Consider the following 72,089-nt stretch of genomic DNA (forward strand, 5'->3'; position numbering starts at 1 on the left):
GAAAAGATCCCATTTACTGGCAGCAACAACAGCTAAGAGGGCACGAACAGATGAGATAAGAGCAACCGGAGCAAAGGTCTCTTTATAATCAATCTCATACTCTGTGTAAAACCTTTTGCAACAAAACGAGCTTTGTAGCGCTCAATGGAACCATCAGAGCGAGTCTTAATCTTGTAGATCCACTTACAACCAACCATAGATTTTCCGGGGGGGAGAGTGACCAAGTCCCAAGTATGGTTTTTAGATAATGTATCAAGTTTCTCTTTCATTGCAATCTGCCATAAAGGGTTAGTGGAAGCCTCACGATACGTGTGAGGCTCGTGCAGTGTAGCAAGGGCAGTGTAACAATGATAATCAAGTAAATGTGCAGGAATGGACCTTACTCGAGTTGAGTGACAAGGTAGAATGTCTTGTGTGTGATCTTCAGGCGGAGCAGGAGCAGGGGAACCAAGATCAGGGTTGGGTAGCTCGTCTTTGACCTGTTCATCTTCTACCTATTCATTAAAGGGGGAACTAGGAAAGGGATCAAGGATTTCTGGTGGTTGGACATAGAAATCAATAGGAGAATCAGGAGCAGCTACAAGAGGAATATATGTCTCATCTGGAAATAGATCTAAGACAGAAGAGGAAGATAGATAAGCATGGAAGTGAGAGAGCTCGACAAAGAGGCAATGTTCCCAAAAGACAGTATTGCGGGAGATACGAAGACGATGAGAAATAGGATCATAACACCGATACCCCTTTTGGGTTTCACCATAGCCAAGAAAACAGCAAAGTCTTGACCTAGGCTCAAGTTTGTTACGCTCATGTGGCTGAAGAAGAACGAAACAAGCAGAGCCGAATGAGCGTAGGTGGTGATAGTTTGGAGGTGACCCAAAAAGGTGCTCATATGGAGTTTGATTTTGGATGACAGGACTGGGAATGCGATTAATAGCATGAACAACATGAAGAGCAGCTTCGCCCCAAAAAGGAGCAGGAACTTTGGCAGAGAGAAGAAGACCACGAACAGTGTCAAGAATATAACGAAATTTTCGTTCGGCTTTACCATTTTGCTGAGAGGTACATGGACAAGTTAGTTAATGAACAATGCCATAGGAATGCAAAACAGCTTGGAAAGCATATTGAGTGTACTCAAGAGCATTATTAGATCGAAATTTTTTGATACGTTTAGAAAATTGAGTTTCAACCAGTTTTGCAAAATTAGAATACACTTGCAATAATTCAGAACGATGTTTCATATTAAAGATCCAGCTATAGCGAGAGTAATCATCAACAAAGACAACAAAATATCGAGATCCACCAATACTAGAGACAAAGGAAGATCCCCAACATCAGAATGAATAAGGTCAAAGATATCAGTGGATATAGATTCACTAGAATTGAAAGGCAAAACTGGTTGTTTTCCTAACTGACATGAAACACAATCAAAATTTTCTGTAGACACTGAACCTAACAAACCTCTAGAAGCCAATTGTTGTACACGAGAAGAAGATGCGTGACCAAGTCGAGCATGCCAAAGAGCAAGAGAAGGAATAGAAGAAACTGCAGCAGCTGCAGCAATAGAAATAGGAGCAACAAGTGGAAGACAAATGTTGTTCACGGGAAACATACGTCCAACTCTGGTAACGGTCCCTAGCTCTTGTCCCGTCCTTGGATCCTGCACAATACACCGAGAATAATCAAATATAATTCGATAACCCAACTCAGCTAATTGTCCCACAGAAAACAAATTGTAAGAAAGGTCAGGAACATTCAAGACCTCAGAAAATGAGAGGTTGGAGGTTGAAACAGAACCTATATTATGACCAAACATTGTGGAACCATTTGCTGTGCGAATAGTAAGAGGGTGTGGTGCAAGTTTAAGTTCAGAAAATAAGGATGAGTGAGATGTCATGTGATTGCAACAAGCAGAATCCATAAGCCAAGAGGAAGGAGACATACCGGATAAAGCTGAGAGAGAAGAGGAATAAGATGCATTACCAACTATACGAATGACATTGGTGATGATGTTTTTAAGGTCATCTGTGGTCATAGTGAAAATGCAACTTGAAGACTTAGACTGTGCAGAGACAAGAGCCATTGGTTGGACACTCTCAATGTTAGCAATAGTGGCAGCAGAAATTGAAATATCTGATTTATTGCGCTGAAAGCAAGTCTCAATATCACTACAACAAAATGTATTTTTAGTGACGAAAATTTTCGTCACTAAATGTCCAGTTTTTCGTCACCTAGGTCTTTTAGCGACGAAATCTGCTTTTTAGTGACAAAATTCATTTCGTCGCTAATACCCCGTCGCTAAAGGTATTAGTAGGGTATTAGCGATGAAAAATTTCGTCACTAAAGGTCTGATTAGTTTTTAAAAAAAAAACTTTTAGTGACGAAAACATTTCGTCGCTAAACATTTTCCTCACTAAAAACACTATTTAGCAACGAAAAATTTCGTTGCTAAAACTATTTTTAAAGAAAATTTGAGTACATATAGCGACGAAAAATTTCGTCACTGAAACTATTTTTTAAGAAAATTTGGACACATATAGTGACGAAAATTTTCCTCACTAAAACTATTTCTTAAAAAATTCTACTACATTTGGCGACAATATATTTCATCACTAAAACAAATTTTATTTTTACTATATTTGGTAATGGAAAAATTTGTCGCTAAAACTAATTTTTTGTTTTCATTCTTTTCCTTTCTTTGATATTAACTTGTAACCAGTCATTACATTATTGAAACTTCACATTTGACTAACGCATTTATTTTAACAACACATTTATAAGAAAATGATCCATACATTCTACAAGTAAAAATAAAACAAGTATCTGATTCAATCCATCCATACAAATTGTTTGCAACACATACAATAACATAAAATGTTTTATAACAATACAAAGAGTTTAGCATAATATAATTAGGGCCAAAAGAAGATGTCTTCAAATGTCTTCAAGTAGTGCCAAAAGAAAATGCCCTAAAAGCCACTCATAAGAAATCTGCACAAATATAAAAATAATATTACATTAAAATCGTAAAACAAAAACATTAACTATGTTATAAGAAACATTTCTAACAACACATTAAGAGTAGTCACACCAATGGATTAAAATCACAATTCTTAATATATAAGTTGTAGAAAGCAAATATACATTTTCAAGTGTAATGTAATACAATTAGTTTCAAATAATGCATTAAAAGTAGTCACACCATGTAATGTTGCTCAATTGCTAAGATAAAATACTAACCAATAAGTTTTTTAGCTTGAAGAGGAACCATCCACCACAATTCCCAAAAATAATTAGAAACACTCCAAATATGCATTTAAACCAACTTATAACACCATGTAAGCCACCCGCTTGCTCCAACTTAACAACCCACCACAGATCAGTTATCAACATTACAATATAGAATTTTACAAAAAATTAATAAAAGTTGCTTACTATGCTCAAGCTAGCAAGAACTCTACCAAAGAAATCCAAAGTGACCACAAATAAATAATTATTAACCTGCCAAAAACAAAAAATTTATCACATGTATGGACAGAAGTTTCTCATTCTTGAGGAAATCAAATGAATGTATGAAGCAAAACCCTTAGTAGATATATAATAGACCTCATGAAATTGCACAAATATACGTGGATCCCACAATAGATTTATATATGGATCTCACATAGGAGATATATAATAAGCCTCATGAATAAGCAAATAACTTCATTACAAATATTTCTTTGTCTCACTTCTAATCTTGGGGTTTTCTACTTTTCCTAAGTCACTCCCTTCACTACATTTTCTATCACTATTGGCAAGAAAAGGCACTAACCAAGAGAAAAGAAATGGCTCGTCCAAGCTATTGAAGACATTAATAATCAATATGCCCTGTCATGCATCAAAAACACACACTTTAGTAAGGATTTCAAACTCTTTTAAGAGAATAGAAAGTTAAATAGCCAAAGGTGCTAATGGACATATTTTTCAGCTTGCTATACCAAAAAAAAAAAAATTTATTGATTGAGGAGCAAATCATAAACATAAAAAACCCAGACTATATGATCAGCACATTGATTAAATGTACATCATCAAGGACAGTTTCTTTAGCACAAGCATATTGATTAAAAGTATACTTAATGGGGTTCCTGAGCTAGATACTAGCTTGGACAACCTTTCTTCATCAAGAAAACATAATGGAATGTCTTTTCTAAAAATAATGCATATTTTAACTTTCATTTATCAAAAGGTTGACCATAAAAGATATCCAGGTCTTAGAGAGTAGTAAATAAAGAAATTTAAGCATAATTGCATAAATTGGCCATTATTTGACAGTGAGCTACTTTAATTAAGCAATCAAGCGGATGTAAAAATTAGAAGACAAACCTTGCAAGAATGGAATAGAAACTTCTCCACCACCAAACCTCAATATATTATCCTTTGAATTTATATTCTATAATGCACCGTGGACATTGGCTAAGTCAGAAAAGAATAGATATTCTGAATAATGGGTCACTAAGTAGCCTAAAGTGCTAATCAATACATATTTTTCAGCTTGCTATACAAAAAAGGAAAAAGAAAACATAAATCACACCAAAGGCAAGAATTAAGCACCTGACACCCAAGAATAAAAGTCAAATTAAAACAAAACAAATAAATAACCTTATAAAATAGTAGAAACTTCCTAAGGCTTATAAAGTAACCAGGCAGTGAACAATTTTCGGTTCCCACAGAATTTCTTTTATTTATTATCATTGTCAATTAGATTTAATAGAAAAAGGAAAAAAAAAAAAGATTTTCAAGGTTCTTATCTCAAAATTCTCAAGAAATATTTTTAAGTCTCCTCCCTTAAAGGTATAAAATTACTAACCCCAATGCCAAAACATACTAAATTGCCCCTTCAATTTTTTGTTTTTTAAACCAAGTATTACATAGTCTTATTCACTCTCCACCATAATGTGCCATGTTCATTGTAGAAAGAAGAAACTATCCAGTGCGTGTGGGAAAGTATATTGTTTGAATATTGGTTTGACAAAAAACAAAAGAAGATTTTTTTTGACCAATTCCATTAGATCTAATAACTGAAAGTCTGACACTTTTCTTTGTCCCAATTTATTAGAAGAAGCAAAATCTAGCTAAAAAAAAAAAGCCCCAAACCCCACCAAATAACAACAAATCAGACACATAAATTTTTTTAAAGAGAAAATGGAAAAAAGTAAAGGAGAGGGAAAATGAGGGGCTGACCTGTAAGGGATGACATAGAGGACTAAAGAGGCCATTCAGCAGTGGCAGGAACTGAGGGATCGGGTCGGGGCAAAGGCGGTGGTGGTGGCGAGGGAGGGCCGGCGAGGCGAGGGAGGGAGGTCTAGCAAGGTGAGGGATGGTCGGACTTGGTGGTGGCGAGGGAGGGAGGTCTGGCTAGGTGAGGAAAGGAGAGAGAGGATCAAAGGTAAAGACAGAGGCGGCTGTATGTGTAAATGAAATTTTGCCCAAATGATAATAAAACCCTAACTTAAACTTTTAGCGACGAAACTGGATTCGTCACTAAAGGCTATCTTTAGCGATGAATCCAGTTTCGTCACTAATAATATTCCAGCAAGTTTTTAGTGACCAACTATTTCGTCACTAAAGGGTATTTTCAGCGACGAACCCAATTTCGTCACTGAATATATTCCTAGCAAGTTTTTGGCGACGAAAAAATTTCTTCACTAAAGATTGTATTTTTAGCGACGAATAGTTTCGTCACCGTAGATGAAATAAATTTGGCGCCCTAACTTTTTATTTGGCGCCTTACTTTTTAGCGACGAAATTGTATTTTCGTCGCTAAAAGCTATTTATTTTTTTATAATTAGTGACGAAATTTAAATTTCGTCGCTATATGTTAGCTTTTAGTGACGAAAAAAATTTCGTCACTAAATTTCGTCACTAAAAATACATTTTGTTGTAGTGTATTATGGCCAAAACGTTTGCAAAAATTGCAAAAATCTTTGCTGGATTGTCGGCGACGATTGTTGCAAAAAAAGGAAGACCTGTTCTTATTCTTCATTTAGAAGCAAAATATGCAAAAATGGATTGCAAAAATGAAATCTACCCAAAAAACTGGGTAGGGAGCACCTGGACTGTAAAAAGTCAACCCTGGAGAAAAGTCAACGGTCAAGTCAAAGTCAACGCGTGTCAACGTCAGTCAATGCGGGTCAACGATGACATGGTGGGTGACGTCAGCAGCGCGATGGACGATGATGTCAGCGATGATGTCACCTAGGGCTGACGTCAGCAGGTGCAAGTCTGGCGCGTGCAGCGCGTGTGAGCGTGTGGCGGCGCGTGAGGAAGAATGGCGGCACGTGGGCGCGTGAGCTTCAGTGCAGAATATTTGGACAGCACGTGAGGGTGCGTGGGGACTCCGATTACTGCGAGGTTTCCACGATTGAGTAGATCGGGAAGAAGCGATCACTGTGGTACCTGAAAAATATTTATTGGAGCAAGATGCACGGCGGAGATAAGAAGTGCAGTGGTCTGTGTGGTGCAGTGCTTCTCAACGACGGTGGCTGCAGGTCCAGAACCCAAGGAAAACGACTGGAAGACGTTGGAGGTTCTACGGCGAAAAACTGCGTCGGTTGCTGTGATGGTGAAAGCGATGTTGAGAATATAGTACCACCAATAAAGACAAGACTGCTAAGAAAAGGTCAGAGCAATGGCTCTGATACTATGTTAGAAATACTGAATGATTGTATTGTATTTCTCACTGAAAGAATATACATGAGTGCCTTTATATAAAAGGCATATGAGTGCAGTACAAGTAAATATGAGTGTAGTACAAGTAAGAGTGTTATACAAGTAAACTAGTTGGGCCTAAAGCCCACAACATTATACATGTTAACAACCACAAAGGGACAATTTCTTTGTTCAAATTAGTCATACTCATTCCAGAAGAAGCAATAAAAGAGCATACAAAAATCAAAATCCGAAACTAGTATTCCAAAATATATAAATTTATTCTAAACAAAATTATTAATACGTTGCTAGTTAATTCCAAACTGGTGATTTTGTATTAGATTTGGTATCACTTCGCCCTTGAGAGATGCCACCACTTTCCATATCATACAGCCACCAATCATCAATTGCGTTATGGGTGAAATGAAAATACAAACAATTGCTCTTGGATCCCATCTTGCTTGCAGAGACAGACACATCAATTATCTCCTACAAATAGTGTTTGATCACCAAGGCTCTTTGTCTTAATCCTTGAAAGTCTAACAAAGTCGAGCCCAAAAACCTCTACATCATCCACAACATTAATTGACTTCTTAGAGATCAGAAAAATCAGTAAAATCTCCCCATTTGACTCCACCAAATATTCACTAAAATGCCTTGTTAAGACAGAAGGGATAGCCCTTTTTGTACCCAAAGAAGTGATTTTTAGACTATGAAGCACGGGTGCGTTTCGGGATTCGGGTGCGAGTGCGGGACTCGGCAATTTCTGAAAAAGTAGGGTGCGGGTGCGGGTGCGGCGGGGTGCGGCGATTAAAAAATTATTAAAAATATTTTTATTTATATTTTTAATATATTGCTAAACATACTTTTTTCACATTATATAAACATATACCAAATTTAAGAACAATAGTAAATAATAACTAGAATACAACTTCATTATATAAACATTCCATGATGTTCGAAAATTAAAATACAACTCACAAGTTTGAAACTAAAACAAAATAAAAGATACATCAACAAGACAATCAAACACCAATTTCATCATCATCAAGATCAATAACTTCACTTCGAACTTCACTTTCACTGTGAGGGAGCTTAGGCATATAAGGGTTTCAAAATTTTTTTTACAAAATGCAGCCGTTTGGCATTTTTTTTTTTTGGGCTAAGTAAAACAGTGCGTTTCGCACCTGTTTCTTTTTTTTTTTTTTTTGAATTTCGGCCGGTATCGGCCGATTTCGGCTGGTATCGCCGGTATCGGCCGATATTGGCGTTGCGCCCGATACGGACCAATCCAGGCCAAATCGGCGAGCGTCGGCCCGAATCGCGCTGAAAAAAATGTTTTTTTATTGCCGGACGTGGCACGGACGCGCAGGCAGCGGCGTCGCCTGCGCGTCGCCGCGTCCGGCCGCGTCTGATGCGGGTGCGGCGGCCCAAACGCCGCACCCGTGCTTCATTGTTTTTAGATGAGAATCATCTTCTTCTATCACTGCAAGAGTTCCCTGCAAAGTCAAAGCATAGAACTTGCCTCTAAATCCAATAGCATTAGTAAACTGCATATAATGCTTTTTGTGAATTTCCTGGAGCATGTGGATCAATGAGAGAGCAGTCTTGTTTTATTCATTCATACCCAACTCCTCTTTCTCTACTTAGCCACTGGAACGTTTTATCTGGATGTACACTGCCTCTATATACACTATCTAGCCTACGGAACACGAAAGCTGGATGACTGGTGCCTGTCAATATCATCACCATGCGACCACATGAACATGTCGAGGATAGAGCAGCACATTTAAATTCAAATCTGGCATCCTATAAAGGGAGACTAGATCATGATCTCTCAGCTGGATCCCATAGAAGATAGGTTGAAGCTTTAGGCCCTTTAGCCACCAGTCTACCATTAGTGCACCCCGTATAGTATATTTCCATGGATACCGGGGTGCTCTCCATGCCACCCATGGGTTGGTAATATCACGTAGTTGTTGATCACTGATACTGGTGTCGGAAATGTGCAGCCAAGGCAGCATTGCATTGGATTGCATTTCTTGGGTGTAGCTCCCCATGACTTGGTCACACTCCCAATGTTGATGTCTTGCTCAAGAGTCAACTGGCTTGCTATTTGATGAGGGAGATCTGGCCATGGCCTAGAGTAGTATTCTTGGCTTCTTTGTTAGCTAGAGTTTACTGCATCTTCTCCTTGTCCTTTAGAGACATGTTGGATAATGAAAAACAGGGAGAGGGATTCTGTTATGAGATTGGAGCTAGCTTAGATACATAAATAAAACCAATAGAAGTGGCCTCCTAGTAAGGTTGACTTGTTTATGAGATTGGATTTATTAGAAAATGTACTTTAAATTATGGTGGGCCCATGTGTGATGAGGAAGGTTAACTTGAGAATGTTATAAATTGATAAATTGTCATTTTTGTTTTGTCTCTATCTTTATTGAGTAATTAAATCAAAATATTATATGAAACCATTTTAGCAAGTATATGTATAAATTTTCTCCCATTAAGCTTATTTTGTTTTTGTAAAGCTATTGTATTGTGGCAATGTTCCACTCTTCATACTATTTATCATGAAAAAGGCATGTTGGGGATACACATGGTGAAAGTGAACATCCTTTAACTGAATTGATAAAACATATAAAAGTCCGATTAACGGATGCCTTTGGAGCATTTGTCAGTGAATCATTTAAAGAGAGTTTTAATACTACTTTTATAAAAAATGTTGTAAAAAAAGTTAGATATATTTTTCCTTTTGTTGATTTAACCACTTTCTATGTTGTAAAAAAAGTTAGATATTTTTTTTTCTATTTGCTGATTTAACCACTTTCTATGTAATGGCAAAACCATGAATGGGAACAAATTGCTGATGAGAAATGCTGGAAGAAAAAACACTATAATGCTAAATGGAGCATTTCCAATTTACATGAAATAGCAATGGAAATGTTAGAATATTAGTTTTGGGCCCACTTGGGCCTGAGCTCAAAGCTGGAGAAGCATTTTGAATTGTTTTGTCATAGTCAAGGGCGAGCACATGATTCTGTAGTGCAAAGCATAGTCAAGGGCGAGCACATGATTCTGTAGTGGAAAGCATGTGTATAGCATGAAAACACAATAATTGTTTGTTCTTTAAACATAGAGAATTTTAATTTTTGCACCCAAGAAAAAAAAAAAAAAAAAGAAGAAGAGAGCTTGTTTCACTTTAAATCTGAGCTTTCTTAAGGCTAGTCAAAGGAAATGGACTTTGATATTCTGGATAAGTTCCAAACAATACAATCTCACGTCAGAAGAGGAGGGGATTTGTATAGCAAATTCCAAGTGTAAGCGGAAATTAGAAGAGGATTGGCAGGTGGTTTAGCATTGTTTTGGCAAAATGAGATGTATGTAACAATAATCCAAACATATTCACAAAACCACGTAACGGTGAAAAAAGTCGTCACTGAGGAAATGAATTAACAACTTCTAAAAGCCTTCACAGAAGCAAAGGAAACAACTCTTAAAGAAATGCACCCATGTAAGTCATTGGACCTGATGGCATGCCGTTTTTATTTTATAAAAAATACTGGCACATGGTAGGGCCATGGGTTTGCATAGTGGTTCTATATTATGCTTTAACGCCAGTAATCACACATTTTAGCATTTGTAGCTTCAAAATCATGAAGATCCCTTAATAGAGATCACAAAGAAAACTACTGTGTCCTATATATATATATATATATAATGATAATAGGATTCGAACCTATGACATTCATTATATGAGGATTGTTTTATATTATTAAGTTAAGATATCAATTAAATTTTAGTGTAAGTAGAATTTAAATTTAAGCCTCCTATTTAAAGACAACATATCTAACTAATTGAGCTAACTAAAAAAAAAAAAAAAACTAATTTATCTTTGAAACTGGAACTTCTTGATGTAATCAATGCGTAGTTGTGCCTGCAGTCAATGGCTCAAATCACATAGCATACAAGCAAGTACTGGTCCAGCTATCCATCTTTCCAGCTAGGACTAAGAACCCTCCCATCAGCCACCAAACGCAGCCTGAGAAAGAATAAGCTATTACAAGTCAACATGCGTCAGATTTGTTGTACTTTTCCCCATTTATTTAAGATAATTATCACCTTCTCAAAAAAAAAAAAAAAAAATATATATATATATATATATATATATAAAAGATAATTATCAATTAAACACACTTAGAGCAATTGCATCAGTTGGTGTATAAGTGTATATAATAAAAGAAATGCTCAAATTTACACATTTTTGATCAAAAACAGCCCACATCAGCTCGTGCATAACTGTCTATATTTTACATTCTTCTTCAAATTGCTACAGTACCGTGTAAATTTACACGGGTACTGTAGCATGTGTATTTGATTTTTTTTATAATTTTTTCTCTCTCCTCCTACTGACTCTCACCTCCCTCTCTCTCTCTCTCTCTCTCTCTCAAACACAGCACAACTCTCTTTCTCTCATCTCATCCATTTTTCTTCCTCTAACCGCCGATCGCCATCACCGCCGATAAGAACAAGATCGAGCAAGCCGAGTCGCCGGACGGCCATCGCGAGGAGGTGGCGGTGCTGCGAGGCGTCGATCTTGCTCCGATTGGGTGGGCGATGAATGAGTTTGGGTGTGGGTGAGGCTCGACGGAGTGAGCTCAATGGAGAAGACGCAGTGAGGCTCGACGGAGAAGACGCTCGCCGGAGAAGACGCAGTGAGGCTCGACGGAGAAAACACAGTGAAGCTCGACGGAGAAGATACTCGCCGGAGAAGACACAGTGAGCTCAACGGAGAAGACGCAGTGGGGAGGAAAAGAAATAATAAAAAAATGTAAAAGAAGGAATATTTTATTAAATAAATGTGTAGAATAGATAAACTGATGTGGGTGTTTTGTAAAAGTGAAGGTGTAAAATAGAAAAAGTAGGTTTTTTCGTGTAAAATAGACAAAAATTATGAACGAGCTGATGTGGTTGCTCTTAACATACCTCAAGCACATTTAGCAGACTACAGTACTTGTGCCATCACACAACACCATAGCTTGATGGCACAACACCATAGCTTAATAGTGTGTGCATATAGAGATTTAGGTTCAAGTTGTCCTGGGTATAACTTTTATGAATATTACAAAACTAAATAACATTTTATTGTCAATCCCACAAATAAAAAAAATTCTATTAGATGTCTTTTGTGACAAATCTACCATTAAATTACATTGTCTCTTTCTATCCTACATGAATGTGAAATATCAAAGGAAGGGGCATTGTTAGGACCAAAAGCCCTAGCAGAACTTGGAAGTCCCTTAAACACCTAACCACAAAAATCAAGCCCCCAAGAACTGAATTCACACCTCAAGGATCACAAACTCTAAGTATGATCCTTAAAATGGTGCAAATCACCCAACAAATCAAAGCACCCAATTAGAGCTATTAGAAACCTCTATAAGAAAGCTCAATCCAAAATTTTGAACACATCAAGGCATTTACTTAAAACTCAAACTTCTAAAATTTGTTAGCACCTACTATGCAATTCTTATAAGATTGAGCCCCTTGAAAAATTCTAGAAATGGAATTTTAATTCAAAACTATGGCCTGCAAATTATTAAATAAGAAGATAAATAATACACAAGACTTGGCTGTTGTTGTATTGACAACTTCAAAGAGAAAAAAAAAGTGGGAAAATTGAAAAAATTTCTGTGAGACCATAGAAATAAGAATGAAAAGAATTGCATACCTTAACCGAAGAGTTGTCAAGCTGAATAGCTCTCCGGCAATCTTCCTCGACTTTTACTAGGTGAAAGCTAAAAAGGGTCATTGAAATTCAACCCCAAACAACAAAAAAGAATCATTGCAAAGTGAAATGAAACTTTAAAAAAAGGGTTAGTGACCGTACATACTTCTGCTTTCGAATCAATCATTGCACGATTTGTACAATACACAGGAACATTTGGTCATAGGGTAATTGCCTTCAAAAATCAAATCCAAACCCACAATCAAATTTTTGATAAAAGAACAAAGATTGAAGTTTTAAGCTTTAATACACAAAACCACAAGAACCCAACAAATTTTAAAAAAAATTTAAGGCAAACTGGTTTGAGAATAGTCCATTAGAGTTAAAAATAGTACCTCTGTAAGCACATATTCTTCTAGTTCCTTCCTTTTCAAACCAAACAAAGGAAAAATAATTTGCTCAAAAAAAAAAAAGGAAAAAATAATTTATTTTATCGATTCTTTCTTTCCTTTCCTTCACCAAAAATACCAAAAGAAAACCAGCATCTCAATGTACCAAAAAATCCGAAGATCAATAATTATTATGTTTCTATTTTTTTTTTTTGAGCTGTACTTGTTTGTTAAAAATCCATGAGACTAAAAAGGCCCATTCGTTACTTCAATATCTCGTTTGAAGCCCAAAATCGAATCCACAACCTCCATTTGTATCATTTTTTGTAAAAATTCGGCCAAATCGGCCCAATACCATCGTTTTTTAAAAAATTTAGGCAAAAAACACTGTTTCGGAAGTAATTGGGAATATACCACTTTTTCCAGTACTCGAGTTTGGTGAACTCGAGTACTGGATTTTACACTTCCACCGTGGCATGCCAGCATGAAATTTATATTTTAAAAAATTCACCTAGTACTCGAGTTCTGGAAACTCGAGTACTGTATAATCTGGTACCCGAGTCCACTAAACTCGGTTACCAATCTGGATTGTCCGCTAGCTTGTGATTGGATAATCCAGATTGATACTCGAGTTTCATCTACTCGAGTACCTTGAAAAGTACCCGAGTTCTTGAAACTCGAGTACCAATCTGGATTTGCCCGAATTTGTTGAGTCATGCCGATTAATACTCGAGTTTCACGGAACTGTCACCATCAACTTGATTTTTTACAATATTCTCAGTAAGCTCCTGCTCCTTTATATTCTCATTATTTGCACCTGACATTTTCTGCTTTCGGCACCGGTGAGAAATGTAACTATGAACAATCGATTTGATATCTATCACAAATGAAAAAACTAGAATTTAAACTTCTCAACAAGTGCAGGCATTTGAATGCCATGTCCAAACAAAAGAGAGAAATTTCACGGCAATTACATTACAAAAGGAATGAGCCCATTCATTGTTGCCAATCAACATAACAAACTAGCAAAATATATGCAATATTCCTGCCAAATTTCCCAGATAAAGCCACAGAATGTGATATAACTATGACTTTGTTCCTTAGTGTCTGACATCTCAGCATCCTCATAAAAGTAAATAAATAAACTTTAAACAAGCTTCTTAAATTGAAAAATAGGAATTTTGTATTTCGTACGGCTTTATCGATATAATAACATAATTACACAACACTCAAAATGTTGAGCTCCACTTTAGCCATTCAACTCTAATTCTCAGCATCCCAACTATTTCCCCTTTCAAGCTTAATGGCAATACACGACAAGAATGATCACTTCTGTTTATGTTCCGACTACTAATCACAACCGTTCCCCGACTGCCTCCTGAAAAAGTAAGACTCAAATCAGTGTTGAATTGAGCATGTCTTTACTTAACAAGTACCTCAAGATGTTAAAAAAAACATTAAAAAAGAATGAAAATTGGCACAATGATTTTCAGAATCATGTCTGCAAAAACATTAGGCAAGGATAAGATGTGGCTTTTAAGTACCTCAAGTCTTCATGTTGCTTTTAAGGAATTTCATGCCCACCTCAAGTTTTTGTTAGACCCAAGTTGTGGACTCATTTCAATATCTTGATAGATATACAGGAAGTTTTATTTAAGAGACAAAGCTGCAGTTAAGGGTATACACATGATGAGAGCAGAACCACCTTGGGGTGGGGCTGGTTCAAAGCTTGAAACAAAATTAATATTGTATATAGCATGGATAGGTTACCCCATCAGCAGCTCCCAAACTAATCACACCATATTGGATGCTTAACCCTTGCCGTAAATTAAATGTGTTGCATTATAGACACAAGACGCCACAGAACAGACTATACTGCATTCTTCAACTATACTGCTCTTATAAAAAAATCAATCACTATGGCTATGCACAAAAGTGTTGCCAAGAGACAAGCCTGCTAACAGGCTAACTAGATTGAAAATAATCTTAAATTAACCATACTCCTAATTGCATTATGCAGCACTCTACCTATAGTAAATGAGTATCAACATAATCTAATAAACTGAACCACATAGATCACCCATCTTTATGCTAAAGCTAAACTCCCTATATATGATATCAAAATTTAACTCACCAAACCTCCCCCATCATCATCATCAAAGTCTGCTGATTTTGCTCCAGTATCTTGTGTTCCAACATGCTCTGTTACTGATGAAACCTATATATACAGGCACAAGATTAGTCAAAAGATATTCACACAGAACTGCAAAAATAAGTAATGATGGCCACAAAAGTACAAACACAGATAAATAACAGCAATATTGACACTTGTAACATTGAAGTTAAAGCTTCATAAAGAGAAACCTACCTTGATAGTGAATACCAACAATTTCCACTTTTCCATTCAAAGATTGGGCTGCCTTTGCATCTTCAAGTTTGGCAAACTGCAAAAGCATGAAGATCAAACAACTACTCGTATACCACCTTATCAATTAAAATCAATCTTTTACAAAACTAGAATTTGTACTGACTTGAACAAATCCAAAACCCTTGCAGTGTCCTGTCTCAAGATCAAGGGGCAGTTGAACAAGCTCCACAGGACCAAATGGCTCAAAAATCTGAGTAACAGAATGATTTCAAAAATTGCATAGATGAAAATTTATAATTATCACTTCAATTAAAAGAAAAATGCCAATGATAAACCAAATTAAGTATGCGATTGCAGTACCGCTCTAAGTTGGCTTTCAGTCATGTTAAAGTGCAAGTTGCCCACATACAGTTTTCTATCAACTGCTCCATATGGACCTGCAAGACCACTTGAGCCCCCGTAAATTAAATGTGTTGCATTATAGACACAAGACGCCACAGAACAGACACATTAAAGGTTTTAACAAAGTCTTTTCAAAATCAGGATTTGAACTTCTACCTTAAATGATTGGAAAGACTGAAATAAAGGTCTAATTACTCACCTCCTCACGTTCTGCTTCGATTTCCTCATATGTCAAAGCCTGCTTCTTCACAATATTGTCTCTTGTTCATGCAATTTTCTATGGAAGATCACAAAAGAAAAAAAAAATCACACATGTAGTTGTTAGAACTATACATTATAGTTAAAATATATATAAGAACTTTTGTATGCATGTATCTAAATGCCCCCAAACATAAAAGAGTAATTCAATTACGCACAATGGGTACAAACATAAGGTAAGATTAGATGAGGATGGAACACAGGCTAACCTCATCCAGTAAGTCACACAATTATTGCATTTTGGCTTCCATTAGGGCAATTTCTTTTGAATTCTCGTCTTGTTGCAGAGCTGCAGTAGTCCCATTTTGTTGAAAAACACGTGAACCTTTGGCAAAATGTTTCTTGTCCAACTTCTCAAGTGGTGTGTTCTGCACAACAGGTATAAGGGGGATTGAAAACTAAGTCAAATTAAAAAATTGACATATAAATAAAGTTAGAAGAAAGTGAGCTGAACATCATATAAAATCAGAATTCAGGAATCAAGGTCACTCCCAACCAATAAGCTATTGCTCTTCCCATTATGATGGAAGATGCGGTTATGGGCTCAAGACCCACTGGGTGTGTGTGAAACTTACCAATAAAAAAAAAAGGCCACTCCCAACCAAACAAGGAGAGAATGTAGGAAAAAGGACTTAATCTCTAGCAATGACCGTCCGCATCCCTCAAAGCATCTAGCATTCCTTTCGCTCCAAATACACCACATCAAACAATGCAGCGCAAGGAAATTTTCAGGAAATCGAATCTCAAGGAAATGTTTGAATTGGGAAACCAAGACTTGACTTCTCTCTCTCTCTACAAATTCAATCTTGAACATGTTTCAAAATTAAGCATCCAACCCACACTTTGAATCTGATGGGTGCCATCATTTTAGCAATACCACATGTTACACTGTTTTACTCTTCCGTAATCGTGCTTTCAATACTATTAAGCAATTTTATAAATGACAGCAAGTGTCAGTGACAATGGCTACTAGACCAATGTTAAACCGCACATATCTGCTACAGACTTGGATTTACACATCAATCTCAATTGAGGCTTACATTTATATGTGCCGGATGATGGTTCTCATGATTATTATTATTATTATTCTTTTGGGATAAGTAACTGAAATATTTTATAGGTTCTCAAGAATAATAAACAGCTATGGATAATTTACAAATATCATAAGAAAACCTTTTTTTTTTTTACCATTGGTAAGTTGCACATGCACATTGTGAGTTTTGAATTCATGACCTTCCCTCCATCCTATTATAAAGCAAAGAGGAAGTGTCTTTTTACATTAGAGCTCATTGACAGATCAGAAGAATACCTTTTGAACCAAATATAATATAGAAAAGAAGCTGTCTGCATTTTCACAAAATGCACCTTGTGATGGTTTTCGTATCCTAGAGTACATTAATAAAAGTGATGGCACGGAGGTTTCCTCTTTTCATAGTTTGAACATTTGCCATTTGGCTTGATATATAGCAGAATGCACATTTAAGCAATTTTCATGCAGAGCACAACCACCTTCCATTGATATGGTACTATAAGAAAGAAAAATTTAAAACATTTGCTAGAAGTTTGATGAAAGTATGTACCTATGCCGGTTTCCAAAAGCATCCTCATATACAACTGGCTTTTTTGTATTCAACACCATGCTTGGTAAACTGTTTTCATTTTTGCTTGATCCAACCAACTCTGCAGAAGCTAAATCCACATATAGGATGTTCGTATTGGCAGAAAAATTTTCCTGCAAACTTGAATACAGAAGACATGGATGACATTGGAAGATTTCTGAGATCCTCATATTAACAGATCCCCCTCTCAAAAAAAGAAGAAGAAGAAGATTAAACATACAATAAAAGATAAGATAAGATAAGATGGATTCAGAACACAAATTATCCACCTTTTATAAAAAGGCTAAAGAATAATGGCTACTTATTGAAACTCTAATACTTGAAAATTGAACAATATTTTATTACCTTCCAAGGCCTCTCAACTCATAAGGTTAAGCAAGCAGTCATTCTAATCCTCTAGCCAATTTCATTCAATATCAAATCACATTCAAAAGCTTTCCACAATCTCAAAAATAAGGCCTATTAGCCCCCCACCCATCAAGCACTCTACCAATAAGACAAAATTCCACACCTAAAACAAGTTGCCACAATACTTATTATCATCTCACAAAAAAATTTCTCAATGCCTCAACCCCCACTTGAACAACCATAAAACTTTGAAGAAAAAGTTCATATAAAATCCGAAATCCGAAATCCCTAATCCATTGTTAACAACTCCAACAAACAAGTTACAGAGAGTTTTTTTTTCATACAATAGCAAAGACAGTCAAGTTAATTACCATATTTTTCAAAGTGATACTGATAAATCCACTATAGACAGTGCTTTTTCCTTAAAGTTCTAAGGAAATAACACGGAATTATTTAAAATTTATATGACGAACGAATTCCTCCCATGTATAGAACTAAACAAATAACAAATTTATGTGGTCAATGTACTAACCCCCAGATAAGGTAACTATTCCTTTGTTTGGTTATCTTGCTACTATATGTATTTGTTTTTTTGCTCCTTATAATGTTCTTTTTATCATTGCATAGATTTTCTTCTTCTTTCTTGTTTGATTTGCTCCTATATAGACTTTTACTAATAGGGTTGCTCTAATTTGATGCAGACTTTGTTCAAAACACTGGCAATATCATTTTCAACTATGACCCTTTTCACTGGGATTACTCCCCTGTATGGTTCAAGTCTTCAATATGCAGGTCCTGCAAGTCTAGTTTGGGGGTGGGTGGTAGTATCATTCTTCACCTGGTTTGTTGGAATTGCAATGGCTGAGATCTGTTCCTCTTTCCCAGTTAGTACCTTTCCATCTTCCCCTGTTCATTTATTTATTTAAATACTATTTGTGATCTAGTTTTTCAGTACTTATTTGAAAATATTAGGCAAAAATACATTTTTGGTCACTCTATTTTGCCATGTTTTCAATTGGGTCCTCAAGTTTTTGTGATTTTATTTTAGTCCTTATATTTTTAAACTTCTTGTTATTTTGGTCTATGTCATAATCTCGCTTACAGAAAATGCCTATGTGATTAATGAACTACACTGCTCACTTAAAATTATTATTATTATTATTTTTTTTGTAAGTGAGATGATGATAAAGACTTAAATGACAATAAGTTTAAAAATATTATGACAAAAATGAAGTTATAAAAACTTGAGTACCAAATTGAAAACATGGCCAAAATATAGTGACCAAAACTGCCATGGAGATTTGTTCTATTTAATCATTTGCTCCTGAATTTAATATCTGCTCATTATCCAAATGCATATATCTATAAAAGCATAAGAAAGGAAACATGATGCAACTACTGGGCTAATTAGAAACTGAAAATTGATGTTCCCTCTATGGAAATCAAAATTAAAAGGAATATATGAAGATGATATTCACATCAAAATTTCCAAAGCCATGTCAAATTCTATTAAGCATGACCTTGTTACAACTTAAACCTTTTGAGAAATCAAGTAGCTTTCTTATTTTCATCACAAGAGAATAGTTGTCCAATGTATGATCTTTACTGAGTAAAAACCAAATTTTTGTCTTTATGCACGTTGCAAGTATTTTACAAGAAACATGTTTATGGATCGGAAGATTGACGATCCATGTTCAGTGCCCAACACAACAGATAAGCTCAAAAGTTTTGCTTTGTTTAGTGAAAATAGGATAGCAATTAAACCAGTTTCAGGAGGTAAGTGAGAATCTCTGGGAAATAGAACTCAAGATTAAATTAGAAGTAATCTTGTTGCAGCAAGTAAATTTTTCTGTCTTTACATCCAAAAACTTGTTTTGAGCCTGCTTTCTCAGCAACATTGTTAGAGCTACCTTATATGGTCAATGTACTAACCCCCAAATAACTTATTCACTGATTTAACAAGAGGTTCAGTAGCTCAATCACTTGGAATAGTTGAAAGCTGGAAACAATCTTCAGCAATAATAGATAAGGAATCACTAATCACACGATTAAACAAAATAGCAGCAATTCACTTTTCTATCATGTAAAAATTGTTGAAGAAATGATTTTGACATTTGAGTATATTACTAAGCTTCTAGACAAAGCGACAAACTACTTATGATAGCTTAAACCATATTATTCAAAAGTATTTGAGGTAATTATGAATGCATACATACACACAAACAGACACAAGAAAATTTACCAAAATTGCTAATCTTTGAGTGCGAGAACGCCGCCAATGAGATGCGCTTATCTCCGGTGGAGTGGGTGCGAGGTCGCCGGCGAAAGGAGAGAATTCTGCCGCTGATCAAATGGGCTTGTCTCCGATGGAGAGAGTGCAAGGGCGCCGGCGATGAAATGGGTTTGAGAGTGCGAGATCGCCGGCGATGAAATGGGTTTGGGAGTGCGAGGTCGCCGGTGATAAAATGAGTTTGGGGTTTGTACGGCGGCGTCGGCAATGAAATAGGTTTGGGAGTGCGAGGTCCGGCGATGAAATAGGTTTGGGGTTTGTACGACAGCGCCGGCGATGAAATGGGTTTGGGTTTGTACGTTTTGGGTGTGGAGAGTGAGAGTGAGAAATGAGAGAGATTATATTTGAATTATCGATTTTAGTGAACAGTACTCGAGTTTCATGTACTCGAGTACTGTTAACAATACCCGAGTACATGAAACTCGAGTATAATGGGCGCGTATATACACCAAATAGTTTGTTGGCAATCCAGATTGGTACTCGAGTTTCAAAAACTCGGGTACTATTCACAGTACTCGAGCACATGAAGCTCGAGTATCACTTGGGCATTATCCCATCAGCAGTTCTAGTGTCAATCCAGATTGGTATCCGAGTTCCCTAAACTTGGGTACCAGATTTTCCAGTACTCGAGTTCACTAAACTCGAGTACTAGGTGACATTTTTTAAAAATCCAAAATTCCATGTTGGCATGCCACGGTGGAAGTATAAAATCTAGTACTCGAGTTCACCAAACTCGAGTACTGGAAAAAGTGGTACTTCCCCATTTACTTCCGAAACAGTGTTTTCTGCCTAAATTTTTTAAAAACAGATGGTATTGGGCCGATTTGGCCTAAAAATTCAATCCGTAGTTTTTAGATCCGTTTTGTGTTATATTTTTTTATTTATTAAAAGGTGTTTTTCTAGGGGAAAAGTTTAAATGTATAGTGAAATTTAATAAAAATGAGAAAATGCCAACTTTTAAACTACTAGTAGGTAATTTAAATTCGGATAAACCATGTGCAAGTAATTCTCTGTAATTAATGCAAAGAAAATATTTTATTTTTTCCTTCATTTCTCTTCCCTTCTCTCAGCTACAAACAAACATATAGTGAACACTTTTCTCTCTTCTTCCCTCTTTCTCTTTCTATATGGGAATGAAGAGAGACCATTGGTACCATGCCATATATTAAATATAAAAAAATAGCTCTCCACAATTGGTGAAAATTGACTAGAGTTTGATAATTCAGTACAAAAAGTAAATCCCTTAGATTACACAAAAAAAAAAAAAAAAAAAAAAAACAAAACGAAAATCCCTTCATAAGTATCCATTACAGCAAAACAGTAACGTAAATAAAAACAAGCCAAGCCCTTTATTAAAAGTAAAGATCTATTATTGTAAGAAATTTATTAACGTGTGCTCTTCGAGTATATATTAATAATCATTTTAAGAAGTTTTTTATGAAAAAATGAAAAATTAATTTATTGTTTTAATAATTTTTTCAATTTTTCATAAAAACTTTTTCAAAATGGGTGGTTAATAACCGGACTCTTACGATAATACTCAAGCAGAAGCATATGAAACCAATCCGAGAGCGACTTCACTAGAGATATTAGTGTCAAGATTGCTACTAGGACCAACGCCACTGTTGGTCTGGCTTGAATTGCTGAAACATTTGCGGATTTGGGCAAAGATTATTGCGAAAATGAGCACGAAAAAGAGCGTAAGCGTAATCGCAACCACTTTGCTAACGGAAAGAGATCCTTCACTGCCGCAAAAGAAAGTATATTCTCACAACCAGGACAAATTTTAAAAACAAAAACATATTTTAAAAACAAAAACATAAATACGTTTAGCCATTTTACCCGTCACTTGTTAGAGAAGAAACAACCACCCACTGACATAGTGTGCAGGAAGCGGGTGGAGCTAGCGTATTGGTAGAAGTAACAGGAACAGCCATAATCACGTCCAAGCTTCTATCTTTAACTTTCAAGTTCGGTTTTGGTTTGCCCTGAGTACAGGTGAGTGAGTGTCATATGGATATTTATATCCTGTGCTAAGCTACATTTTGGAGGTTTTTTCAAAGGTTTTCCAAACTGGTTTGTGTGTCCTAGGTTTTTTCAGTTTTCCAGGTTTGTGGGCCCTTAGTGTCATATCATATGGATATTTATATTCTGTGCAAAATTCTGGACTGTGCAAAGCTACATTCTGGAGGATTTTTGCAAGGTTTTCCACACAGGTTTGAATAGGTTTGTGGGCTAGGTTTTTTCAAAAGTTTTCGAAATTGGTTTGTGGGCCATGAGTGTCGTATGGGTAAGTGTCGTGTGAATATTTAGGATGAGTTTAGATATATTTATTTTGCTAGAAATAAAAAATAAAAAATAAAAAATAATAAAAAAATATTTTTTGATTATTGTTTATTAATGAATTTATTATTTTGCTAAAAAAAAATTTTAAAAAATTTTAGTTACAGTGCCTTTGCCTTGTTGCACTGTTCATGTCTCATGAACAGTGCACCAGGCGCTTGACTTAAAAACAAAAAGAAGGCCAAAAACGCGTCGACGCCCTTACCCAAATGGAGCTTTATATTCTGTGCAAAGCTACAGTCTGGACTGTGCAAAGCTACATTGAGGCTTTTTCAGAAGTCTTCCAAATTGGTTTGTGGGCCCTAGGCTTTTTTTAAAGGTTTTCCCAACTGCGGGTGGACAATGACTGCTATCATGGCGTACTCGGTCATTCAAGGTTACTAAAAATGGAGTCTCCTACACTTATTTGTACTATATCTTAAAAAAATTAATTACAATTAAAACTCTTTATAATTATTAATAAAATTCAAATCTAAATAGTAAATGCCTATGTGAAACTCTTCATACACTTACACAACACACACAATCAATCAAATTAGATCATTATATTAACAAAAAGGTGCAAAACAGAGTGAAGTAATATATTCAAGCAAGGATGAGATTAAATGGACTATAGAGCATCAAGGGTTGAGATTTAGATGAAAGAGTAAGCATCTTTCAAAATAAATATAAATGGAAGAATAAAGACAATTAATCGCCAAGTGAGTAGTGGTATGATTTTATTATTATTTTTAATGAGTAAATTTCATTAACATAGCATGAGGCCTAGATTAATACTAACTAGGTTAAAAACTAATCAATTTGATTCTTAAAACCAACATAGTCCCTAAATACTATTGAGAAAAAGAATTAACTAGCCTAACAATGTTTAGGGACTAAGTTGGCTTTTAGTACCAAAATGGACAGTTTTGTAAAATTTTAGACATAGTTTGCATTAGTCCAAACTTCCGAATATGTTAATGGAATATTCCTTTTTATTTTTTATTTATTGATACAAACTGATGATGCACGAAAATCAGTTGGCTGAAATACTTCGGGTTATGGTAATGGCTGTGAATCTTGAAAAAAAAGTAAGAACTGTTAAAGGTGACTGGTGTGAGCCGACCAAGGACTCTCCGACTGTTAAGTCAGTTTTCTCTCTAAGACACAAGGAAAGAAAATAGTGAATGTTCAGGACTTACCTTGGGCGGATGAGATTTAGTCCCTTTTATAGAGAGTTAGTTGTGGGTCTACTTGCTTGGATCCACCACCATCGTGGATGATGTTGGTGGTTAATAAAGAAAATTGGTTATATGGAGCGAAGTGTGTGGAATTCTTTCCATGTATTAAGTATCGTGTCGTGTTTTGTTTATGTGAAGCTAATGGAGGATTTTTCGCAGAATTCACCAAGTACAATTTGGCTGTCCACGTACTTAGTTGTTGGTAGATTAACTTGTCTATGGAGAACTTCCTTCATCGGATCATTTGGTTGTCAATGGATAAGCATTTGTGCTTGATCTCGTTCTTGGGTGATTTGATCTAAGCATGGTTAAACTCTGGACAACAACCAAGGACAAGTGATACTTAGCTGATCCCCATCACAAACCATTGTGCGGCTCTAAATAGCACAAGAGCAGTTTTTTTATTTTTATAAAACTAATAGGGAAAACCTATTGCACATAAAATACATTGAAAATATTAACTATTTTTAAGGACTGAATATGTGACTTCATATGTGTGTGTTTAGCTCTTAATTATAAGTGATTTTTTTTTTCACTATTATTTGCAGATTTCACATTTCTTATTTATTTTATTTAAATTTTACCTTTAACCTATCTATAGCACTCTCACCAAAAAAAACATTAGGTAAATTGTTTCAAAATGGAAACTAAGTCACGTTTTCAAAGTAGGCTTACAAAACTCCGTTAAGGGATGCAATGGTTATTTATTTTTTTATTTTGAGAAGAAAGTGATGCATTTTTTATGATTTGCAGTGATGGATTCTAGAAAGTAAGTTTGTGCTATTGTCATTTCTGTTTATAAATCTATAGTCATTGTTGTTAACTTGTTACCAGTAACGGCCAAAGGCAAATGAAATTTGTTGATACCAAAGAGTTGCATACTTGATAAAGGGTTGTGAGTAAACACTTAAAACGTGGTTACTTATATATATCTTTAGAATCCTTTTTTCTCTTTGTTTATATGCTGGTTTTACACATTGAAAATGTTGCATCCAAGTCTTTTATGCATTAAGTGAATGCAAAATAGTCAGTGGCGGCGCCACGTTTGGTTCAGGGTGTTCCCAGGAACACCTTGATTTGAAAAAAAAAATTATATATAATAATTTTAAAATTTTTATTTACCTACCCTTAAAAAAATTAGGAACATTCTCAAAAAATTTAGGAACACCCTCAAACTTTTTTATGCCAAACAAATTTTGAACTAAGATCTAAAAAAAAAATTGTAACAAAGAATCTGAAAAAAAAAATTGTAACAGAGAATATGTGAGAAAATGATTATGAAATAAGAAATATCTCTTAATTTGGGCGAGGAGCAGATCTAGGCTTTGGAGGAAACAGAGAAAGAGAGGAAACTGCATCTGCCGCTGCTTCTTCTTCAAAGTGAGAGAGAGATTTGAGCAATTTGTTTAGACTTTTTAAATAAGAAGAGGAGAGGAAAATCTTTTAAAATAGTTTGGTATATATGTGGGTGGATATCCTTTGGCCACGTTGATGGTTTGGTGGGAGAGGCAGACCACTTTACTTCTTTTTTTTCCTTTTTCTTTTTTTTTTTATGAGAAATACGTTTGTGATATGGCTTACGTGGGTTTGAGTGGTCAATCAAAGGCAAAGAATCTGTATTATTTGTACTTTGTACACGGTAAGATTATTGTAATAGGAAAAGTTTAGCATCACATAATTTTTCACAATTTTTTACTACAATTATGACGGGATAGAGTGTAATTGGTAAAGAAAAAATGGTAGATTCATGTGTAAGTCATAGAATATATAACAAAAAGAAATGATCTTTTTGTTTCTTCTTTTTGAATATAGAATATATAGTTTTGAATAACAAAAAGAAGAAACAATATATAGTTTAAGTTTAATGTACCCTAAGATGATAAACTATATAGAATATATTCTATATTCTATAACTTGGTTTCTTCTTTTTGTTATTGTTTTTTTTTTATTTTTTGAATCTCTATTTTTTTTTATTTTATGAAATTCATATCCTTGCTCTGAGTACAAAATGTTGTTGTCCAAGCGCAGTATATATCCATCCATATGTCACTCACTTGTACTCTCACCTGTACTCAGAGCAAACCAAAACCGAAGCTTGGACGTGATCATGGCTGTTCCTGTTACTTCTACCAATACGCTAGCTCCACCCGCTTCCTGTACGGCTGTACCCTATGTCAGTGGGTGGTTGTTTCTTCTGCAACAAGTGATGGGTAAAATGGCTAAACGTATTTATGTTTTTGTTTTTGAAATATGTTTTTGTTTTTTAAATTTTTCCTGGTTATGAATATACTTTCTTTTGTGACAGTGAAGGATCTCTTTCCGTTAGCAAAGTGGTTGCAATTACGCTTTCGCTCTTTTTTGTGCTCATCTTCGCAATAATCATTGCCAAGATCCGCAAATGCTTCAGCAATTCAAGCCAGACCAACAGTGGCGTTGATGGTAGCAATAGTGACACTAATGTCTCCAGTGAAGTCGAACTCGCCATCGTAGCAGGATAATGATTTTGTCAATGGTTCCATCTGTGAAGTCGCTCTCGCAGTGGTTCCATTTGCTTCTGCTTGAGTATTACTGTAATGGATATTTACTTTTAATAAAGGGCTTGGCTGGGCTACTTATGAAGGGATTTTCGTTCGTTTGTTTGTTTTTTTTATTTTTTATTTTTAAAATCAAAAGGGGTTTACCTTTTGTACTGAATTATCAAATTCTAGTCAATTTTGACCAATTCTGGAGAACTATTTTTTATTTATTTAATATATGGCATGGTACCAATGGTGTCTCTTCATTCCCCTGTACCTATATAAAGAGAAAGAGAGAAAAATAGAAAAATATGTGCTTATACGTTTGTACTTTGTAACCCTTTAAAAAGGGTAAATAGTAAAAAAAAAAAATGTAATACTTTTGTAACCCTTTAAAAAAGGTAAATAGTTCTCTGTTCCTTTGATTCCTTCATGATTTATGTGGGAAGTGGGACCTTGTCACCGGCCAAACAAGCGGAGCAACCCAAGCAAGGCGGTAAATCTTAGTTCAAGATAGATCATCTTGGAGGCGCCATTGATACTTATACAGAGGTACTATTTTTAACTCTAATGGACTATTCTAAAATCAGTTTGCCTTAAATTTTAAAAAATGTTGTTGGGTTCTTGTGGTTTTGTGTGTTAAAGCTTAAAACTTCAATCTTTGTTCTTTTTTCAAAAATTTGATTGTGGGTTTGGATTTGATTTTTGAAGGCAATTACCCTATGACCAAAAGTTCTTCTGTATTGGATGAATCGTGCAATGATTGATTCGAAAGCAGAAGTATGTACGGTCACTAACCCTTTTTTTTTTTTTTTAAGTTTCATTTCACTTTGCAATGATTTTTTGTTGTTGTTTGGGGTTGAATTTCAATGACCCTTTTAAGCTTTCACCTAGTTATGGCATTTTTTTTTTGTAGTGAATGGGTAAAAGTCGAGGAAGATTGCCGGAGAGCTATTCAGCTTGACAACTCTTCTGTTAAGGTATGCAATTCTTTTCATTCTTATTTCTATGGTTTCACAGAAATTTTTTCGACTTTCCCAGTTTTTTTCTCTCTTTGAAGTTGTCAATACAATAACAGCCAAGTCTTGCGTATTATTTATCTTCTTATTTAATAATTTGCAGGCCATAGTTTTGAATTAAAATTCCTTTTCTAGAATTTCTCTAGAGGCTCAATCTAATAAGAATTGCAATAGTAGGTGGTAATAAATTTTAGAAGTTTGAGTTTTAAGTAAATGCCTTGATGAGTTCAAAATTTTGGATTGAGCTTTCTCATAGAGGTTTCTAATAGCTCTAATTGGGTGCTTGATTTGTTGGGTGATTTGCACCATTTTAAGGATCATACTTAGAGTTTGTGATCCTTGAGGTGTGAATTCAGTTCTTGGGGGCTTGATTTCTGTGGTTAGGTGTTTAAGGGACTTCCAAGTTCTGCTAGGGCTTTTGGTCCTAACAATGCCCCTTCCTTTAAAGAACCTTTTCCTCTTGGTTATGCCTTGTTGTTGCCGAGTGTGGGGGCGTCTTTTCACCTTTATCCCTCATCAAAGGTGACCTTCCAATTAGCCAGTACTTTAATGACAGTTTCATCACCTTGGTACCACATTCGTTTTTGGCTAGGGGTCTTGAGTTCGAGATTATCCGACCCACACTGATTGACCACCTTCGATGTATCCCTGACCCAAAAGAACTCCAAACTTGCCTTAGGCTCTTGAGTCGTCCGTTGTTTGACAATTTCCAAATCTACATTGAGTATCTTTGAGAACTTGTTGCATTCTTGAAATGTTGGAGTTGTTGGCGCTTGCATCTTCGGTGGTTCTTGGACCTTTGGCATTAGATTCATTGACTGTTCAATCTTTAAATCTTGAATGGGTTGGACAAAGAGAGAAAGAGAGTGAGAGGGTTGAGTGTGTTCAAGATTATTTTGTTCCCCTGTTGTGACTGAAATAATTTTTCCTTTGGGCTGGGCTTACCTTGGATACGCATGCAACTGTTTCTCTAAGGTGTTTGTGTTTGACACAAACACGGTGACATGCTTCTTATCTGCCGTCTTAGAAAGTTGATATGATCATTCTTGGTATGAGAGGAGGGTTGCCATGGCTTTTTCGTGTTTGCATATCTGTAATCAGTGCATTCTTTCTGTTGTAAAGGATGTAGGATTTTAGAGTAGGGGTTCATGGCTTTTAAGCGAGTGCATATCTATGTTTGTTTGTGTCTCCATGTATGAATTTGTGATTTGATGATCATGCTGTGGAGGATGCTGTCATGGCTTTTACACATGCACACAAGCGTGTAGGTAATTTCCAAAGGGGACGTGTGAAGGCCACTTGAAGTGCTAAGGATGATGGCAGCAGTAGCAAGGTTGTACTCATCAAATTCTCTAGCTTTTAGGATAAGGATAGGATTTGCAGCAGTATTTTGTTATTATCAGTAGTGCATTTGGTTGTTAGCAGTTGTTTTTATCAGCTTGTAATCCCAATGTTAACAGTGTTATATAAGTAGTGAAAACAAATTAATAAAGCAAGCAATTAAAATCCAAAACTCTCTCATTTTCTCATAATGCTTCGAGGTTAGTCACCTCGAATTGACTTTTGATTTTATTAAAACACTGGTTCATAATATAACCATTTTAGTACAGGCATTGATGGGCTGGTCGTCTTATTAATGTTGCTGCTATATGTTTGCTTAGCTTAGTATTATCGTTATTGAGATGATTTGCTGTTGGGGTCTAATTTATTTTCTTGTAATAAGTGACCTTTTCTTTTAATATCATTATGATCTCAGAGAGACATTGAAAATTTTGCTATTTGACAGGCTCACCATATGTTGGGACTTGCATTGCTACAGAGACAAGAATCTGTTGGAGTCAAAGAACTGCAGAAGGTACGAAGTGTTTTCTGATCTGGATTGTTCTTGAAAAAGTGTATTCTCAGTTGCTACTGATGTTTTGTTTGTCTAGTTAAGTCCAATAAATTTTTGCATTAATTCTTATTCAATTTTACATGTGGTTCAACTATGAACAGGACAGGTTCATCATCCCATTCATAAATTCTATTTCCCTTTGTTGAAGTCTTTTGCATTTGAGGTTGTTATTGCAAGTGATATGTATATTTTTTATTTATTTTCCTTTTAACATTGTATTTATGGCTCTTTACCTCATTGTTAGCTGAATACTCATCCTCTTTACCTGCACTTTTGTTAGCTGAAATATCCATAGATTTCAATTGGAGCAAGCAAAGCGAATACTCGTCCAATTGCCAGTCAACTCAATCAACCTTATCAAACAAGCTTTACCACAAGCCAATCAAACCTAGCCACTGCTCACTTCAAAATGTCTTAACATTCATATGATTGAACTACTTCAAAATGACTCTTTTTTTAAGTTACTACTTGCCAGTTTGCACAATAAGCATAGCATGTTCTTTGCTAGTTACAAATATAGAGATGGAGAACTTATCTTGTTTCTAGTTCTGACTGGTCTTTGGTAGATTGTTTTACCATTTTCATACTTTTTTCGTAATGTAGTTTGGTCATGATGAGACTGATTTGGAGTAAATACAATTCTTCCCGATAAGCTCAAGTTAGCATTATTGATTACAATATGCCAATGAGCTCGTGGCACTTCCTCCTCCCGTGAGGCTTGTGTAACCTACCAATAATACATACACATATGGTTAGGATTAAGTTACATCTAGTGTAACTCTTCCTTACCATTACAACACCTAGTAACGAGGTCTAAGTGATAGCCTAATGGTTGTGACATCCTTTGTGGTGCCTGATATGTTGTGGTTCAAGGCCCATCTCCCCCCATTCCCACTATTGATCCATCAAAAAGATGTTACGTCACCTAATAACTTTTTATAAGATTAATATTTTGAAAATTCCACTGTGGGATTACATGTTCTCTATGTTCTTAGATTATAAGCTTTTTATGTTTTTATACACATGTCAAGTTTTGTATCAATAAGATATTATTTATTTTTAATCCATTAACTCTTCTTTTGTATATAATTTTGAAGTTCAAAAAACTTGAAATTTATACAATTTTTTCATGAGATAGTTATTAATCTCTAATTATTTTGATATTTTGCATTCATGTAGGATATAAAGAGACAATGTAATCAAATAGTAGATTTGTCACAAAGGCATCCAACAAAATTTTTTATTTATTTTATTTGTGGGATTGACAATAGAAAGTTATTTAGTTGTATAATATTCATAAAAGTTATACCCAGATAACTTGAACCTAAACCTCTATATGCACACGATATTAAGCTATGGTGTTGTGTGATGGCACAAGTAGTGTAGTCTGCCAATTGTGCTTGAGTTATGTTAAGTGTGTTTTAATTGATAATTATCTTATATAAATGGGTAAAAGTACAACAAATCTGACGCGTGTTGACTTGTAATAGCTTATGCTTTCTCAGGCTGCGTTTGGTGGCTGATGTAATAGCTTAGCTGGAAAGGGTTGCTGGACCAGTACTTGCTTATATATTGTATGATTTGAGCCATTGACTGCAGGCACAACTATGAACTGATGACATTAACAAATGGGCCTAAGTTTTTTTTTTTTGGTAGGTTTGTTACCTTTAAGAGTGAGTTTGGTTGGGCTTTTTGAAAAAGTGCATAATGAAAAAGTTGAATTTTCAAAAAGTGCATAATGAAAAAGTGTTTTTCAAAAGGCTGAGTGTTTGGCTAACACTATAAAAGTTGCAGTTTGAGGGATAAATTACCAAAAAGGACAATGTATATATAAGGGAGTTTATTTCATACTTAAATCAACTACTTCATATACTTACTAAATAATAATAATAATAATAATAAATATATATTATTGGTATTGTTTTAATAATATTTGGGCAATTATTCTTTTTTAGTGTCATAATTATTTGTTATTACCATTAATGACTTCTTATTAATATTAATTAAATCTAAATAATTTTCATCATCATGAAGCACAAAATGAAAATGTAAAAAGATGATAAAATATATACCAATAATCCAAGTTTAAATTGTACTATATAATAATGTAAAAAGATATAAAATACATATCAATAACCCAAGTTTAATTGTACAACACAAAAATGTAAAAAAGATGATAAAATACATACCAATAACCCAAATATAAATTGTACTACATGATATTATAAAATAAAAAAAATACAACTACTAATTATTATCCCCCCAAAAATACAACTATGATAAAATACATACCAATCGTTTCCTTCACTGCATCCCAATCTAAACCTGTGTCAAGATTCCTCAATTGTTCCCACGCTCTCCAATCACCTTTTAATACATCCCACGTATTTTTTAATTAGTCCTTATCATAGTATTGACCAGTCTCATCACAAAATTTGGTCACCAAATTGAACCAACCTTTGGTACTAAAGCCAACACCTTTTGTTCTATTCTCGGCTTGAATTTGTTCCACACAAAGGTTATTAAAAGTAGTTATCCACGTTGGATTAATATCTCAATCTGCTCTAGCCGTTTTTACCTCGGGGTTGGAAGTGGTCTTTTTACCCTTCTATAAAGTTAACCAACCATAAGAAATGCAAAAAATAGAATACATAATATTCCAATTTAGTGAACTAGTTACAAACATGATCTAATAAATCCAGGAAAAAAAAAAATTGCTGCCTAGTTTGAGCATAAAATAGAAAGGGCTAGAGAGGAGTCTCATCATGTCACCGTTTGTACACTCACTAGTCAGTAGTCAGTAAACACATCTAGAAAATTGCTGCCATAAAAGGTGGGAAGAACACACTAAAACCTTTGTTTGAAACCCAATCTTATCTCCTCCATAATTCTAGGCTAAAGTTATGTCAAACCATAACAATCCATTTGATTTAAATTGGGTTTCTTTACCAAACCTACAAGAGTAACTCTTCTGCATCTGTGGACTTTAATTTTTATTTATTTATTTTTTTTAAGTAAAGGATAATTTATTAGAGACAAATAGGAGTGCTTCAAGTATATGTATACAAGAGGTCCTCATAAAAGTCTTACACTGAAATTTTAACAAGTCGTGAGAATCTAGAAAAGAGGAAGATGAGATTGCCCAAAACATAACAATTCCATACAGTGATCTTAAAAATAATCTTAATCTAACAAATCAACTGCAGTATCCAAGGTTATTAACCTTGAGAACAAATCATAATTGAAGCAAAACACTTCCATACCTCATTACTAAAGACCAAAAAAACCACATAAACAATAAAATTTGCAAAAGTTTGGGTTTGGGGTCTGAAAATCATTGTATAGCTTACAAAAGTTTGGGTTTAGGGTTTGAAAATTGGATAGCTTACAAAAGTTTGGGTTTGGGGTCTGAAAATCAGAGGAGAAAAAAGAAAATATGTAGCTGTTGTCAAGGTGTGCATGCCCCATCAGCAACAGCTGCACCGTGTGCGTGCTTTGCTGATGTGGGGTGCTGCACACGCATGCCCCATCAGTAGCAGTCGCATCGTTTGTGTGCTCTGCTGATGTTAAGCAATTGGGTGAAATTGTCTTTTTATATTATTTCAATGAATCTAAGCTTTACAAGGGTGAAATTTATATAGGGAGAATGATAACTGCTCTGAAATGAATTCTCCAACTGTTACAACAGAGCAGCAACTAAAAGCTAACAAACCTAACAACTTAACAACGCTCCTTCCAATGACAGGTTGAGTGCCTCAATGATAAACTAGTGACCGGAAGAATCATGACAGGCAGTTTTTGCAAAGAAAGGAAATTACACACAGTTGTCTTGAGACTATATGTCGCTTAGATAGGCACATTGGAGACGACAAGTCAAGCAGCTGATTTAAGAAGTCTTTGCTCTCTTATGAGATTAGCAAGAGTAGAACCCAAGACTTTATATCTCATACCTATCAATTTCTTAAACACTACGTTTATGACATGATTAATTCAACAACTCTTTTGGTGAATGAGATGAAACAGATCATATTGTCTCGTTGAAATGCACTTGGATTCTAGACTCAACAATCTACATTTATCCAGCAAGAAATAAGTTTAAAGTGAAAAACAAAAACAAAAAATTCCTCGGAGAGGTGGACTTCTTACTAACCTTCTCTTGCTGGGTTGCCGAGAAAACAAATCAAACACAACAAAAAAAAAAAATTTGAAGCAACCCAATACTTTAAAAATACATTTTTTTTATCTGTTTTAGCTTCCCAATTTGAAGCAACAATAAATAATTTTTTTTTTTTTTTAAAATACAGATCAGAGAAGACGAAGAAAGCAAAAGAAGAGGAAAAAGATTCACGGATGACTTACCACGGAGAGATTGGTAGCAGCACGGAGAGGGCAGAGCGGAGAAGAGATGAGACGCGTTAAGTGTAGAGAGGGCAGAGCAAGAGAACAAATAGATCATTAGCAACTACAAAGCATGCAAGATCTAAAATTTTTTTCCCACACTCGATAAAAAAAAAAATTCAGATCAGTGTTGGTACTTGGTGGTTTTTGGTAGCAGATCAGTGTTGCTTAGTGTTTTGTTGATCAAATCTCTACTTTCAAAATGTATTTCTCAGATCAGATTAGACATAAATAAATTTAAAAAAAAAATACAAATTAGAGAAGACAAAGAAGAAGACGAAGAAAGCAGAAGAAGAGGAAGAAGATTCAAGGATGACTTACCACGGAGAGACTGGTAGCAGCACGAAGAGGGCAAAGTTGAGAAGAGATGAGACGCGTTAAGCTTCAGGGATTTTAGGCGGAGCAGAGAGATGAGATGAGAGGAATGAGGGACAGCTGCACAAGAGAACTGATGATTTATCAATGGGTAATTTGGTAATTTTAGGAAGAGCCCAACGGATAGCTGAAAACGCGCATGGACTTTTTGTTTATGGAGCTCCGGAGCTCCATAATTGGATTGGGCATTTTTGCCTTGGCCCAAAACGCAACTTTTACCCAAAAGTTGCGTTTTTGCTTCACCAAACGCTCAAAGAAGTTCAGCTTTTGAATAAAGCTGCATTTCAGCCTCTAAAAGCCCAACCAAACGGGCACTAAATAAGGAACCTAAATTCAAATCCTACTTTCACTAAAATTTAATTGGTGTCTTGGCCTAATAATATAAAGCAATCATCATAAAGCGAATGTTATAGGTTCGAATCCTATTATCTATTAAATACACACACACGTATATATATAAAATTTTAAAAGGACAGTAGTTTTCATGGGGATCTCTATTAAGGGATCTTCATGATTTTGAAGCAACAAATGCTAAAATGTGTGATTACTAGCGTTAAAGCATCATATAGAACCATTATACAAACCCATGGCCCTACTATGTGCCAATATTTTTTATAAAATAAAGACAGGCATGTCATCAAGTCAAGGTGACTTACATGGGTGCATTTCTTTAAGAGTTGTTTCCTTAGCTTCTGTGAAGCTTTTAGAAGTTGTTGATTCATGTCCCTAGTGACGACTTTATTCACCGCTATGTGGTTTTGTGAATATGTTTGGATTATTGTTATATAAATCTCATTTTGCCAAAACAGTGCTAAACCACCTCCCAATCCTCTTCTAATTTACGCTTACACTTGGAATCTGCTATACAAATCCCCTCCTCTTCAGACTTGAGATTGTATTTTTTTGGAACTTATCCAGAATATCTAAGTCAATCTCCTTTGACTAGTCTTAAGAAAGCTCAGATTTAAAGTGAAATAAGCACTCTTTTTCTTTTCTTCTTTATTTTTTTCTTGGGTGCAAAATTAAAATTCTATGTTTAAAGAAAAACAACTATTGTTTTATCATGCTAAACACATGCTTCGCACTACAGAATCATGTGCTCGCCCTTGTCTATGACAAAAAAAATTCAAAATGCTTCTCCAGCTTTGAGCCCAGACCCAAGTGGGCCCAAAACTAATATTCTAAAATTTCCATTGCTATTTCATGGAAATTGGAAATGCTCCGTTTAGCATTAGTGTTTTTTTTTTTCCCAGCATTTCTCATCAGCAATTTGTTCCCATTGATGATTTTGCCATTACATAGAAAGTGGTTGAATCAACAAAAGAAAAAAAAAAAAACTAACTTTTTGTAAGTGCACAATTTGTTCCTGGACTCAAAAACAAGTGATGGACTCAGGTCCAAAGAGCCTTATACAATGAGATTTATAGAGTATGGGTTTGAAATCTAGGCTCGGGATGTTGAAAAGTTGATTAACAGGCTAGAATGCTGCTGTCTGTGCAAGTAATAGATGGACGTAACAAGAAGCCCTCCTCGGACGTAAGCCGAAGATAATTTATATAGTATTATCATTTCTAAGCAAAATATTACAATTCTTAGTTTTTTTTTAGCCAAGAAGAAGATGTCCCTCTACTTTCCTCTCTCGTCTTCTTATATATTTCTTCTTCTTCCCTATTTCATCCACGTGTCATACAAATCTTCTTCTTAGATACTTGTCCCATCCACCACCTTCTTAAAGTCTTCAAACAATAGCAGGAATACCGAATTCTACTATTCAGAGGTCATTTCTCCATTAATGCGGTCAGGGAGGTAAATGCAGGGCCTTTAATGTGGTGGTAGCAGCTTTTTCTTTAGATATTTATTACACGTTCCTGCTTCTAAAGGGTGCTTGGATCACACTTTTACCTACCAGTTCTTTCAGAATTCTACCTTTAAGCCGTTTAGCAAGTCCCAGGGCCTTTGCTGGGGTTGGTTCTTTTTTTTCTTTTCTCCATGTGGTTTGTGTTATTTGCAATCATAATTGAGGTTATGTGTATTTGTTAATAAAGTTCAAGTCTACTCAGTAAACGTCAGATGTGAGACTTTTTACACACCTATAACACACAAAACACAATCAATCAAATTGGGATCACATTTTCAAAAGGTGCAAAATGGAGTAGATGAATATATTCAAGGGCTGAGATTAAATGGACTATTGAGTATGAAGGGCTGAGATTTAGATAAAATAATAAGGTTCTTTCAAAATAATTATAAATGGAAGAATAAAGGCCATTAATCCCCGAGTGAAGTAGTGGTATGATTTTTTTTTTTTTTTTTGTGTAATTTCCAATAACATAGGATGAGGCTTGTGCTAATACCAATTAGGTTCAAGACTTTTCAAAACTAATCAATTTGGTCTCTAAAACTAACTAAGTCCCTAAACACTGTTGGGACAAATGATTGGAACACCCTTTCCAAATAACAATAATATTTTAACAATTTCGTTAGTTGGCCGGTTTTGAAAGAATTTGTGAAACTAGCAACTCGAGTTTGTAAAACTCGAGATTTAATTAGAACTCGAGTTTCTAAAGCTCGAGTTCAATGTTTTTGTGCTACCTTACTTGGACAAAATTGCCACGTGGAGCCACGTAGAAATCGAGTTTATAAGACTCGAAATCTAAATTGCTACGTAGAACTCGAGTTTCTAAAGCTTGAGTTCAATACTTTTGTGCTACCTTACACGTAGAAATCGAGTTTATAAGACCCGAAATCTGCATAATAAAAACAAATACATACCACTTTCAAACGGCTCATTACGAAATCCTCAAAGTTCAAACACTCACTCACTCGAACACCCTTTTGCTCCGCCCTCTGAAACTCACTCTCAACCTCACTCACTCACTCATTCACTCATTCATAATGCAAATTCGTAGCCTGGTGCTGAAGCAAATTCGTAGCCCACTGTCACGAAGGTAGTCTCTCAAGCAATCGTAGCTCATTGTCAAAGCCGTTCGTAGCCCATCGTGCCAAAGGTAGTCTCTCTTTCTTCTCAATACTTTGTCGTTTTTGCTTCTCGGATTTCTCTGTCTCTCTCTCTCTCTCTTTCTCCAATTTTAGATTTTTGAATTTCATGATGTGACCTAGGGTTTTTTGGATCTTTTTGGGTTTATTTTTTGTGTGTTATTTTTGTTGGTGTTCTGAGAATATGGTTATGTTTTGGCAACGACATTAGTTTTTATGTGATTGTTAGAATTGAAAAAAAAAAAAAAAATTTAATGTGGTATTTCAAGGAAACCCAAGTACCCATTTTTGGATTTGATTCAAAGATGGCATTTTGGAACTTTAATTCACTTTTGAGGCAAATACTTTGCCACAGTGTCGACGCTAAACGGTGACGTCCAAGAAGTTGCTCCCAATGCCGTGTTTGAGCCCGGTGGCTCTGATTATCCTCTGGTGAACACCAGGAATGGTGGCTCTGACCAGCTCACGCTTTCATTCCAGGGCGAGGTTTACGTGTTCGACGCTGTCTCGCCCGATAAGGTTTTGAATTTTGTGAATTATGATAGCTTTTTTTTTTTTTTTTTTTTTTGTGTTTTGGTGGTAATTTGAGTGAAGGGGGCTTGTGGGTTTTGGTGAGTTTGATGGGTTCTCAAAGTTTGTGGTGCTTTTTAGATAAATGGGTTTTGGTTACTCTGTCGAAAACTATGCAAATGCTGTGTAATTGAGGTTTATAAGTAGTTGGGGAAGTCGGTTTCAAGTTGAAATTATGAATTTTATTAATTATGGTACCTTGTTTATGCGTACCTTGTTTATTAATTATGGTACCTTGAGTGAAGGGGTTTGGGAATTGTACTTGGGTTTGATTATTTTGATGAATTCTCAAATATTGTGGTGCTTTTTAGCCAATAGTGTAAACACGCTTTATAAGTAATTGCCTAGTTGTGAATTATGAGACCTTGTCACTGTTTTGGTGTTAATTTGAGTGAAGGGTTTAGTAATTTGGCGTGGTTTTTGGTTAGTTTGATGAATTCTAAAAGTTTTTGGTGCCTAAGCTTATTGGGTGTGGATTACTTTGCTGGAATTGATCTTACTAAAAGAAAATTTTCATTAATTTGATTGATAGCTTCATGAGTTTGCTCTGGCAGCAACGTGTATATGACTAGGCTCAATGGACAGGAGTTCCTCTGCCTCCCAGTGACCAACATTTGTAGTTAAAATTCTGATCCTCACATAACTTTTTATGGATCTCTGCTGCAATAAAATTACAACTCATCATTCTACCATCATTTCGCACCCCAGTCGGTGTACACGTGTGAGGACCCACATACACAGTGACCATCCATAGTTTGTGGAGATTGGGCTTCATAATTGCATAGACATACCACTTGCATGACTCATGCACACATTTCGCACAAAGATTTTTCGTCGTCGACTTAGTGGTCTTAAACTGTTTGTTTTCCTTGAGGGCACAAATTGTTAATGCGTGCTTCACCTCCATTTTATTGGCAAAAGTCAACCCTTTGCACAAATTCATCCCCTCTCTCCAAGTAGACACAAATGGCATCTCAATATGTGAAGGATCAACCATATTTTCCCAAGTATTTGCAGAGAATGACAACGCAGGAGGTGCATAGGCAGGGATTGTGTTCGTAATGTTTTGGACACTAATAAAATTGTCTGCATCAGGTTCACTACTGTCCAATGTCTCATCATCATCAATGTCCCTCTCAAAGTCCCAAAAGTCCCCTCTGTCAATCATGTCTTCATACTCATCTTTATCGGCAAAATCTTCACCGTTAATGGCAAGATTCTCATCAACATAGTCGTCATCATCATGCAGCTATGGATTTTGAGTTCATTCTCTTCAGAAGCAACATACTTGGTCTTTAGTCCTTCTTCCCCTTAGTAATAATGTGGTTCATTGCAAGTTGGTTTATAAAATTAAAAGAGGGAGTGATGGTGCTGTTGCTAGATACAAGGCACGCTTGGTTGCTAAGGGGTTTTTGCAACAATATGGTTTAGATTATGGAGAGACATTTAGCCCTGTTGTCAAACCAGCTAATGTGAGGATCATTTTGGCCTTGGTTGTGCTGAATAATTGGACTTTAAGGCAATTGGATGTTTCCAATGCCTTTATTCATGGTGTTTTGTAGGAAGAGGTTTTCATGTCTTAGCCCCCTGGCTATGTTGATACTGCTCATCCTGATCATGTGTCTTCTTCATAAGGCCATTTATGGTCTTAAATAGGCATCAAGGACCTGGTTTGATAGTTTCACTTCTAAACTTTTCCACATTGGTTTCAAGGCTTCTTTTGCTGATAGTAATTTGTTTACACTTCATTCTGATTCCTATGTGGTTTACTTACTTCTATATGTGGATGATATTATTGTCACTGGAAATAGTTCCTCCTTTATTTCTCACATTGTTTCCAGACTTGGGGTTGCTTTTGACTTGAAGGATCTTAGCCTTCTGAAATACTTCCTTGGTCTTCAGATTGAGTACACATCTTAGAGTCTCTTAGTGCATCAGTCCAAATATGCTTTGGACTTGCTTACCAAATTTAATATGTTGGATTGCAAACCCTGCCTCACTCCTTGTTCTCCCACAGTGCATATTAGTTCTCAAGTCAGTCCGTTACTTCCTGATTCTACTGTTTTTAGGAGTATGGTTGGAGCTTTGCAATACTTAACCTTCACCAAACCTGATTTGTCCTATTCAGTTCAGCAAGTTTGTCAGTTATGAGTCAACCTACTCAGCATCACTTGATGGCAGCCAAAATGATCATTCGATATCTCAAGGGTACTCTACATCATGGGGTTCATTTTCTGCCTGGCCATTTAGCTTTGCCTGCCTACTGTGATGCAGACTGGGCTGGTGATCCTCTTGATCGTAGGTATATTACTGGCATGGTGGTTTTTCTTGGAAATTCTCCTATTACTTGGTCTGCCAAGAAGCAGCTGACTGTGGCTAGGTCTTCAATTGAGGCTGAATATAGAGTTTTGGCTTCTACAGCTGCTGAAGTGTATTTGATTAGGATGGTTCTTAAAGATTTGGGGGTTTACTTATCTATTCCTCTTATGCTTTGGTGTGATAATGTTTTTGCTTTGACTTTGGCTTCCAATCCTATTTTTCATGCTAGGACCAAGCATATTGAAGTTGACTATCATTTTATCTGAGAGAAGGTTCTTAATAGAGACTTGCAGATCAATTTCATTTCCACACATGATCAGTTGGCTGACATCTTTACTAAGGCTTTGTCTTCCCCTCTCTTTCTGGACCTTGCTTTCAAACTAATGGGTCTTCCTCCCCTCAATTTGAGGGAGGATGTAAAGGCAGGTGACACACCATCTGATAAGGCTGAAACATATGACAAGGCAAAAGGCAAACGACCTGTAGTAGAGTAAATTTATAACTAAAACTGTAGGTAGTTTATGAGTAATGGTATTAGGCAGGATGGTTATTGTTGGAGTCCACGTATAAGCATCTGATAAGTCATGCTATAATTAGTTACAGTAATCCCAAACTTTATGGAAATGGTTGTGTATATGTACTGGATTCAGTGAATGGATCAGATCAAGAAATCAGAATTAGTTTCATAAAATTTTCTTCTTCCTTGTTCTCTTCTCTGCTCTCTACTCCATTTCTTCATATTTTCTTCTGTTTTCATATTGCTTTTATCTACCATTAAAAATTTGTCATGTAGACTTTATTGTGAAGTTTTTTTTTGAAAATGTTGTGTGCATAACTTTAATGAAGGGAAAAAATAATTTGAAAAAAGTCGTTAGTATCAATAATAATGAGTATAATAATTACAAAAAGAAAAAATATAAGTCTCAATAAAAACTTATTGCAAAGATTTATACAACTAAAATTATTAAGTTTTAAGATAATGACGGTGTATTCCACCCTAAGGAAATTTAAAAGAGTCAATTACTATTGAGAACCACCCTAAGAAAATATAAAAGAGTCAATTACTATTGGGAAATCATTAAATAATAATAATAATAATAATAATAATAATAATAATAATAATTATTATTATTATTATTATTATTATTATAATTATTATTATTATTATTTTTATTACGCATGATAATTTATTATTATTATTATTATTATTACACATGATATTAGCTTACATCTTGTTTAAACCATACATACTTTTCTAAAATATGTAATGATAGACACGTAGCACAAAATTGCGCAAAATTAGACTAAAATTGAAATCCAATTTAGAATCTAATCAGATTTGAACTCTTTAATTTTTACACTAAATAATTCACTTGGAATAAAAATTTAAAATTAGATGAGACATGTAGCGCAAAATTGAGAATCCAATTGCAGTCCAATTACAATATAATTTAAAATTAATATATATATATATATATATATATATTTTTTTTTTTTTCTTATCCTTTTGGGTAATTTACAACTTAAATTGCCACTTTTATAAGTATTAATTGAACACTTAGTTTTTTCAAAAACTACTTTTTGACAACTTTACCAAATGCTTTACTTTTTTAAAAAAGCCAAATTTCATCCACAATTTTTAAAATTGCCACTTTTTCAAAAAGCATAATTAAAAAAAAAAAAAAAACCCAAACTCACCCATTTGTCATTTTCATGGCAAGCTGGTAACTTCTTGAGAGGAGAGGACCAAAAATAATTCTTTTAAGCTCAATATATTCATCAAATGCATGTACTATTGCTATCTTTTTTCAAAACATTTTGGCCCCTCAGCCCCTTTTACATCCGAGCTAAACCATACATCATTTGAGAGTTGGGACTTGGGAGTACCTTTATTAAAAGTATTCGTATCCAGTTTCTTCAAAAAATTCTATTTTACCATCTCAAAATATCATTTGAGAGTTGGGACTCAGGAGTACTTTAATAAGAGCATTCACATTCAGTTTTCTCAAAAAATTCCATTTTACCATAAAACTACTTTATTAATTATACCATACTATTTTACAACACACCTAACATCCTAACTTTTATTTTTCTATTCAATTCATTAAAATAATATAACTACATATTAAAATAATATGTAACACATTAAAAGAGAGATTTAGAAAAGAGAGAGTGAATAAAATAATATTTTTTATTTTTACAATCTTTCTACATTAGTTTTAAATTTAATAGGCATTGTAGCAAGATTGTAAAAAAATTTAAGAGCCAAGTCCAGATAAAGTTTGCATTTTGGTATTCATATCGTAAAATACAATTTTTTGGATGGCATGGTCACTCCCTGGCTCTCTGTGTAAATCCGTATTTAGTATTTTGAATGAGAATATATAGTGTGTGTTTGGATAAATGAATTTTGCCAACTTATTTTAATATTTAGCTTATTTTTGCTACTATTTATAAGACCTACTGCACTTTTTGGTATTTTTCATAAGCTTTACTATATTATTTCAACTAACTTTTATCTTTATTTATATTATTTTTAGCAAAAAGTTTTCAATTTCAACAAAATAAGCGGTTCTCAAACAGACACATATTTTCATAAAAGAAAAGTGACAACCCACCACCACATAATTCCATATACAAGTTGTGCACTTCATGTTCATATTTATCACACTTTCAACACAACTTAAAACACAGCTCAAAGCTATAACCTGTGTTAGCTAGCAGAAATGGAGAAGGAAACGAATAATGCCTACAAAGCTCATTGTTTGGTGTTATCCTATCCAACCCAAGGCCACCTTAATCCTATGCTTGAGTTCTCCAAGCGTTTGGAGCACAAAGGAGTGAAAGTTACTCTAGTTACCACACGCTCCATGTCCAAAACCATTCACAAAGAAGCCAGCTTCATTGCCCTAGAGACCATCTCTGATGGCTTTGATGAAGGTGGGATTGCTCATGCAGAGAGCATCCAGGCCTATTTGGAGCGATTTTGGCAAGTGGGGTCACAAACTCTGGCTGAGCTCCTTGAGAAGCTTTCTAGTTCAGGCAACCCTGTTGATTGTATTGTTTATGATGCTTTCTTACCTTGGGCTCTTGACGTAGCCAAAAAGTTTGGCTTAGTTGGTGCTGTGTTTTTCACTCAATCTTGTGCTGTTCATAATATATACTACCATGTTAATAAAGGGTTGCTGAAACTCCCTCTTTCAGAGGCAGAAATTTTGCTTCCTGGGTTGCCACCAGTTCAACCCCAAGACATGCCATCTTTGATTTATGATTTAATCACCTATCCAGCTGTCACTGATATGCTTGTGAGTCAATTTTCCAATGTTGATAAAGCTGATTGGGTCCTTTGCAACCCGTTATATGAGCTGGAGCCAGAGGTAATAAAGCAAATAAACTGAGGCTGTATACTGTTACTTTCCTGTTTCCTTTTCTTTTTTGATTGATTCTTTTATTTGAATTACACAAAAATTTTATGCTTGGTATGATAAAATTGTTTGTAGGTAGTGGATTGGATGACGAAGATATGGCCATTGAGAACTATAGGACCAACCATACCATCTATGTACTTAGACAAGCGGATTGAAGATGACAAAGAATATGGTTTCTGCATCTTCAAACCAAACAGCGATGCTTGCATGAAATGGCTAAATAATCATCCAAAAGGGTCGGTTGTATATGTATCTTTCGGGAGTTTAGCCGCTCTTAATGCTGAGCAAACGGAAGAACTAGCTTGGGGTTTGAGAATGAGCAACAGCTACTTCTTGTGGGTGGTAAGAGCATCTGAAGAGGCAAAGCTCCCCAAAAACTTTGTGGAAGAGACTTCAGAGAAAGGACTTGTGGTTCATTGGTGTCCCCAGCTCGAGGTATTAACACATGAGGCAGTGGGATGCTTTGTGACACATTGTGGATGGAACTCTACTTTGGAAGCTCTTAGCTTGGGTGTTCCAATGGTTGCAGTGCCACAATGGACAGATCAACCGACAAATGCAAAGTATATTATGGATGTTTGGAAGATGGGACTTAAAGCTCCAGCCGATGAGAAAGGGTTAGTCAAGAGAGAAGCAATAGAAAATTGCATAAGGGAAATAATGGAAGGGGAGAGAGGGAAAGAGACTGTGAAAAATGCATACAAATGGAAGACATTGGCCAAAGAAGCTGTTGACCAAGGTGGAAGTTCTGATAAAAACATTGAAGAGTTTGTAACTAAGTTGGTTCACTCCTAAAAAGACCTAGCTAACTTAGTAGCTAAGAGCTTCAGGTGCATTTGTTTCTTCATGAATGGGTGCACTCTGAATGGTAATGCAATAAGGGTTACACACGGTGTGTAACAGATCGACTTTTTCCATGTAATAATTTTGGGTTGTCAGTTTTTTACTGTGTAAACCGTAAAAATCTATCGTTGGTTGCTTGGTTTTTTAAATTTTTGCATTTCTTAAATAAATAAATATAATTAATGTTGACTTTATAAATCCATGTGCATCTGATTTTCGGAGGTGATATTACAATTACCATGTACATTCACCTTATATGAGAGGGATGGTAGATGTATCGGATATATAATAAATTTCTAATATTTTACTGCTTATGGGTAAAAGAGTACAGTGATATCAGACAGTCAGAACTCAATTATTAAATTATATATCATTTTCTTGCTAACTGACAGTTCTTCTAGTCCTAACTCCTAAGGACCACACAGAAAGAGGAACCGTATGTGTTCAAAATGGTCCATCGTGTACCAGAAAGAAAAATCATTAGTGAGCTGTGCTGTCTGTCTAATGCAGCACTTTAGTCTTGTGGGTCAAAGTTATTTGATAGTTTTGTCCTATAATCCCATAAACGTGTAATCCGTGTAATCCAATGTTATCCACAATTAATCATTTTTTTAATAATAAAACACAATAAAGAATTAATCATCAACTTATATCCTTAACCAAAAAAAAAAAAAAAAATCATCAACTTATATAAAACACAAAAGCTCACATTACAAAAGCATCTTTTTCTAATTATATGGACCACAACGTATATTATCTTATCCCAATTCCTAACTTTCTAGCGGATAAATAAAACATCAACGTAACTTGGTTCTATCGTGACTCAATCAAATAGTCAAAGAAATCCAATTTTTTCTTTTACATTGAGTTTAGGAGATCTCCTAAACACAATGTAAAAGAAAAAAAATTAGACTACGACAATATAGTTGATCATTGTTTTCATGCACTTCACTTTTGCAAAGATGTGAGAGGGGCGGAGGTATGTACGAGGGTGGGAGGCCATGGCCTTCCAAAATTTTGAATTTTTTTTTTATATATTTTATATAATTATTTTAATGTTTTTAAATTTTAGTTTACAAAAAAAAAGTTGCCCCCTAAATATTTGAATTAGTCTAATGAAGCTCTTAAAAAAATAATTGGTTTAATAGTTATAGAGATATAATTTTATTTTTCGCAATTCTATTTTTTATTGTAAAATGTGTTTTTATATCTATTAAATATTTGATAAAGTTTGATATTAAACATGTTTAAATCTATCTTTTTCAACCTATTGTGTGGCGATTAACAAGTCATTGACTCATTAAAAAAAATTTGTTACTAAAAATACACATAAAATGTGTCTTTAGTTGCCACATAATGGGTTAGAGCATGATAATTTCAAATATGTTTGGAGCCTAAGTTATTCCTCCAAGTTTTAGATCATTTATATTTTTGAGAATTTCATTATTTGAATTGAAAGATTTTTTTACTTACTTTAGTATAAAATTTGATAATTTGTATTTTAAATGAAAATTTTTAAGAATTTCACAGTAAAAATGAAAAAAATTGAATGTTATTTTTATGAAAGATTGCAATCAAACATAATTTTGATTGAAAATGCTAAGCTTTTTTTTTTTTTGGTGTATATATATGTATATATATATATATATAACTTATCAAATAAAAAAGTGTGTGTATATATAAGAAAAAAGCATGTGTTTGTGTAGGGGGGTTTTTCTTGATAAATATATTAGTGTCACAACTTGGCTCCTCTAAACAAAAATTTCTGGCTCCGCCCCTGGATGTGACCAAAGGCTAATCCCCTCCCCTTCTCACATCTTTCACGCCACAATACTACTCTTTCATATCAAGCTATGGTCAGAATAGATAACTTTCTTCCTATAATTGTTCCATTTATTTTTGTCCCAAAAAATTTTAATCTCCTTATCATTAAAATTTTAATTGATTTCAATTTGTTTAAGGTAAAAAAAAGTTCTTAATTCTCATTTATATTTGATTTCATTCAAAATGATGTTATGATTTCAATTTATTAATCTAAATTCATGACTGGTTAAATCTAATTTTATTAAATCTAACAACTACTACTACGAATTTGGATGGTTTACTATTAATTTATAATAGAATTTAAGCATGTCCAAATTAAGAACTATTGATATATTCTTTTAAAAAACATGTTGGCAATTTAGAAAGTAAGAATACCTTAAATTCGTGAAATTTTCAATTTTTTAAAAAATGTTTAAAGAATCTCAAGTACAAGGTTATTTATTTATTTTTTTTTTATAGATAATTGGTTGTTTATATTGAAAATGTAGGTAAAATGTATTTAATATTTTTTTAGTAAATTTTACATATTTTTATTAAGTTTGATAAACCCATTTTTATACATCTATTATGCATTAAATATTCTTTTTAAGATAAAATATTCGATTTACATCTTAAACTCTGTTGATAGTTTTTTTATACTGCTATATATGTATAATATAATATATAATATGTATAAAGAAATAAATTATTATATTTTAATTTACTTCCAAAAAATAAATTATTGGCTTTTCCACTTGGAAAAAACTCTAATCATTAATTGACAATAATATAAGTTGTGCCTAAATGTGTCCCCAAAAAAACCTTTTAAGATTATTAGAGTCCCGCCATACTTATCATTTTCCAATATACTCTTTTTTTCCTTATTTATTTTCTTTTACACTATTTTATTAATAATAGCAAAGGGTATGGTTATATATATGAAAGGGTGTAGTTGCATGCTGCTAGATGTTTAACTCTAATTCTACTGCTCCCTCCATATATATATATATATATATAATGTAATATTATCAAAAACAGAAAAAGAAAAGTAACAATGTAACATTTCTTATCTATGAATTTCAATAAAAATATATCAAAAAAATTATGCTCATAATTTTGATGTTACAAAATTTAATATGAAATGGGCTTATAATATATAATGTTATCTCCCCATTAACTCTCACTGTTGTTACAAAGTATTTATGTTAGGTTCTAATAAAGTTTAGAACAATTAGCAAACTGTGTGCACAAACTTGTCTAGATATAGATTCCTAGATTTATAAGTTTGATTAAACAATGCTTAAGGTGTTATAAGTCAAAATACAAGAGCATTTAAGTAGCAGAAAGGAGAGTTCAAATTCTGTGAAATTAGATTGATCGAAAATTAGATCCAACCAGTCGAAAATCGCAGACATAAAATTTCTATAGAATTCTATTTCGGCCCAAACTCTACTTAAATGTTTTGGGTTTCAAGTGAAACACTTCTAGTACAAAAAGGAAAACCTTAACTATGTTTTCAGAGCTTTTGAGAGACTTTGGAGGTGCTTTTGTGAGATCTAAAAGGTATTGTGCATTTCTCTTTCAAAGTCACTACCGAAAATCATTCTCATATCATTAGATCTGGTAGATCTGAAGTTGCTGCAACAAGATCAACAACTGCTAATGATCTAAACTTTCAAGGATGGTCTTAGAGTCACAAAATGGAGAGTTTGTATTGCTAAACATTTGAGTAAAGTCTCAAAGTCACAAACAAAGCGGCTTGTATTGCTGTAAATCCAAGAAGAGAAGGAATCTGTGGATTCAAAACTTGCATGTGGTCGTGTTAGTAAGTTATTACATGATGTAGCAATAGATTTAGGGTTAAATCTGATTGTAAAAACTTCAATTCTCTTATAGTGGATTTACTTTACTTTGAGGATAGTTAGGTCAAATCATCCCTAGGTTTTTATTTTGAAACGGTGAGTTTTATTAGTTTTCTTGAGTCATCATATCGTGGTGTTATTTATTTTTCCGCTGCTTTGCATGATATGATTTATTTGTGTTTAACCTAGATCTGAATAATTAATCAAAGTAATCACTTGGTTAATATTATAGATTAAACAATTTGGTTTAAGGGGTCTAAACGAACAAACAATCGGTATCAGAGCGGGTTCACTCAGATAGGATTAACGTCTTGAGTGGATCCTTGATCCCTGCTATCATGGATAATTTTAAGTGTTTGTCTGCTCATATTTGTGATGATTTGAATAAAAGGACACTATTGTTTTTATTGATCTTGTTGATGCTTGTGAAACTCTTTGTAGGGAATTAACTAAATCTATGAAAATTGCTAAGAAATTCAAGGAAGAGTTAAAATTGGCTAATCTTGAAAAAGAGGAATTGATTGTGAGATTGAATGAATCAAATAAAAAGAATGAATTTTTGAGAAATCGACTTTCCTCTAAAGATGAGAAGATGAAAAGTTTGAAATAAAAGTTAGTTGAATCTAAAGTATTAAGACATATGTGGTTCACTTGTTAAGAACATATGTCGTTCTTTTATGTAATTGGTTAATCCTTTGACAAAACGCACTTTACTTGTATTTGGGTAGATCTAGGATGTGTTTAATGTGTCAAGAAATCTTGTTTCAAGATCAAGTGTTAAAACCATGCAAGTCTGTTCAAGAAATAAGTTGAATAAGTGCTTGTCATTAAAGCTCGATAGTTGGCTCGACAGCTGGCTCGACAGCTAGCATCTATCGAGCTTAAGAAGCTGTTCTAACCCTAAGGCTCGCAGCTGCTCGATAGCATCTTAACACCTCTAGTTGTCGAGGTTTTAGAAAAACAGACTTTTAGATCTGTTTTGATTCCAATCCGTGGATATGTCTTTAGGTCTTTTTTTCTCATGACCCTAGATATATACAAGGATTATTTTAAGGGTCGTATCTGGTTACGCATAGCTGAGACACAAGTTGCAAAGTCTGTTCAAGCAATTTGTGATCGGAGACAAAGTTTGCCCTAGTTCATCTCTTTGTGAAGAAGCTATTGTGTTTGTGCACCATAGGGTTTTGTAACCAAGCATCTTCTTGTTCTTCATTGTGAGGATGAACTGAAGAACTTTACAGCCAACATCTTTCTCAAGTTGGTGATTGAAGTTGTGTATTGGGATCTGCGCAATTGGATAGTCACGTACTGAGAGTCGTGCATCAAAAGGAGAGATTGTCACTACAGAATAAGTCCAATTGGGTATTGGGGTAAGGGTTCAATTGTTGATTGGTATAAGGTACTGGGATTCCTTTACTTGTAATCTTTTGTTGTGATAATAGTGGATTCTCGAGAGTGGTGACCTTAAAATCACCCAATGGAGTTTTTGCCTTGGAGGTTTTTCCTATTCATAAACAAATCATCGTGTCAAATTTATCTTTCGCTACACTTTAGTTTATTGGTGATTTATTTGTGCTACCACGCGTTTGCATGTTAAATTGGTTAATTAATTAAACTTGGCTAATCAATCAACTTAATCCATCATAAGGGGTCAATACATTTTTGGCCTATCAAGTGGTATCAGAGCAGACACACTCTAATTAGGGTTTAATCCTTGTGTGTGATCTATTGACCCCTATTTGTGATGGATAGAGGACAATCTCTTATTATCCCTTCTTTATTTGATGGAACTAACTATGCATACTGGAAAGTACTCATGAGAGCTTTTTTGCAATTTCTAGATGAGAAGGTGTGGCAAACTGTAGAGATTGATTGGACCAAGCCAAAGGAAGTGCCGGCCGATTGGGATGAGGCTAAGATCAAGGCGGCCAACTTTAACAGCAGAGCATTGAATGCGTTGTTCAATGCAGTCACGAATGAGGAGTTCAAGAAGATATCCTCCACTAAAACTGTAAAGGAAGCATGGACCATCCTCCAGACAACCTATGACGGAACAAAGGCTGTCAAGGATTCAAAGCTACAAAGGCTCACTACAAGCTTCGAAGAGATAAAGATGGAGGAGGATGAGTCATTTGATGAGTTCTATGTCAAACTCAAAGACATAGTGAACTCTGCCTTTAATCTTGGAGAAACTATCCCAGAACCCAAGATTGTGAGAAAGGTGCTCAAATCTCTGCCCTAAAGATTCCATGCCAAAATCACTGCGATTAAGGAATCAAAAGATATTGATAGAATTCTTTTGACAGAGCTAGTTGGAAATCTACAGACCTGTGAGTTGGGTTTGTCTAGAATTGGAAAGTCTAGCAAGAGCAAGAGTATGGCACTGAAGGCCAAGAACAGTGAGACGGAAGAGTTTTCAGATGATGAAGATTCTAAGATGAAGTCCTACATCACCAGGCAATTCAAGAAGTTTATGAAGAATGCCAATGGAAAAGGCTTCAACAAGGACCATAGGCAATTTAGTTCTTTTTCATTCAAGGGCCAAAATAAAGGGAAGAAGGATGCAAGGAATGGCAGTCAGTACACTGTTCCTATAGGACCTAAGTGCTTTGGGTGCCAAGGCTTTGGACACATGAAACAGGTTTGCCCAACATATCTCAAGACAATTGGGAAAAGCAAGGCACTTGCTGTTACACTAAGCGACACCGAGCCTGAAGATGATTCTGACAATGAGGATGACGAAATCTTGAATGCCTTCACTGCCACAATTAATCCTACTGAGGGGATTGTTGAAGATGTGGATGAAGAAGAGAAGTTGGTGGAATCCAAGTTTGAGAAGATGGATGATCGAGATGACATTCACATATCCTATGCTAAGTTATACAAGGTCTCAGAAAAGCACAAGAAACTGTATAGGTTGACCACCAAGAAGCTTAGTGATGTGGAGCTTGAACGTGAAGAGCTTTCCACAAAGTTTGATGAAGAAAATCAAACTATTGGAGCACTAAAGTTTGAAAATAACTTCTTGGCTGAGAAGACTAAGAAACTTGAGGCAGAACTATTCCAAGCCGGAGCTTAGTTGGAAAGGACTTTAAGCGTTAAGCTCGATGAGATGCTCAGTTTTCAGAAATCTGCTTCAGATCGAACAGATTTAGGGTATGATTTTTCTTCCTCAAATATTACTTCTTTTAGTACTACTGTTTTTGTTCCTCCTAGCAATAATGTTGAAATTGAGAACACTAATGTTAAAACTGAATTAGCTAGTGAGAACATAGACAAGGGTAAATCTATCTTAAGAGCTCCCCCTAAGCAAGATAAGAAGGAAATTAAAAACCTTAAGGCTAAGAAGGCTAACTTTCAAAGGCCTAAACAAAAGAAGCAGCATCTCTGTCATCACTGTGGAGCAGCTGGTCATACTTGACCAAATTGCTATAAGTGGTTAGCCACTCAAAATAGCAACAACATGATGGCGTCGGGAAACCAGAATTAGTTTTCGTCCTCGTTTGCTCCCCTCAGAGATTTTTTTAAAGCCCTCATGTTCCTTTCGAACTTGAATGGTAACAATTCTTCCCCCTCATCACCGGTTCAAGGGTTTGCAAAAGGAAAGATTCTTCCAAGGTGTGGAAGGAAAATGGTTCCAAGTGATTCAATCACTTTTTCTCTCTCCATCTGTTTTTTTTTGTGTTTTGCTTTAATGTTTTAAGTCAATCTAGTTTTATGCATTGCTTTGTTTTGCTTTACATGTTTTTGGTTGTTAGTTTTTTAGTTTTAGTTACTTTGTTTTGTTTTTAAAAAAAAATTGAAAAAATTGAAAAATATAAAAACAGTGTGTGTATGTGTACATTGGTTCTTGTGAACCTTAAAATGGCATTTGAAACAGAGTTTTCTAAACTTTGTATCATTTGTATCTTAAATGAATATCTCTATGCACAACTAAGCAAGTGAGTTTTGTGGCTCTTTGTTTGTGATGAGTAAGGTTAAGTGATCTCTTGTACTTAACACTCGTATCACTCTTTTTGACGGGAAGGACTAGAACATCCTAAGAGAAAGACATAAATAACCATTTCACCACTGTTACTCGCCAATCATGACAATGACATCTGTATGCTTCGACATAGCAAAAGTGCAATGTCAATGATATCTGTATGCTTCGGCATAGCAAAAGTGCAATGTCCAAAAGCTTAACATAATTGAGTATTTCTTTTCTCTCCTATGCATACCCATGCATGGTTTGCTTAATAAAAAGAAAATATGCAAAGAAAATAAAAAACAAAAAGAACAAAAGGCTTTAAAACATGATTGCAAGAGTGTTTTCTAGGAGATGTAGGAGTTATAGGATGTACCTCTAAGGTGTAGCCCCCATTAAACAGTTATGATTGTGTGTGAGTTAAAGTGATTTTCTCATATCTCAAATCGTCATAACATAGAGACACTTGTGCAATCTTGCGATGTTTTTCACACACTACACGCAATATTCTTTGCTACTCTTAATACATGTGCAGGTACAATGTGATTTGGCCATCACAAGGTTTACATGTGTTAATGTATACTCACTAAATTGTCTTGACTTGTTTTTGAAATATAAAATTGGTTAGACTTGTTTAGTGTGTGTGTGTGTGTTTTGGATTAAAATGCATGACATTTTTTGTTGAAAGATGATTTTGAGATCTTAAAATGTTGTTTGGATCCTTAGTTGAGTTGCATGCTTGATTGCATTCATATATGTGTTTTTTTTCCTTTTTCAAAAACTAGTTTTTAAGCAATCTCGACACCTCCTGGACACCCCTCGACACCTGGCTTATATATCGAGATCTTAAGCTGTTTCTTATCGCAATCTTGATAGTTTCTTGACAGCTGATGGATCGATCGAGAAATCTCTTGTCCCCTCGATAGCTCCTCAATACCTCCTCGATCCATCGAGCTTCTGTTGTGGACATCTCTGGACACCTCTCGCTAGATGCATCTATCGACGTCTGTGTTCTCAACACCTACCTCGATACCTCTTGACACCTCTATCTATCGAGATTTACTGAGGTTCTATATATATGTTTCAGTATGATCTAATCTTCATTTTTTCGATCTCTCTCGATCTGTCCGCACCTATTCATCTCCCAATCACTCTTTTCTCTCTCAAAACCTTCAACTCACGTGATTTTCGGCCTTTCTTGCTTCAAATCACTTGGTAAGATCTCCCTTTCTCTCTTTCTTCATGATCTTTTCATGCATTCATTTCTAGGTTTTGAGTTTTTGAAAATTTGTTGAGTTTTTCAAAATTGTTGAGTTTTGTGAAATTTTTGGGATGGTTTTTTTACTTACCTTAGTTTCAAATCTCATACATTGCATTCCATGAGCATTATAACTGTATTATCATGCATTTAGATATGTGCTATTTGATTGTGTGCTGGTAGGATTGGATTGGGCTGAGCCCACGATGTCTTTTAAATTGCATGTCACATGTTCATGCATTTTTCATGCATACGTTCTTTTCTTTCAATATACTTGTTATATTTGAAATGTGTTGGGACTTTTCTGAGTATTTTTTTCTCCCTCCCCCCCTCTCTCTCTCTCTTTCTAGTTTGTGTTATTGCGTCAATGGCACCAAAACGTAAGTTTGCTCCGTCCCAGAACCCTTTTCGTTCTAGGGCCTCTTCGTCCTCTAATCCTACTCCTTTTTTTGTTCGATTTGATGATGAAAAAGCCCAAAAGGACTTCTCAGAGAACTTCTCTAAACGAGGTGTTCATTCGGAACGCCAAGTTATTTTGTCGGATTTCGCTGACACTAACCTTCCCAATATCATTCACAGTCGGGAATGGGAGTCACTGTGTGACGTCCCGGTCACTTGTCCTTCCGTGCTTATTCAGGAGTTCTACTCCAACATGCATGGAATTGATACTTCAATACCTATCTATCATACTCGCGTTCGAGGTACGCGCATAGTAGTCACATTGGAGTTGGTATCTGATGTGCTCCGTTTTTCGAGGGTTGAGCATCCTGATTACCTCAGTTGTGAGTGTCTATGGACTGTGTCCAAAGACGAGATGATCTCTGCTTTCTCTGTGAGCCCTTAGCTGATTGGGGTGAGCATTAGTCTACGTCATGTCGACCTTTTGCTAAAGGTCCTAGATTCTTAAACATGTTAATGACTTTTGTTTTGTATCATCTCTCTCATTACAACTCCATTCCAGAGTCTCGTTCTCGTTTTTTGTTATCCCTTCTTGAGGATCTTTTTATCGATTTTCCTTCACACTTCATTATTTCTATCATCGATGTGTATAAGGATATGGCGAACCGTGATAAGCTTATCTTTCCTTCTACTATCATGCGGATCTTATGCCATTTTTCTGTTCCTTTTCCCTCATTTGACCACTTTTCCATTATGTGTGCCATTGACTACGCTACCGTTAAACGAAGCGAGGCGCAGTTTCATTCGAGGTGGTCCGGTTCAGCAACTCCTCCCACTCCTTCATCTCCTTTTACCTCCTCTCCCTCTTCTTCAGCGGGAGGTGTGACTTTGGCGATCATGGCGCAGCTTCAGCGCATGGATGCTCGCCTTGATACACTTTCTACTGCGTTGTATCAGGTGAACACCCATGTTGGCCGTATTGCTAGACGGCAGGCTCGCCTTGGTGGTTTTATGGAGTCTCCCTCTCCTCCTCCCGAGGCATCCGAGACACCTGATGATGGTTCCAGCGATGATGATGATGATGAGGATAGAGATGTTAGCTCTTCCAGTTCTGACGAGATGTCTACTTGACACTTTTACCCTTTGTTACTCGTGACAAAAGGGGAAGTAGTTTTGGATATATAAGAGTAGTCATTTTTAGGGGAAGAGTTAAGATATAGGAGATTTTTGTTAGGGGGAGTGTTTGTTTTGTTTTTGAGGGATGTAGTAAGGATTACATGTATCTTTTTTCTTTTCTTTCCTTGTTGGAGATACATTGTTCTTGTACGGAGGTCTTGTGACCATTTTTACATACATGATGCTTATCTTAGATATATATGTGATGATGTATGTTTTATTCACTTACCTCTACATATGTTGTTTCTTTTCTCTCTTTATACACCTATTATTTCTGCTTTACACAAAGATGCCTTGATGTGTTTTGTTTAAAGTGTTTCAGAAATACAGGTTGTCAAAGTCTACTTGTCATGAACTCTCTTCTTGCAAAGGTTTTCAAGAGTTTATGTTAGGATAGACTTTATTGTATTTAACAAGTGAGCATGGGTTGAGTGTTTTATGACTTCTCTCATATGTTCATTTGTTTGTTATGGTTTTGTCACGGATTGCCAAAGGGCGAGATTGTTAGGACATATGTAGTTCACTTGTTAAGAACATATGTCGTTCTTTTATGTAATTGGCTAATCCTTTGACAAAACACAATTTACTTGTATTTGGGTAGATCTAAGATGTGTTTAATGCGTCAAGAAACCTTGTTTCAAGATCAAGTGTTAAAACCATGTAAGTCTGTCCAAGAAACAAGTTGAAGAAGTGCCTATCATTAAAGCTCGACAGCTAGCATCTATCGAGCTTAAGAAGCTGTTCCAGCCCCGAGGCTTGACAGTTGCTCGACAGCATCTCGACACCTCTAGCTGTCGAGATTTAAGAAAAACAGACTTTCAGATCTATTTTGATTTCAATCCGTGGATATGTCTTTAGGTCTTCTTTTCTCATAATCCTAGACATATAAAAAGATTATTTTAAGGGCCGTATCTGGTTACACATAGTTGAGACACAAGTTGCAAAGTTTGTTCAAGCAATTTGTGACCGGAGACAAAGTTTGCCTAGTTCATCTCTTTGTGAAGAAGCCACTGTGTTTGTGCACCATAGGGTTTTGTAACCAAGCATCTTCTTGTTCTTCATTATGAGGATGAACTGAATAACTTTGCAACCAACATCTTATTCAAGTTGGTAATTGAAGTCACGTACTGGGATCCGCGCAATTGGTTAGTCACGTACTAGGAGCCGTGCATCAAAAGGAGAGATTGTCACTACAGAACAAGTCCAATTGGGTATTAAGGTAAGGGTTCAATTGTAGGTTGGTATAAGGTACTGGAATTCCTTTACTTGTAACTGCTTGTTGTGATAATAGTGGATTCTCGGGAGCGGTGACCTTAAAATCACCTGGTGGGGTTTTTGCCTTGAAGGTTTTCCCTATTCGTAAACAAACCACCATGTCAAATTTATTTTCTGCTACACTTTAGTTTATTGGTGATTTGTTTGTGCTACCACGCATTTGCATGTTAAATTAGTTAATTAATTAAACTTGGATAATTAATCAACTTAATCCATCACAAAGGGTCAATACGTTTTTGGCTTATCATAAAGGTAAACTTGAAAATTTAGTACCAAGTCTTCTATTGTTGACAGATATGTTTATGTTTCTTTTAAGCCTAAAGCTGAAAAGTTTATATTCCTTCTTTCAAGAGGAATCATAAAGAAAATGTTTATTTTTGCTAGGTTAGACAAAGGTAAAAGTTCTGATGTAGACGTTGAATTCTCTAAACTTGTGTTTAAACCTACTGTTAGAGTGCATATGAAATTTGTTTTTGTGCCTACCTGTCACATTTGTGGTGTTGCCCAACTGTGGTTAGGCCGGTTTTCACTTTGCCTATCCGTGGTTTAAAACTTAATACTTTGCCCACTTGTGTTTAGCTCTGTTTGGTCTCTGTTACCCACCTTTGGCTTTTCCATTAACAAAAAACTTTTACCACCAAAATATAACATAACACGAATTAAAAAGTTAGGATTTGAATTTTTTGAAAGAGCTTGGGTTATAGAAGCAAGTAAATCTCTATTACCAACCTATTGTTCTTCATCAAAAACCACCACCTCAAGCACATCGAGTACATATAGAAGGCTTGATTTTGGGATAGTCTAAGTATCCCAGGTTGGCAGCATCGAAGAAATCGAATAGAGCTTGGATTCTGAGATCCCTCTCGTCCTTGGTCTCCTGCAATGCCAGAAGCACGTGGTCCATGGAAATGGGTCCACCTTCTTCTTCTTACTCTTGCTGTTGGGGTTGGGGATCAACAACCACCACCACAAGCATAGCAAGTACATACAGAAGGCTCGATCTAGGAATAGTCCAAGTATCCCAAGTTGGCAGCATCGAAGAAATCGAGCAGAGCTCAGATTCGTCATGTGAGCGGGTGGCGCATGATGCTCCGGGAGCCGTCAGTTCGGGTGAGGGAGAATGTGGCAGAGCAGTTGGATGAGAGGCAGAGCGACTGGTCGTACCCTAAGCCGGTTTTGATTTTGGATATGCTTTGGAACTTTGCGTTTATTGGGGTTAGGTTGGTGGTGTTGGGGTTGAGCGTGGAGGAGAGGCCGGTTGTGCCGTTGAGGGTGTGGATTGTTGGATATGTGATGCGATGTTTTGTTATGAATTTATAATTATGTATTTTTTTCCATTTTATGCTAATCAGAACCCAACAATTTGTTGATTCTATGCTGGATTTGCTTGCTTGAAGCTGAGATCTATTTTAGCCGTGCTTTTATATTTCAATTTTGTCATTTGTGTGTATATGTTTTCTTTGATATTTCTTGCGTGCAAAGTGCTTTCTGAAATGCCTCATACACAGTGTGAGAACTCACCCTCGCTTAAGAATTTTGTAATTTTGTTAAAATTTCAAATCTTTGTGTATGTGATTGATCAAAATTTGTTGAATCCCATGTCTTTTAGATCTATGCCAAAACCTGTGTTCGGGGGCCTTTTTCGGTTGCTCGGCCACGTGTGGTCCTTTGGAGGGGTGACCTTGCTAGGCCTAGGTTCTTTTTTGGGAATTGCATCCTGGAACTCAACATTGGGCTATGTGGTCCAATGGCTACCGGTGTACCTTTTAAGCCTACCAAACTATTAAAATCAAAATCTAAGCATCACGATAATGGTTGAATAAATATGTAACATGTGCTTGATATAATAGGTTTGATTAGTAGTTGTAACGGCAGTTGAGATAAAACAGTATTTATTTACAGTTAAAGTAATCATCTACTTAATGATTTAAATTTAAAGATATGGAAGCAACGTCACTCATATTCGTATGATTTAGACCCCAGCCGTGTATCACCAGTGAGTTGATAGGATTCCAACAGAATACCAGCGGTAGAGGCTAGTTAAGCCTGCCCCTTCTTTGTATGATTTGTAGCCCAGTCGTGTAGCATCAGTGATCTGATAGGATTATAGCAAAATGCCAGCAATAGAGGCTAGTTAAGCTTGACCCTCTTATCATGCAATTTAAATGAGTTTAAGCCTTGGTTAATGGTTGTAATAGTAGTTGAAATAAAGTAAAATGCATTTAAATGTGAAGTATTCATGTGTTCAATAATGTGAATTTAAAGATAAGGAAGCAAAGTCAATTATCTTTGTATGGTTTATAGCTCAGTTGTACAGTATTTGTGAGTTGATGATATCCCAACAGAGTGACCCCAGCGGTAGAGAGACAGTTTTCCATGATAGCTCTAAGATTGAAGGGGAAAAATGGGTGCAACTAGAGGGAGATAGAGTATGTCCCATTATGTGTAGGGGCTGGTTAAGCTTGCCCCTCTTATCATGCACTTAAATGAGTTTTCCCCTTGATAATATTCATTTAATTGTTGTGAAGTTATAAATAATGTTACCTTTTATGAGAAGGGCTTTTGTATGGAATACTTGTGTCTTCTAAGAGAATGGCTTTATGTAAGATGAATTTGTGTCTTCCATGAGAAGGGTTTTTATATGAGATCTTGGTGCCTTCTAGGAGAAAAGCTTTAGTAAGAGAGATAGAGAAGAGTATTGATAGGTGTTTATAAGCAGCAAAACAGTAGAAATTTAGAGTGAAAGAGTATAAGAGTGGAGTTTAGAAGAGTGTAGTGTGTGTTATATGTAATGTTGTAGTAAATATGTATGAGATTGTGTAAGAGAAGTGAAGAAAGAGATGTTTTATGGGATGTAATATTTGTAATATGTATGATATATGAAAGTATGAAAGATATGGCAATTGAAAATAGTAAAAATATGAGATTACAACCGTTGGAGAAGTTGTAGAGATTACTTTCCAAGAGGAAAGATTTTGTAGGAGAAGAGTATGGAGATATGTATAAGTATTTGGAAATGGGAGTAGTAAGATAGGTCTATTTTTTGAGTATAAAGAGTGAGAGAATCAGTATATGAGGGGTAATAGTGCTGCAGTGTGTTTAGCAATGTTGTTGGAATTTACTACTGGGCTTTTCTGCTGGTATGTACTGCTGAGATTTTCTGCTGGAAGATAGATGAGGGCTTATGAAGGGATTTATGAGCTAAGGGCTGAAGAGTTTAGTTCTTGATTTTGAAACTAAAAACTCAGAACTTCATTCAGAGCTTAGGGAGAGAGAATAGAGAGGTTTGTGAAAGAGTTCTTCTCCCTTGGACCCCTTTGAGGTGTTGATGAGGGGTCCTATTTAAAGCTGAGCTTGAGGGGGTATTTTAGCAAATAATATCAGCCAAAATCTGTTCCAAATTGCAATGAATCTTCAAAAAATCCATCTTAAGATTTGGGCAAAAATGGTATGTTTAGGTTTAAGGTATTCTTGCTATTTTGGGTAAGAGCTGCTGGGGAAAGAGCAGCAGAAAAGGAATGTATTTTGGTAAGAAAAAGATGGTTAGTTTAGTTGGTTTTGGTTTTAGCCAAATGAGGAAAAAAAAAAGTAATGCCCAAGCTGTTAGGTCAATGCTACTGCTGTCCTGAAAAAGCTATCCCAACTGTCAAGAAAAGCTGTCCTAGCTATGATGAGACAGCTGTCACTTTGGGCAGAAGCAAAAGAGGTCAGCATGGTGATTTCAGAGCGTTGAAGAGGTCAATCAGCATTTACTTTATGGTTTTAGCTGAAAATGGTAAGATCACTTTCAAGGGTATCTTGCTACTTTAGGCATAGCAGCTGGTAGCTGGGATTTCAGCATTAAATGGCTGTTGATATCACTCTCAGCCAGGTGTCAAGGGCTGAATACACTGCTGGGGGTCTGCTGGAAAGGTTTCCCCTTTTGGGTGTTTGTGTTTTTGGTGCAAAGTTCCATTACAACACATTTCTAGCAAGTAATAGAAGAATTGGTTGAAAGGTAATGAAGGTTTAGAGGTTTAGTCAAGGTCCCATTATGCTGTGACATAATCTTGGTAAGCAAAAAGAGTATCTAATGTTCTGCTCTAGCAGCTGGCAGAAAAATATATGGTCTGATTGTGGCAGACAGCAGCTGGGTATGAGAGATATCATGAAGATTTTGCATATAGTTGGAGATAAAAGATAGCTAATCAGATTAGGCCATGTGTTTGAGTTGGATTTTAGCTGAAAGTAGTAATGTAGTTATTGAATAATAATATAATGAAGTTTCCAAATTTGTAGAGCAGCAGCTGGGGATTGAATGAACAGTTATGTTCCCAGCAGTTAGATGGCTGGGGATATTGAGTATGTGTCATGTGATGAATATTAAGTTTTAGGAAAAGAGCAATAGGGAATTTCATCATTTTAAGTGCTATGTGATAAGAGATGCTTATCACATGTTACCCGCTACACACGGACTCGTCAGAGTTTAGGGACTTGGAGAAGACGCGCCAAGCAACATGTTTCTTTTATCAACTTTAAACCGCTGGAGTTTTACTGAGCATATCTCTTGGCCCTCCAAACCACGACTCCCAAAGTTTCCCCAAAGAGACTTATGAGCTTGGATCATAAGCAGAAGACGAGATGACGTACCTCGGGTTTTGTTGTAATTTTGTGTAAATATGGGCTCTTATTGAAGAAGCCGCTTGCCATGAGTGTAAGAGAGGTGATATGGGCCGTGAGTTTTGATTCATTGTGTGAGCCCAATCCATATGTTGATGTGGCATGGGTTGCTAATGAAGTAGTGCCACATGAGGCGAAAAAAGAGTCATCAACAACCTGTTTCGAAATTCAAATCGGATTATTTTTTGTGGATTTGGGTATTCTATGAATTTTGCAATGCTAGAAAATTGAAACGAATTTGCGTGATGCAATGTTTGTTTCATATGGGGTGTTGGATACTTGTTGTTTTTGTTGTTATCTGCTTTAATATATCTTTTATTTAATGTGAGGCTTGGTTAAAAATTCATTTTGCATTGAGAAAATTTGTTCTCATAGAAGTTCTTAAGCAATCAAAAACCCTAACTTTTTAATTTTTGTTATGTTTGTTTTTCTTTAAAAATATTTTTTTCTAACGGCAAATGGAGAGGTGGGTAACAGATTCCTAACGGAAGTTATCTTAGGTGGGCAAAGTGTTAAGTTTTAAACCACAGGTAGGCAAAGTGAAAACGGGTCTAACCACAGCTGGGTTTACTGTAATCTCCCCTAAACCAAATTGTTCTTTGTTGAGGCAAAAACCAAAATCTGAGACTAGATCTGCTATTAGGAATACTGATGTTCTTAAATTTGTTCTTGTTTGTCACTTTTGTGGTGTGACTAGGCACATTTTTCCTAACTGTAATAAATTGAAACTTAAGCATTCCATGTTTCAGTCTAGGATATGTGATGATATATCTCTTGCTACAAGTCCTGATAAATTGTTTCATATACTTTTGAAAAATTTAAGCTTGTTGGCTTGTGAAAAGAAATTGCAAGATTTCAGTCTCTCTCAAAAGATTGGTGTAATTCCTCAAATACACTCTGCTTCTCGCGGTTTTTCACCTACAAAGCCAAAGATGTGCGCTATATGGGTGAGAAAAGATTCTCCAAGGTGAGTGCTGTTTACTTGTCCTTGATATAATTCTTTCAATTATTTGTGGACATGTTTACTTTCAGTTTTTGCTTGTTTTATTTTTTTATTTTTGGTTGTTTTGATTATTTTAAAAAAAAAATCCAAAAACATTGAAAAATTCCAAAAAGGCAAAATATTTTATTTTGTGTCTAATTTTATTTTATTTTATTTTCTTGAGAATTACATGAATTATGATATCTCTCTCTTGATTTAGAATATGCTTGATATTGTAGAGAAACTTAAATAGTGTGTATTGCATAACTAAGTGCATGATTATTTTGAGATGAAAACTATTTTATATGAGTGTGTACTAGTTTGTATATGCACTCATGGGTTAATTAAGAAATTGATATTTCTTGTTCATGTACCCTCTATATATAGCTTAGTTGAATACTGTCATGCATTGTTGTTACCTTTTTTTCATTTAGCATAATGTTTTATTTTTGGTCATAAAGTTTTTTGAAAATCCAAAAATATTTTTATTTTCTGCGTATTGCACATCACTAAATGTGTAATTAAGGTTGGCCTATGAAATTTACATTTCACGATTGTATACCTTGTGTAGCTTTGATGAATCTTTTTTTTTTTTTTTTGCATTTTACTAGTTTGTGCTATGTAGTGCTTATATTGTGTGAGTTGTTTATGATTTTTAATTACATGCTCTTAATTTTGAAGTCACATTCTTTTGATTGTAAGGACTAAAAAATCCTAGGAGAAAGGCATAAATAATCATCTCATCACTGTTACTCACCAATCATGAACACTTGTGTGCAAATCATAAAAGCCATGTTCGGTAAGGTGTAGCACTTGCACAACAAAATACTTAAAGTGTTATTGAGCATTAGATAAAAAAAGCAAAAAAAAAAAAATGAAAAACAAAGAAAAATATGTTTCAAAAGAAAAAGAAAAAGAAAAATTAATATAAAAAAAATTGCATGGTTGCAAGCGTGTTTTCTAGGAGATGTGGGAGTTATATGATGTAACTTTTAGGTGATAGTCACTTTTAAACTTATGTGATTGATAATGTAGAAATTGTAATCATTTTCCATCTACATATCACCTTGTGAGTATTTCATACACTTACTAGTTGCACACACTGCAGGCAAATCTTTGCCAAATTCTATACATATGATTGTGTGTTGACTAATCTGGCCATCTTTAATTGCATATGAATTGATGTGTAACTGCAAATTTTTGTTTTGGTTAAGAATTTGAAGAAAAATGTTTTAGAAGTTTAAATTTTGTGATTTTAACTTAATTGGTTTTGATACCTACATTTAATAGGCATCATGTTTTTAAAACTTTTTTAGATCATGTTTATATACATTGAGTCTTAAAAACTTCTTTTCAAGTTGTTTTTTTTTTTTTTTTTTTCATAAAAATTTCCAGAATTTTTAAAGTTTTAAAATTTTTCATTACTTCGACTGATTGAAGTTCTCACTAGACCGATCGAAAATGTGAGCTTTTGTGTGTAAAACTCTCTGCCTCTCTCGATTGTTACTCGATCAATGTTTGACCGATCAAAACTAGAAAATTTTCAGTTTTTAAGTTTTCAACCAATTAGTCTTTTCATACATTGCACATATAGATTAGGACATGCATTGCATTGTTTTCTTTATTCATCTTGCATTTTTGCAGTCATATCTCTCACTATTTTCACACACATCACGCATACACTTCGCTAAATAGGTGCTCAACTTGATTTAAAAATTTATTGATTAATTTTTGAGTTCTGTATATTTTAGTATATGCTATTTTTATGTGTGAATTACAAATTTTTTTTTTTTTTTTTGGGATATGGTGGATAATAAATATGGAAATATTTTCTCTACTATTGCATGCATCTGACATAGTGTCAAGTTTGCATATATTGAAAGAGAGTATATTTTTCTTCATGTGTATCCTCAACTTATTTTTTTGATAGGTTTGTGTCTTTTTAATTTTCCTCACCTCCTAAAATTTTCCCAAAATTGTTTTTCCCAAAACTTGGTTTGGTTTTTCTATTTTTATAGGGGCAGAAATTTTTTTTATAACTTATGTTGTTCATCGGGGGAGTTTTTTCTTGATTCTCTATTTTCTCTTATCCTCTATTGTGTATGTTTACTGTCTACCTTCTGATTTGGTTGTCTTTGTCAATATGTGACAAAAAGGGAGAGGAATAGATGAAATTTGGAAATTGTTTTTGAAAGGGAGAGAAAATAAAAGTTTTTGATGTATCTAACTTTGGGAGAGAGTTGGTTTGCTTTAGTTTGCCTTTTATTTTATATTTATTATTCATATTATTTATCTGTCTTTATTTCTACACATGCGGTGATGTGTTTTTGTGAGTGTTTTAGGAAAGATAGGTACATTGCGATTAAGACCTTCTGCCTCTTTTTGCAACTTCTAAGTTGAGAGTCTTAGATTGGAATTTGTGATGTATTTGGACTCTTTTTTTTTCTTTTTTTTTTTTGTATACGGGCATTATGTTGTATGTATATTTTGTCAAGGATCGCCAAATGGGGAGATTGTTAGGTTCTAAATTTTAGAACAATTGGCAAATCGTGAGCACAAACTTGTCCAAATATATATTCTTAGATTATAGGTTTGATTAAATAATGCTCAAGGTGTTACAAGTCAAAATACAAGAACATTCAAGCTACAAAAAGGAGAGTTCAAATTCTGTGAAATTTGACTGATCGAAAATTAGATCCAACCAATTGAAAATCCCAGACATTTTTTACAAACTTTATTTCGGCCCAAACTCTGCTTAAACGTTTTGGGTTTCAAGTGAAACACTTCTAGTACATAAAGGAAAACCCTAACAACGTTTTCAGAGCTTTTGAGAGATTCTGGAGTTGTTTTTGTGAGATCTAAAAGGTATTGTGCCTTTCTCTTTCAAAGTCACTACCAGAAATCATTATCATATTATTAGATCCGGTAAATCTAAAGTTGTGGCAACATGATCAACAACTGCTGATGATCTAAACCTTCAAGGGTGGTCTTGGAGTTACAAACTGGAAAGTTTGTGTTGCTAAACCTTTGAGTGGGATCTCAAAGTCATAAGTAAGGCGGCTTGTGTTGCTGTAAATCCAAGAAAAGAAGGAGTCCATGGATTCGGAGCTTACACGTGGTCGTGTCAATAAGTTACTACATGAGGTAGCAATAGATTTAGGGTTAAATCTAATTTTAAAAACTTTGATTCTCTTATAGTAAATTTGCTTTACCTTGAGGATAGTTAGGTTAAATCCTTCTCAGGTTTTTATCTTGAAACAATGAGTTTCATCGGTTTTTTTGGGTCATCATGTCGTGGTGTTATTTATTTTTCCATTATTCTGCTACTTTGCATGATATGATTTATTTGTGTTTAACCTAGATTTGAATAATTAATTTAAGTTATCACTTGGTTAATATAATAGGTTAAAACAATCTGGTTTAAGGGGTCGAAACAAACAAACATTTTATGTTGCCCTATCCATATCTAATTGATTTTTGGTCATACTTTTCACTGTCTTGAAATTTTTGTTATTATCACTGCCGCTTTCCAAATATTATATGCTAAAGTTATTTATCCTAAGAGCTTCCACTATATCCTACGGCTACGTAATACTCTGATTCTCATGTGAGCCACTGGAACAGCTGAGGGTGGAACTTTAGATTTAACCTATAGCAGCTTGGAACTTAGCTTTCAAGCTTTGGGTTATTTTTTTGATTTCATTCGGCTATAGCTTATTTTATTTGGATGTGGAGGAGTGATCACTGACCCTTTTGGGTCCCTTTTGGTCACTCCGCAATGCGACGCAACCCGTCTTTTTTATTTTATTTTATTTTATTTTTTATTTTAACCGATTCCTCAAAAATTGCGTGGAAGTGCATATAGTACAGATTCTTAATCATTTGTAGCATATCAAGCCCATAGGTGCTTTCTGGTTCTCTAAAAAAAGACTAGGCCCCAAAAGGAGGACTTGACAACAACATGTTGCAATGAAACAACCAGTCAACCATAGCTCTACCAAATTTGGCCACTTTTAGGTTCTTAGCGAGCATTGTTAGTAAAATAGTGATCCACACTCATGTATTCTTCTCGCTTGGGTTCCACACGAATTCCACCATAATTCAAATGCAAGAAAGGTTTGTAATAGATTCAGTGAATTTTCTGTGGCTATAGACTTGCTTTTATTAATTTCCTTGTTTTTTTTTTTTTTTTTTAATTTGAATTATTAAAACAAACTTCCACCCTTCATAGTATTTAGTCCCTAAAAATAGCAATCCAACAAAACAAAAAATTATACAGTCCTTATGAATTTTGATATTGAGATATATGAGTACTAGTATTAAATGTGACATTCAAAATTTCTAGTTCATTGGATGATCTAAACTATGGATTTAACTTTTTACATATATTGATAAATTGATAAATCTAATGTATCTTAACCATGTTACATGCGCTTGAAGTTGTTCTAAAAGTTAACTTAGCCATTGATGGATCCTTTTTCTTATGCTCACGCATCATTGAACAACAATCTTCTGTTTCTCATTTGGTCTTATTCTTTTCCATTTTGAATAGTAGTTTTGATAAGAGTAATACTGCAACTACAAATTATTTTATAATATTTTTATACACGGTTGATGTGGTTAACTTTTTATCGGTTTTTATCTACACCCACCATTAACATTACATTTTCATTTATCAATAACCTCTTATTATATTAGTAATTTGTAAAACTCTAAAGTTACTATATTAATTGTAAGCGCTCAATTGTACTTGGACCCAAAAACACACGTGGGCTCAGGCCCAATGAACCTTAAACAATGAAATTTGTAGAGTATGGGCTTGCAATCTAGTTTAGGGGTATTGGAAACGTGACAAGCAGGCTATAATGCCACAATTTTTGCAAATGATAAACAAATATGACAAGGGAACCTCCTCAGACGTAAGCTGAGGACAATTTATATATTGCTTCTCTTTTATGCCAAAATTACAGTTCTTAGTTTCTTTTTTGCTCCTCCCTGAAAATAATCCTCTCCCTTCCACCACCTTCTTGAAGTCTTTTTATAATAGCTGGAAAGTTCAATTCTACTGTTCAGGGGTCACTCCCCCATTAATGCGGCCAGGGAGGTAGGTGTAGGGTCTTTAATGTGGAGGTGACAGCCTTTTCATAAGATATTTCCCTCACACCGTTGCGTCTGGAGGGCACCTAAGTCCCCCTTTTAACCAACGGTTTTTACGGAACCCTGCCTTGATCTTTCTGGCGAATCCCAGGGTCATCGTGGGTCTGTCCGAGGAGATGTTCGTCCTCGGACGAATCCTCGAACTCTCAACTCATGGGCCGAGTTACGGTACTAGGAGGCTTTTAGTCTAAACAAACTAGCACCCATCAACAAAGCCCAATGCCCAAATACTTACTTAGGTCTTTTTAGTCCCCACAATAGCCCCTCAAAACTTTATTTTTCCTCATCCGAGGAGAAAAATAGGGTTTTGATCCCACCAATGCTACCTCCACATGTTTCGTACATCACCATGCGTGTGGGGGTCGTTTCATTCCTAAAAATGCCGTTTGGCGCTTCGATTTTCAGAACGCGCGCATTTATGACTGCAAGTTACACCCTGTTCCACACATTCAACGGTGAGATGAACATCCAACGGTCCCCATCATCTCCTGAAAATTTGGGCGGGAGAAATCCAACTTCGAGGCCGCCTCTCGCACGTCATGACGTTTGGAAAACTGCGCCCTCATTCATTTCTTCAGAATTCAATCACATCAAAGTGTCAATCATCATCTTTTCTCTCCAGAAACCCGTGGAAATTCGCATAACTGCAAACTCGTAAGTCCTTACTTCCTCTACCTTTTTCTTCTCGGATTCTGTCCTCGGATTCCTTCTTAACCATATTCCTTTTTCAAACTTGCCTTTTCCTTTCTTTTACATGGGTAGATTTAAGTGTTTAGTCGATATTGCCGCTGGGATGGAAGGCTTTAGGGCCAAATACCACATTCCCAGCGATGTGGGTTTGAAATATTGTCCGGCAGAAGCCGTAGGCGATTCTAGGAAAACGGGAGAGGTTATTATCCCCATGATTGCCTTCATAGAAGGTGGGATGACCCTCCCTATGAGAAGCGTAACTAGGAAATACCTTTGCAACCACAGGTTGTGCCCAGACTAGTGCGCACCCAATGTATTTAGGGTCTTAGGAAGTGTCGACGCTCTAAATGAGCAGATGGGCTTGAACCTCACTTGGCACGACGTCGTGTTCATGTATGAGTGCCACAAACTTACAAAAGTAGGTTACTACATCAAATCACGGTCCAGTGTAGTTAGGCTGATCTCCTGTCTGCCCAAGTCTAATAAAGGCATGAAGGACGACTACCTCATCACCTCAGGCAACTGGCAAGATGGCCCTCACTGCCCAGTCGTATGGGGAGACCCAGGTGTGACTCTTTAGGAGTTCATTTCTCTACCCCGTACTTCAATCTCAAAATTTTTTATTTGTTCATTTCCTTTTACACATCATCCAATCCGATTTCTCATATGCATTGCAGATCTAACCGTGCTTGGCTTTGTTGGTATTCTTTCTTACAGATAAACAACTCGTGCGCCCTCGTTTGAGCCACTGCAATGTTGCTGATCTGAATCGCGTCCTGTGCTCAGAAGTATTTGTGAGTGAAGACTTGCAACTTAGAGCGGCCCACTTGATACTAGGCTACGACTCAATATCCTCGGACTTCCAGGAGATAGAGAATGCCATTATCGCGGGGGATAGAAGGCGTAAGAGGATACACATAGCAAGACCGCACTTTCTTGCCGACCACGACATCCCCGACGATCCCAACACCATTCTCTACACACGACCTATCGCGGCGATCCCTCTTTCGACGCACTCTCAAGCAACTGCTGTTCCGGAGGAGTAAGTATCCTCTTCGCACACGTTGGACGACGAGCTAGACCGGTTTCAACCCGAGGACGTCGAAAGACCTTGAGGGAACCAGTTTGTCGTGCTATCTGACGAGGAAGAAGAGCCTGCCGAGGCCACCGGAGTTGCAGGCTTAATAGTTGCCCGTCCTGAAGACGATTCCGAAGAGGAAGAGATGGACGTACTCAGCGGCCTTCTAACCAAAAAGGGCGAGAGAGTCGCCCAAAAGAGAGTGGGAAGGTCCCAAGTTCCCCCGACCTTGCCACCTCCCCCTCCTCCGGCCGATCCTAAACCTCTAGTTGAGGAGCCGAAGAAGAAAAGGAAGGGGGATGCCGAGGAGGCTGGTGGTGAAAAACAGAAAAAGCCCAGACAACAGCCACAACAAACCCCGCAGCAGAATCCGGACAAGGGAAAGGGACGTGCTTGTTCAGTTGAGAGTGGGGAAATTAGGGATATGGCCGAGGTGCGCCGAGCACCGGCTACCTGGTCTCTTGACTTGAGATTGGACGAAGCACCTATCTCTTGCCCGTCCAGCATCAGGGCACTCCAGCAAGGCCACACCTACCATCTGGCCGAGGCATTGGAGCGTTCTCTATTGTTGTCCAAAGACATGGATGCCTTGGAGAAGATGAGTTAGCCCCAGCTGTTCCTTTCTCTTAAAAGGGACTTAGCCCTGGTATGTTTCTCTCCATGCGCATACTTTATTATTTATAATATCTGGCTATTTGTAAATATTTTACTACTCCTAACCCTCTGATACTTTGTCACAGGATGTTCAAGAGGTCTTTGCTGTTGAGAAATTCGTGGAGGATTCTCAGAAGAGGTCCTGAATGGAGCAGAAAATTTGTCTAGAGACTAAGAAGTCTTTAGGCCAGGCCCTAGCTGAAAACGAGAGACTTTCCTTTCAGTTGGCTAACTTAAAAAGAGAAAGAGACGGCACTGAGGCCAATTTAAGAACAATGAGGACTCAAGTAGAAGGGCAGCGCAAACTTCTTCATCAAAAGGGTGATGAGCTTCCCAAGCCCAGAAGGAACGCTCGGACTTGGAGAAGGAGCTTGCGCGATTAAAGGAGGAAGCTAGCACCTTCAAGCATTCTCTGGAGGCTGCAAAGCAGGCTAGTTACAAGGAAGGGGTAGCTGCAACGGAAGAACAGTTGACAGAGGCTTTCGCGGCCGTGTACCAAGAATACTGTCAGCAAGTCTGGGGGGAAGCCCTAAACGTAGCAGGAGTTCCTTCAGCCTCCGAGCTGAGGAAGTCCAAGAACATTTGGCTTCCCCTGGACATACAAGAGATAGAAGAGGCTCTTGCTGCTGCTCCTGCCCCTAAGACAATTCCTCCTACTCTTCCTCTTATGATTCCAGAGCTTATTCCAGATCCTACAGAACCTTTAGGTTCCAACAAAGAGAAGGAAGGGAGTGGCAGTGCCAAGAAGGGCTTGAGCCAGAATGTAGAACCTGTGATCCCTCCAACCACTACAACAGACAAAGGAAAGCAAGTTCTTTCTTCCTTTAAGCTGGAATTAAAAGACACTGAGGCTACCAGCACTTCTCAGCAAAACCCTCCTCCGAAAGCTTAGGGTCATACATAGGTTTATTTTTATCTTTTTTTTATTTTTAGAATTTTCCATGTAGTGATACATGTATCAACACAATTAATAAAAAACAGTTGTATTTGATTTTGATCTGTATTGTGTTTATTTCATCTTTTGCTCTTTATGCTTACCCCAAAAGTTCTCATTAGCATACAGCAAAAGAAGGAATGAGATAAATAACTCCACTTTCAGCAGTTGACCAATTAAAACTTTAAACAGCAATGAACATATTTGCCTTATGAAGTAAAGCGCGCAAGAACCTAACAAAGACTGACCTGGTTTAGCTAGTAAGTAGTACCCTCTTTTGCAAACCCATGTAATATTTAGGACTTATAATCTGAAATGCTAAGTCTAGTAAAGTGTGGGGTCCGAGGATCCTTCCTTATCAAAATTTTGCCTGACACTTAAAGATATATAACATAAGACCCAATTCTAACCACGATTTTATTCAACAAACAATCAGATATAAATTTCCACTAGGCATGTAGTCCGAGGACCATACATGAGCAAGTTTTTGTTTGATATTTCATAACAGTAACTTAAGATGTTAATTTCCCCAAAGTAGAAGGCCCGAGGACCCGGTATAACTAAGGTTCTGTTTAACAAATAATAAGATATCAATTTCCACTAGGTATGTAGTCCGAGGACTAAGCATAACCAAGTTTCTGTTTGATATTTCATAACAGTAACTTAAGATGTTAATTTCCCCAAAGTAGAAGGCCCGAGGACCCGGCATAACTAAGGTTCTGTTTAACAAATAATAGGATATCAATTTCCACTAGGTATGTAGTCCGAGGACCATACATGACCAAGTTTCTGTTTGATATTTCATAACAGTAACTTAAGATGTTAATTTCTCCAAAGTAGAAGGCCCGAGGACCCGGCATAACTAAGGTTCTGTTTAACAAATAATAAGATATCAATTTCCACTAAGTATATAGTCCGAGGACCATACATGACCAAGTTTCTGTTTGATATTTCATAACAGTAACTTAAGATGTTAATTTCCCCAAAGTAGAAGGCCCGAAGACCCGGCATAACTAAGGTTCTGTTTAACAAATAATAAGATATCAATTTCCACTAGGTATGTAGTCCGAGGACCATACATGACCAGGTTTCTGTTTGATATTTCATAACAGTAACTTAAGACGTTAATTTCCCCAAAGTAGAAGGCTCGAGGACCCGACATAACTAAGGTTCTGTTTAACAAATAATAAGATATCAATTTCCACTAGGTATGTAGTCCGAGGACCATGCATAACCAAGTTTCTGTTTGATATTTCATAACAGTAACTTAATATGTTAATTTCCCCAAAGTAGAAGGTCCGAGGACCCGGCATAACTAAGGTTCTGTTTAACAAATAATAAGATATCAATTTCCACTAGGTATGTAGTCCGAGGACCATACATGACCAGGTTTCTGTTTGATATTTCATAACAGTAACTTAAGATGTTAATTTCCCCAAAGTAGAAGGCCCGAGGACCTGGCATAACTAAGGTTCTGTTTAACAAATAATAAGATATCAATTTCCACTAGGTATGTAGTCCGAGGACCATGCATAACCAAGTTTCTGTTTGATATTTCATAACAGTAACTTAAGGTGTTAATTTCCCCAAAGTAGAAGGCCCGAGGACTCGGCATAACTAAGGTTCTGTTTAACAAATAATAAGATATCAATTTCCACTAGGTATGTAGTCCGAGGACCATGCATAACCAAGTTTCTGTTTGATATTTCAAGAGTTGTAATTGATAAGTCCATATACATTTGTAATTTGAATCACAAACGACAAAAACGCCCTTTATTAATAATAATACCTTCGAAGGTTGTTTACATTCCACGGACGTGGTACAACTCTTTCATCTAGATCAGCTAGTCGATACGATCATATACCTGCTACAGAAATAATCTGATATGGTCCTTCCCAGTTCGGTCCTAATTTACCCTAGGCTGGATTTTTAGCAGTACCTACAATCTTTCTCAGAACCAGATCCCCAGACGCGAGTGGTCTGAGCTTCACATGGGCATTATACCCTCGTTTAAACTTTTGCTGATAATAAGCCATTTGGACCATAGCTGTCTCTCGTCGTTCCTCAACTAAATCTAAGCTCTTTTCCAGGAGGCCGTTGTTATTTTCTGGGTTAAAAGTACTCGTCCTCAATGTGGGGAAACCAAACTCTAAAGGTATCACTGCCTCGGCCCCATAAGTCAT

At 35.7% G+C, this 72,089-nt stretch overlaps 1 protein-coding gene and 1 long non-coding RNA gene across 16 annotated transcripts; one reads left to right on the forward strand and one right to left on the reverse strand.

The window, feature by feature from the left end:
* Positions 1-15,190: 15,190 nt before the first annotated feature.
* On the reverse strand, positions 15,191-15,631 carry LOC142618764 (uncharacterized). Its single transcript, XR_012841342.1, has 3 exons — positions 15,533-15,631; positions 15,336-15,422; positions 15,191-15,248 (listed from the first exon to the last, which is right to left on the reverse strand). It is a non-coding gene; the product is annotated as an uncharacterized LOC142618764 (long non-coding RNA).
* Positions 15,632-26,503: 10,872 nt separating this feature from the next.
* Positions 26,504-44,182, forward strand: LOC142618876 (mogroside I-E synthase-like). 15 transcript variants are annotated; one of them, XR_012841376.1, is made up of 6 exons: positions 26,504-26,720; positions 26,880-26,952; positions 27,085-27,148; positions 28,456-28,520; positions 28,974-29,042; positions 30,587-30,716. XR_012841376.1 is itself a non-coding variant. In XM_075791915.1 (2 exons), the coding sequence occupies exons 1-2, from the start codon at positions 42,467-42,469 to the stop codon at positions 43,961-43,963; spliced, it is 1,374 nt and encodes a 457-aa protein (XP_075648030.1). In that variant the 5' UTR covers positions 42,399-42,466; the 3' UTR covers positions 43,964-44,182. The 15 variants fall into 15 exon arrangements, 1 of the variants encoding a protein (XP_075648030.1); XR_012841378.1 differs by having other exon boundaries at positions 26,880-26,948; XR_012841379.1 differs by having other exon boundaries at positions 30,572-30,710.
* Positions 44,183-72,089: the final 27,907 nt, after the last annotated feature.

This window comes from Castanea sativa, chromosome 12 (assembly GCF_040712315.1).
Source record: "Castanea sativa cultivar Marrone di Chiusa Pesio chromosome 12, ASM4071231v1".
NCBI lineage: Eukaryota > Viridiplantae > Streptophyta > Magnoliopsida > Fagales > Fagaceae > Castanea > Castanea sativa.

Coding starts and splice junctions, on each gene's coding strand:
- LOC142618876 (XM_075791915.1), top strand. CDS start 42,467: ATGGAGAAGGAAACGAATAATGCCTACAAAGCTCATTGTTTGGTGTTA. Junction 43,118..43,240: donor TATATGAGCTGGAGCCAGAG/GTAATAAAGCAA, acceptor AATTGTTTGTAG/GTAGTGGATTGGATGACGAA.